This window comes from Acinonyx jubatus, chromosome X (genome assembly GCF_027475565.1).
Source record: "Acinonyx jubatus isolate Ajub_Pintada_27869175 chromosome X, VMU_Ajub_asm_v1.0, whole genome shotgun sequence".
Lineage (NCBI taxonomy): Eukaryota > Metazoa > Chordata > Mammalia > Carnivora > Felidae > Acinonyx > Acinonyx jubatus.
Window position 1 is genome coordinate 104070348 of NC_069389.1, and position 57986 is coordinate 104128333.

Genomic DNA, 57986 nt, shown 5'->3' on the forward strand with positions numbered 1-57986 from the left:
TAGAGACTTAAGTGGAATTGAATGGAACCTTGGTGAGCCACAATGGTACTGTAGCCACATGTCCTTCAGTAGCACAAGGCCTCTGAGGGGGCAGCACAGGTTTCTAACATGACTGACTAAGCTTAGCACTCATCCAGGGCTCAAGGTCTGACTCACTCTGTGCCCACAGAACTAATCTAAGCTAACTGGCTCACAAGGAATTCCAGCAAGGCCCACTGCATCTTGCTAACAGAGCTCCTGTTCCATAACCACCATCTTATTCCATGAGGAGAAGGAGCCTGCTGCTGGAAAGGAGTTGCCTGCTGAGTCCTCCAATCACAGCAAAGGGAAGTCCCACCCTACTCTGAGGGGATAAACTCCCCTCCTGCTGCCTGGCTGAGAGTGAGGTTCTGGGTCTCATCACAACAAAGACCAGCTTCTATGAAACTGAATCTTGCCTCCACCCTCTATGACCACCCCATGCGTATAATACACACATACACACACCATGCAGCCCAGGTAGGGCTTGTCTTTGTCAAAACAGGGCATATATGATATAATGGCCACCCAACAGCACCATGGCAGCCTTCTGGGGGCTAGAGAATTGCTTCCATCAAGGGCGTTCCTTCCAGGTTAGGGATGGAAGGCTAGACCACATTGTTGGGATTTATTTAGCATCAACTCACCAAACTTGTATTGAGCCCACTCATTGCTGGACTGTGTCTTGGGTGCTTTGGTACATCCAGTAATTTGTAAAAGCAAGCTTGTGCCCTCAGGGATGGGTGACCTAGAAGGATAGAATCAAGAAAGCAAAGGGTTAACACAAATCTTTTTAAATAGAGGCTCAAACAAAATGTTATGGGAGCCCCCAGTATGGAGGGATGAATTTGAGGGGAAGTTCAGAGCATGGTGGATGAGGTGACTTTTGAACTAGACTCTGATGAATGGAGAGAATGTGGCCAAGAAGAGATGGGTGATGAGGCATATCAGGGAGGAAGGAGATGACCACCGAACTGGAGAGATTGAATTCTGTCCTGAGGACTGGGAAGAATGGAGGAACTTCAGATGGGGGCAGCAGTGAGGCCCAATGGAGGGAACAAGGCTGTGCAGTCCCCCAGGCTCAGGTTTGTGTCCCAGCTCTGCCACTGATCAGCTTGAACCTGGGCAAAGCCACTATTCTTCTCTAGCCTGTCTCCTCTTCTGCAGGTGAGGATCCCACTTGTCTCCAAGCATGGTTGACAGACTTGATGGAATGGTGGGAAGGGGCTATGCCCACATAGCCAAGGGCACCCAGTCTCTCAGCCTCTGAGGTCATATGAGCAATTAGATCTGAACTCTCCTTCCCATCTGCATAACTGCAGGACCTCAGGTCCCCTTTCAACGTTTCATCCTCAGTAGTATCTTGAGACATCCCCAGCAGGGTGTTTGGCCATGCTAAGATCCCCACTTGGGTCTCTGACTTTCCTGCTGCCATGGGGCTGCTCCACGCTCTCTCAAGCTGCTGTTTATGTCATTACCACCAGTCAGATGCTTAACTGACTGAGCCACCCAGGCGCCCCCAGGTAGGTGCATTCTGACGGAAGTTAGGTAGTCATTGTTGCCCAGGGAAGGCAGACCCAGGTCAGAAGGCAGGGTAACGAGCTTGAGGTGGGATCAGGGAACAAAAAAAGAGGCATGGACAGGGAAAACTCTGAAGAACAAATTCTCCAACTTCAGAAATTGGGCTTTAGGCTAGGCCTGGGCCTCAAAGTGAGACAAACAGAGGCGGGAGACCTGTGCAGTCCACAGCAAGACTCCAGTGACTTACGGTTCTTCTAAACTACTTTGATACAAGGACTCTCAGCCATTCACCCTCCCCACCCTGAATCATTTCTTTCTACTTCAGGCCTGTTGCCAACTTGAGTTCAAGTGCCCCAAACTGATGAGTAAAGACATTGCTTTTGAGATAAAGAGATAAACTGAGGGTGAAAGCAGGTGAGGTCATCATTGTCACCAGGGCCAACACAGGCTCCCTGGAGACAGAACCACAGGGCTGAGTACTGTGTGGGCCTTGGTAGCCTTCAAGACCATCCCTGGGCAGAGTCCAGAAGATGGGGGAGGGATGCCTGCTTGGTTTATTTGCTTCCAGGGTTGACACTTCAGCCCAGCTGATCTTTGCTATAATATTAACTGCCATTTCAGCAGTGTTGGATGCCAGGGGTAAAAAGAACAAGGTACAGATGAGACCGGTTACATATTTGACTTAACACTTACATAGCACTTACTCCTCACAGCAAGCATGCTGAGAGCTCCACAAACATGAACTCATTGCTAAAAATTTAGTCTTGTTATTTCATAGGCAAGGAAACTGTGGGCTCAAAGAAGTGAAGTCACTTGCCTGAGACCACGTGGCTAGTGGGTAACAGAGCTGGAATTGAAACCCTGACAGTCTGGCTCCACTGGTGAAGGCAGGGCTGTTGGTCCTACAAGGCTATTGGGGTTCCTCCTGTGCATGGCTCCATCAAGTATACCAGCTTGCCCTTCAGGGTGGCTAGTGCAGTTCACAGGGGAGTAAGGGCCTTTGCTGGGACATTTCCCCAGTCCTCTGGTTCCTGAGAATCACGTCATCCCTATTCATGGAATGGGGGTGGGGAGCCAGGGATAAGACAGTGGGAGCATCAGCAGTCCCAGAGCCACACAGGGTTCTCACAGTCTTTGTCCTTGGTCTGTCTTCTGAGGCTGTGGGCTCTACTTTTATTCCTGGAGGTGGAGTTCACTGAACCTCCTTCCTCATTTAAATTCCCCTCCTTCAAGGAGTCCAGCGAAGGCCCCCTTTCCCTCCTCTGAATGGGTCTATTTTATTGTATTTGGATGAAGTATTTGAAAGCCACCTTAAACTTGTTGCAGATGTAATCAGAGTGTAAATACATTAAAAATAAGATCAAAAGGAAATGTGTGGTTTGCCTCTCGGGACCGCCAAGCTAGACAAGTACCTGTCCATTGGGTCTGTTTGTCTCTCACAAGTATTGCTTTTTCTGGCCAAGTGTTCTTCTAGAGGGCATTTTTTGGGAGCTGTTTAGGCACTGTGCAGCCAGCTGCCCTCTGATGCCTTGGGTGTAGACACAATGCTGGCCTCAGCTTCTCCACTTCCCCTGTAGGGACTCATGCTGGTTAGGAGTAACCTATACTGCAGGGGAACCAAAGCCTTGTTCTAGAAGCTATGGCAGAAACGGCATGTCCAGTTCACTAAATTTGTCTTCTGGAGACCCCCAAACTTCCCTTTCTGAGTCTTTTTCCCTCTTCAGTGGCATCTCCTGGCCCGTCCAAATGCGGTCTTCATTCTGTCTCAGATATGTGGCTCAAACAGCCGAATGGAATCCCGCCATCCCAGACATCCCAAGAGAAAGGCAGTCTTACTCTCTGCCAGTGACTGGCAGCACTTTTACAGAGTGGGCTCTACCGAGGGGACTCACCCCAGCTGAAGAAAGTAGCTCTCCTGCTGTAACGAACTTCCCCCTTCCCTGAGGGGTGCAGTGGGGCTTCCCAAACACTAGGGAGTGAGGACACTGGCTTTTTCTGAGACAAGCCAGCTCAGAGGAGGAGGAAAGATAAACATTCATCTGGGAGCAAAAGTGGGGCTGTATCCAGAGCCTGGGGTGGGGGAGCTAATGGGAAACAGCTTGCTGGAAGGAGGGGGACAGAATTCGGGAATGACTGAGACGTGCTGCTGAAGTGGGGGGCGGGGAGGAGCAGGCTGATTGAGACCAGCTGCGGCTCCTCTGCCCAGAGATCTTTGGACTCTGCACGGGGCGGGCTTGGAGAGCTGAAGCTTCCCCACCCACCCAGATTCCCGACTCCGGTCTCCCGAGTCCAGTCCGAGTCCGGAGCCCTCAGATACAAAAGACCAGAGGGGGACTCACCATCCACCAGCTGGACGCCTCCTCCCCATCGCCAGCCCCCACCCCCTGACTGCTCCTGTCCTCGGAAGGCCTGGAGGAAGAGGCCAGGGAAACATCCCTGCCTTTTCCACCCCCCCCCCATCCCTCCATCCACCCAGCACCGGCATCTGGAGACCCCATGGCCCAAGCTCACTGGGGATGCTGCCCCTGGCTTGTCCTCCTCTGTGGTATGTGCATCCTGGTCCTTCCCTCCCATGCTGGGAGGGCAGGTCCAGCTGGAGAGCAGCTCTGGCCTCTCCCCTCTGGGTTCAGAAAGGGTTGGAGTGAGGGATGGGGCGAGGTTATCTCTTTCTCTCTTGGTCCTCCTCGCTGTCATGAGAAAGAGGAACCCCAAAGCCAGTCCTCAGGGCCCTAGAGAGTCAGGTCAAGTCTGGATTGGCACCTTTCCATTTCCACCTGTTAAAGAAAAGATGATTCTGGCACTTGTTAAAAGAGTATGGAAGATTTCATTCAAAATTATTGCAATAGGGGAGAAAGATCAGGCTCAACTCTGAATACAGCAAAGATGGCTGAGGACTTAACAGCCAATGAACAGAGTGAGGGGGAAGTGGATGGAAAATTACTAAGAGGAGACATCAAGGGTAGGGGAGTTCTTGCTAAGCCAGCTTCATAGGATTCTTACTGAACGCAGGCCAGGGTGAACAGATATCAAGGGTGAAGGCTGAGGAATTTGATCAGATAGTAAAGGTGATCAGATATTCAATCTCTAAATTGACTTAGCAAGATTCTTATTGAGGACTGGGTGACACAGGCCCACCAAGGACCAGATGGACATGGAAAGCCAAAGTCAAATTCTAGTGAAGAAGAGGCTCTGAAGAGCATAACTAAAGTTTGGTCTTTGTCACTCCCATGGTGCCCTGTTTGTCCTCTTTGGTTACAACTAGATGCCCAGCTCAATGCCCTCCACACCCATTCCACCCCCAGCCTTAGGGAGGCCTCGTTGCCTTTGCTCTCTATCAGCAGGACCCCGCTCATTCAGTCAGCACCCACTTCCTGAGTACCTCCCCAATGTTAGGCCCTGTGTCAGGGAACACAAGCCTGACCTTGGCAGCCACAGCCTTGGCCTTAGAGAACAACAATCTGGGTGTTGAGACAGACATAGTCTGGCTGAGTCTTGCTTCTTATGTTAGCATCCTAGCATCACCATTTTGCCAAATATTTCCTACAGAAATGGGGGTTCATTTTCTTAGATCAACAGTATGGGTTGCAACTTCCCCTTGAGTTTATGAGACCAACACAGCCATGCAGGACATTTATAGTGTTAGATGCCAGCCACACTCCTATCTGTAACTCAAGCCACTCAGAAGGTAAAAGTATAGTGTCTCCCCACACCCAGGCCCTCATTACCCTCTGAAGAGATCCATCCTAAAAGTGGGGGCTGGAGGGAAGGACTATCAGAGACCATTGGACTCTCAGGGCTAGACTACCCAGAGCCTGTGGGACTTAGCCCAGTGTCTGGCATTGAGTAGGTACTTAGGAAATGTTTGCTCAGTCAATACTGGGTGACTCCTTGGGTCACACCAAATTTGGGACCCAAATTGGAAACTAAGTCTCCATATACTCTGTGCTTTCTGTGGCACCACCCTTCCTGTGGTTTACTTTTTGTACTCAGATGACCCCAGTTCAAATCCCTGCTCTACCACTGACTCACTGTGGCAAAACTTGGGCAAGTTACCAAACCTATTTGGGCCTGAGCTTCATCATCTATAGAAAATAGACAGTAATATCCACCTCACAAGCTTATTGCAAGTATATAATGAGATACTATAAATTACTGAGCTTGGGATTCTCTCTCTCTCCCTCTGCCCTTCTCCCCCACTCAAGCACTCTCTCTCTCTCTCTCTCTCTCTCACTGAAAAAAAAAAAGATTCTTTCTCTCCCTCTCCCTCTACCCCCTTCCCATCTCTCTCTCTCTTTCTCTCTCAAAAAAATGAGCCTGAAATGAGAGCCAGATATTTGGGTCATAAGAAATGGTACAAATGGGCCTTGAATTTAAGTAAACTCAATATAGGGGCACCTGGGTAGCTCAGTCAGTGAAACATCTGACTCTTGATATTGGCTCAGGTCATGATCTCGAAGTAGTGCAACTGAGCCCCGAGTTAGGCTCTGGGCTGAGCACAGACCCTGCTTGGGATTCTCTCTCTCCCTCTCTCTCTCTCTCTGCCCCTCCCCCTGCTCATGTGCACAAATGCGCGGGTGCTTTCTCTCTCTCTCTCTCTCTCTCTCTCTCTCTCTCTCTCAAAATAAACATTAAAAAAAGAATGCTAAGGAAACCCAATATATATAAAACTAAATGTATAGAAGGGTAAAATGAAGGTGGGTTGATTATTTAACGAGATCCTCTAGAGAATTTCAAAGAAAATTTTATTATAAAATTTTAATTTACATACAACTTTTCCAGTTTGGTAAACCCTGAAAAGTCCCAATTAGATTAGAAGGGAAAAGTTGATTTAATGAGCACTAAACCCCATGCAAAAGTGGCAATCACTTGTCAATGAAACAGGTTTCTTTGATTATGACCCAGGGTGCATTCAATTCAGCCAAATTTCCTATGAAATGTGATTATTTTTATCCTAAGGTAGAGTTGGACAGCATTGCTTTTTCAAAGGATGGAGGCCCAGTGGGGACAGGGAGCAGGATTGGGGAAACATGTCCCTGTGCTCTCTAGGAGCTAACTGGTCTCCAAGTGACCCTGGATTTTTCTCCTGGTTTCTAGCTTTGGGTGCCTGGGGCCACCCAAAATCAGTGGACCTGACGGCAGAGGACGTGAGAAACTGTTTAATCAGCCCTCCGGTAAGGCCCCGCCTCAGCCCCGCCCCACAGCTCCCATCTTCTCCCCATCCCCCATTGGCTCAGTTGCTAGCCTTTGCCTCTACCCACCTTTCTCCTGACTTCCGGACTCTGGGGCCACAGTTTCTGATTAACATCCCTCAGGTCGGGCAGCACATTCTCGGGTGTCTGACAGGCACACCCCATCCTTCCCTCCCATCCATTCCCACAGCAGTTTATCTACTTCCGTCTGGGTTTGGGCAGCCCCGCTAGAGGGAAGGAGGAGGGGCAGGAAGGAGGGTGAGGGGCTTTAGCTAGCCTTGGCTGACGCTGGGCAGAGGCAAAGAGGAGGATGGGAGGAAAGAAAACAAAAATTCTAAAGTTACAGTGCAAAGGGAGGCACAGAAAGGAGGAGGGAGGAAGACAGAGCTAGAAAGGACAACGGAAGGGTGAGAGGGCGGCCTCGGGTGTGACTACAGGAGAAGGCATAGCATATTGGAGCTGAAAGGTCTCAGCTTCCTAGCTGGAGACCAGAAGATTCTTTCCACAAGAGTAGGGCAAAAGAGCTTCTTCAGGCAGGGGGAGGCACAGGCAAAAGCTGGTGGCCTGCCAGCAGTTCACTAAGCCTCAGGGCCAATGGGGTACATCTGCTTGCAATGTCAAGTTTATGAGACCACTGGGGAAGTCAGGTGGGTGGGCAAACCATGTTACTTTTATATTAAAACAGACATGGATATATCATTAAGTAGAAGGCAAACAAAACAAAAAACCCACACTTTTTATTTTATTTTTTAAGTTTATTTATTTCGAGAGTGAGAGAGAGCAAGCACACACGCGTGCAGGGGAGGGACAAAGAGAGAGGGAGAGAGAGAGAATCCCAAACAGGCTCTGCACTGTCAGCACAGAGCCTGATGCAGGGCTGGATCTCACAAACCTGGGCCGAAATCAAGAGTCAGCTGTTTAGTGGACTGAGCCACCCAGGCGCCCCTACCACACTCTTTATTTTAAAGATAAAACAGCTTCTAAAGAAATGGCTTAGAGGGGATCTTTCTGGACAATATCCCAAACTTCTGGGGGTACTCATTCACTCTCCTCTGCCATTTGGGACCAGTAGGTGGAAACTTGAAAAAGTCCCCAAGGTAGGGTTGCCTGGTGAAATACAGGATGCCCAGTTACATCTGAATTTCAAATAATGAATAATGTCTTAGTATAAGTATGCCCCAAATAGTGTGTGGGACATACTTATACTAAAACATTATATGTTGCTTATCTGAATTTCACATGTGACTGGATGGGCATCCTGTATTTTTATTTGCTAGATTTGCAATTCTGCTGCCAAGGTATCCAAAGAAAGACTGTCCTTCTAGCCTGGCCCAGTGCCAGGGCTCAGATCTCTGCACCCATGCCCCCATCTGTGACTCAGGTCCCATTATTGTCACAAGGAGTTTCTCTCCAAGTTCTTCAACACCTACATCTCCTCTCAGCCCAGGCACCTTATTCTAGACTCACCTGTAACATCAGCTGCCACCCCTTTCCTCTGCAGGCTGGTCCAGCCTGGCCACACCCAGTACCTGCCTAAGGTGGGGGTGGGGGGGCTGGTGACTCCTCTGGATGCTGGGGCTCAAGCATCATTTTCTCTAAGCAATGTGTGTCTCTGTGTCTTGGTGTCTTCCTGTCACATGTTAGTACCTTCCAGTTACTGTGGTCAATACCACAGCACAGCTCACAGCCCTCCGCCAGCAGATGCACATCCAGAATCTTTTTGCCTACATCATTCCTGAAACGGATGCCCACATGGTAAGGGACAGCTCATCCCCCACCCATGCCCTCTGCTATCCTGGGTCAACCACCAATGAGAACAGGGTACAAATGAGAGGCTGCTAAGGCTCAGAAGATGAAGGCAGAGAAAGGATTCAAAAGGCAAAGGGAAGGAAGTACAAGGCTTGGACATGTGAGTTTTAGGGCAGCTGAGAGAGTCTATTCCTTTACATAGGAGAGAAGCCATCACCAAATCTCCTTGCCTCCAGGCAATGAGACTATAAACAAGTTCAGAATCAATTTTGATCAGTCCCTAGATGGCAGATACAGAATGAATGTCTAGGGCACTCCAGCCCTAGGAGGTTAGAGCGTGGGCTAAGAATCGGACCAGAAGAATTCTAAGTTCCCTTCCAGCCCAGCCTTTTCCATAACCTGATGGATGGAGCATTGGAATGATCCACAGTCCTGGACTACATGAATTTGGAGTGTAGGCTGGGGGAGGGGAGCAGACAGGAAAGAAGATGGTCTGAACAAGAACTGATTTTCCCAAAGCAGCACCCCTGCCAACCCATCCCACCCTTTCCCCACCACCGGCTCTGCCTCCATCCCATCCACCTTTTGAGCACTAGCCCGTTTGGAAGAGAAGGCATTTTCAGTGTTAATAAGATTGCTTGAACTGGTTTTCCCATCTTGGGTAAGTATCTCAACTTCTCTGAGCCTCAGTTTCCTCTTCTGCAAAATGGAAATAATGAGATCTGTCTCAAAGGATTATGATGACCAAAAGACAATTATGTGTAAAGCCCTCTGCAGAAGTTATTTATGGTGTACTCAGTGTACCATACTAGACGGGGGAGGGTGTGGCGACAGCTAGAGGGGAGAAACCAGAAGAACCAAAAGACATGATCCCAGACAGCACAGAATTTTCATTCTGACCGGGGAGACAAGAACAGGCCAGTTCTGGACTATGGGATTGAGACTCCAAGAGACACAGTTGTCCAAAGGAAGGGAAGATCCTGAGATCTGGGGGAGTGACAGAGGACTTCCTGGAAGAGGTGCCCAGTGTGCCTGGGCTTGTAGGACTTGTTGAATCTGACCAGACAGAAAGAACTGGGATGTGGTTGGGGGCGTTCCATGGGGTCTGACTCCATGAAGAAGGCTAACAACGGTGTTGTTGATTTCCTAGAGTGAGTACATCGGCACACGTGACAAGAGGCGTGCGTGGATGACAGGCTTCACAGGGTCTGCAGGTGACAGCCATTACCCTGCCCTTATTGCTTCTGTTGGTAGACCCAGAGGTAGTCACAGATGCTCTAATATGGCCAGTTCTCAGAAGCCAGGACCCCAAGACCTAATGTTCAGTGGTCCTGTCTCCCCTCTACCTCTCAGAAAAGGGTCGCCAGGGTATACATCTCATAAACCACCAGTCACACTTCTCATGAGGCAGAAAGCAGGAGGCTTTCTTCCAGTGCTTGCTGCCAGACGTAGCTTAGCACACCCTGGGCTCCGTTTCTGGAACAGCTGCCACTTCCACATCTAGCCACTAGGGGCCCGCTGATTCCCTTCATACATGGCTCACCTGGGGACAGTTTTACTTAGTGGGTTCTTCTCAAACATCACCTCACATGGCCAAATGAGTCGCAAACAAAAAAGCACTTTATGGGATCCCAGTTTCTGAAGGGGCCCCCCACTCTGATCCTGGCCCCCTGAGTGAAACCCACGCTTCCTTTGCTGATCCTTAAACATTCCTCCCCTAAGCTTCAAGCTTCCTTGCCTTACTCATCTTTGCCAAAGATACTGGGTTTGGCTTCTCTGCCTGTCCTCAGCTAAGCCCCTGGCTTAGTGTCCCTATCAGCCACTGAGTCTTGATACTAACTACCACACCATCTTTCCTGAGAGCACCTACATGCAGCATTGACTCTTTTGGAAGGCCAGAAGCAGACCCCACTTGTCCCTCCTTAGGTGAGGATCTCAACACAGAGCAGAGATGCCTGACCCAAGCTGGCTTCCCCCGACGCTCTCCTTAATGTCTCCTGCCTCACTTCTTGTAATGGAGGAGGGAAGTTCTTTCCGGAGACCCCTTGTGACATTCTCGGAGCCAGTACCATATTGCCCATGCACTAACTAAGGCTACCATCCTCACCTTCACCCTCAACTCCAAATTTCTCTGTTCTGTCTCAGGAACTGCAGTGGTGACCATGGGGAAAGCAGGTCTCTGGACCGACAGTCGCTACTGGACCCAGGCTGAGCGGCAGATGGACTGCAACTGGGAACTACATAAAGAAGGTAAAAAGGTCGCATGGATTTGTCCCCCAAGCTCTGAAATCTAGACTAGGTTCAAGAAAGTACAGGTAAGAGGATGCATGAAAGGCCTCTATGGGAAACTTGGGAAATCTCAAGCCATCCCTCACCTTTGAAGCTGACATCAAGGAGGACATACCTGGCAGGATTGTCACAGACAGAAGCCTGACTGGAGAGCCTGAGACTGTCCCTGGAGGTGACTTTCCATTCTTTCCTGTCTTCCTCTTAGTTGATACAGCTTCCATAGTCGTCTGGCTCCTCACTGAGGTTCCTGCTGGAAAGCGTGTGGGTTTCGACCCCTTTCTCTTCTCCATTGGTATGTTTTTCCCTCATTCCTGCATTTGTCCACAGCAACAAGGGTGACTCAGCCCCTCTGGGATGTAAAGAAACATACCTTCGTAGAAGGAGGAATAGGATGACTCTAAAGACAGAGTGTCTCAAGTTATAGTTGCAGAATATTTTGCAACAAAGATTTACTCATGGACTGTGTAATGTAAATATATTTAAAAGAATGAATGCAGATTTTTTTTTAAGTCATGAGTACAGAGCCCCAACCCAGAAGATCCAGGGAATCATTAAGTCTAACAGACATAATATATATCTAGCAAACAAATAGGCCAGGATGTTCTTGAACCCAGAACCATCCTCTGTGCTCTGAAGCTGTACCAATTATGGCACTAGAATCACTTGGGAGCACTCTTCTGAAAGGCAGCTTGGAAGGGTCAAAGAAGTTCAGTGAGCTTCTGCACAAAGAAGCATATTCCCCTCCCCCCAGGATCATAGGTCCCTGAGCTCTGGGACCCCAGCCAGCTGGCCAAGGGTGGGGTCTTCACAAATATGTACCAAAAGGTTCCCCCTTCAGAACTGGCTTCTTTGCCAGCCTTTCCAATGGTGTGAGCATCACCATTCTTTGGACTGTGGCACTGAAGCTCAGTTACAATGGAAAGTACTGAGAAGAGGGCCCCATAGCCATTGGTGCTTAAAAGGATAAACCTAGCCAGTTGGCTGTGGGCAGGGTTGGGGTGGGCCCAGGGCAATTAGGCTTTGAAAGCAGAACAAGGAGTCTGAGAGGACATTCTCCAACAGAACCAGACTGCTTGGACCTACTCTGAGCAGCTGGGCTTCAGCAGTGGAGTGGGAGGCAGAGCAGATAAGAACTAACTTTGCCTGAGTCACAGTTTTCCCTGAGGTGTGAACAGGCAGGGGACAAGTGACTGCTTCCTGTCTCTGCAGGTTCCTGGGAGAGTTATAACATGGCCCTCATGAACTCTAACATAAAACTGGTGTCCATCACACCCAACCTTGTGGACCAGGCATGGGGGTCAGAGAAGCCTCTGGTTCTGAGCCAGCCCATTTATGTCCTGCAGGAGGCATTCACAGGTGATTCTCTAAGCCCCTTCTCCTTCCCAACTTGAAGCAACACAGGTCCCCACTGCTGCTCCTTTGGGTGAAAATTTTGTCCTAGGAATTACCAGAGCAATGGTTCTTGAACCTTTGTGTGCAACTGAATTGCCTGGGATTATTTAAAACACAGATGTCATCTCAAAGAATCTGAATCAAAAGGTCCTCAGACCATATTTAGAAAACACTGGAATAAATAGTGTTAGGACTTGAAGACAGAAGGAGCAGGAAGGGGATTTGAAGACAGAACAGGAAGTGAGGAAACAAGGGAATCAGAGCAAGATGGGGGAAAAAAGAACCCCACCCCTTTCAAGAGAGGAAAAAACATGATATGAGTTGCTTGTGCAGTAGTGGAGACTGGTTTATATTGATTCATTCAAACCTTGACTTCTGGCCCTCCTGTAATAAGATGTCTGGAGTCAGGTGGGCCGGGCTGACAAAGGAAGTATGTAACTAAGTTCAGGGTCAATCCATGGTACAACTTAAAGTTCAAGTTTTGGCCAGACCACAAAGGAAAGTTGACTGACCTCCCAAATTCTAACATCAATAGTTTTCATCTTGACCTCATTGATACCATCTAAATACATCATAAAAGAACAGCATGCTCTAGATTCTGTTAAGTAGCAACTAAAATCCTGACCATGATCAGGCTATTGATTATGAATCACTGTCTTGGACACCACCACCCCCTACCTCCCCAGGAATTCTGAACAAGCCAATGGACTTGGATTCCTAGCAATATTGGGCAATCTGAGAGGCCCCTTTCCACACACAGGTCCGTGCACATTTCTTGCTTGAAAAGGAGTCAAAAGAGCAGAAGGGAAATTTCAAAATAGCAAGGATGATGAAACAAGCTAAAACTGCCCAATTTTCTTTATCTGTTCTGGTATAATTTGCAGAATCATTCTGCATCTCACAAAAATTTTAAAGAAACTTGCTATCCAGGACTGTACCATCATAAATAATACTCATTCCATTCAGATAAAGAAGAGAGCAGTTATGTCGGGAAGGGGAGGGGATAAAAGGGGGAACCCTTTCAAGGGACTGAGGGAGAGTTCACATGGGTTTTAAAGTCACTTCCCACAAGTGACAGGATGCTAAGCTTCGTAGGCTGCTCGTCTTCAAGGAAAAGCCATCCAGAGCCAGAACTGGGCCTGGCAGCCCAAGAACAGAGTTCTTGAGTCACTAAGCTTACAGAGACAAGAGAGACTTTCTCTCCAGCAACTGATAAGCTTTAAAGGGGGCAAAGGGCAAGGAAAAGAATGGGAAAAGTTAATTATTCCAAGATACCTGTATGTATCAGACAATTTAAATTTGCCTGCATTTGTTGTCACAAAAATGTATCACATTCATGAACCTGGACAAGATAATTCTAAGGGAAAGGAGCCAGAGTAGGCCCCATATTGTATGGTTCCATTTGTATGAAATATCCAATATAGCCAAATCCATAGAGGCAGAAAGCTGATTAATGTTTCCCAGGAGCTGAGGGGAGAAGAGAATAGGGAATGACTGCCTAATGACTACAGGGGTTTCTTTCAGAATGATAAAAATGTTCTGGAATTAGTTCTGGAATTAGACAGTGGTGGTTGCATAATCTTATGAATGTTCTTAAAGCCACTGAATTGTGCACTTTAAAATGGTTAAAATGATACATTTTGTGGTATGTGTATTTTACCACAATAAAATAAAACAATCATTAAAGAGTATCATACCCAAAGCTTTGGTTCTTGTTGGATAGTTTTGCCTGTTTGCATAAAGTTTTTTTAAATGGCATTAAGTTGCTTATGTTAATCTCTGAGCCCAGCTAGGACCCTTAATGTTTATGACCTTCTGTCAGCAAAATATGAGCTGTGCCTCAGAACAGACCCTTCATGTGCATTACAGAGACTAGGGATAAAAGATGAACACTAAAGTCCTAGAACCAGGACACAAGCATCCTAGAAAGGACAGCTCTGTGGCACAGAGTTTAAGGACAAGTCTGGGGACTGACAGTGTTAGCAAAATAGTCCAGTGTCCATATAGATTAGGAGGGTGGGCCATGTAGTCAAAAAGACCTGGGTTGAAATCTCTGCTCCACCCCTCCACCCCTTGCTACCTATGAAATCTTAGACAAGTCACTTTACCTCCCTGAAGCCTCAACATCCTTATCTGTAAATGGGTCAAATAAGAATTAAAACAATGTTCAAGGACCCGTGTCTTATTAGGCACCAGGTTACTTCAGAGTAGAGGCTCTATCATGACCCAGCCTTGTCCCTTTGCCCTTCAGCCAAGGCTGCTCTCTTGATCTCTGTTCTGCATGCTTACTTATGGATCAGAAGGTTACACCAGACTTACTATACATCAAGACACCATTCTATGTGCATTACAAATATTAATTCATTTGATGCCCAAAATAACCCTATTGATGTCAATACTGCTATGATAATCCATTCTCATTTTACGAATATGCAAAATAAGACACAGAAGGGTTAAATGATTTGTCCAAGATCACACAACTAGTAATGGCAGGGCCAGAACTTGAACCCAGTCAGCCCAGAGAGTCCATGTCCTTAATAATTACAGAAGTGAGAGTTTGTTTGAAGACAGTGTTCTATTGTTTTTAAAGAAATGGGAAGGGGTACCTGGGTGGCTTAGTTGGTTAAACAACTGACTTCACCTCAGGTCATGACCTCACGGTTCGTGAGTTTGAACCCCACATTGAACTCTCTGCTGTCAGTGCAGAGCCTGCTTTGGATCCTCTGTCTCCCTCTCCTTCTACCCCTCTACTGTGCTGTCATGTGCTTCCTCTCTCTCAAAAATAAATAAATATTACAAAAATTTTTTAAAAAGAAAGAAACAGAAAGCGATTGCCCTGAGGGAGCCCTCTCAGGAACAGAGTGCCAAAGGGAAAGTATGTTGCTTATGCTTTCTTTGGCTCCTTTGCTTCAAGGGAACACCTGGCAGAAGAAAGTATCTGACATCCGCAGCCAGATGCAAAAGCATCCCAAGGCACCAACTGCTGTCCTTCTGTCAGCACTTGATGAGACGGCCTGTGAGTGTGGACTCATGGACACGGGTGGGCGCCTCGGTCCCTCCAAACCCCAAGCCTCTTGGACCTGCAACCCAGAACTCCTCCCCCAGTCACCCTATCACCACGGGTTCTGAGAGCTCCATGGCCATGGTCTGTGGGAACTAAGAAGGCTAGGGGGCAGGAGATCATGTCTGCTTAATAAGAAAACCAGGAAGCCCAGAGCACGCTGTAGGCAGCCCACAGGTCATCAGAGGAAGGGGCTGAGCACAATGGCAAAGGCTGTCCCATGAAGGGAAAGGGGCCCAGCTAACACCTGCCATCAGCCTGGCCAGCAACCCAAGAGCATTCAGACTCCCAGCTTTCGCACCTGGTGCAACCCTATTCTGTCCCAGTGTGGCATAAGGCTTCTTACCTGACCCTGGCTCTGGGCTTCAGATATTCTGGGAACCCACTGGAACTGTGCTGGTTGCTGGTGGGGCATCTTCATTTTTCTGGGAGAAAGGGGGGTCCATTGCTTTCATCAGCACCTCAAAGCCCCCCTCCCCACCAAACTGAGAAACTTTCAGAGGCAGATGTTCAGGCACACTGCCGGGACTCTTTGGGCCCCAAAGCAAATGGTGGGGCAAAAGTGTGCAAGTCCTTGCCTTGGGCAGACCAGCCTCAAAGAGACCCCATCAATTCTCTTCCCCAGGGCTCTTCAACCTTCGTGGCAGTGACATCCCTTATAACCCCTTCTTCTACTCCTACACACTGCTCACAGACTCCTCTATCAGGTATGGCTTTTCCTTGGCTTGCTCTCCAGGACTTCCTCCAACCCCCACCCCTTGCTGCTCTACCACTTACACAGCCCTGGTACACGGCCTTCCCAGGAACCTGCTGCCTACCCCCACAGGATCCTCTAGGAAGCCTGCAGTGGGCTTTTCCTGACCCCTTGACCTCTGTTCCCACCTACTCCAAATATGGTTTGCTTGGTTCTTTGCTGGAGTTCCTCTGACCTCCAGGAAGTGCATCAACCTTAGAGACCCTCAGGACCCTCCTCATCTTCCGTCCCCACCTAGGTTATTTGTAAACAGGAGTTGCTTAAACTCTGAGACCCTGAAGTACCTCAACTCCAGCTGCACGGGCTCCATGTGTGTGCAAGTCGAAGATTACAGCCAAGTCCGTCACAACGTCCAGGCCTATGCCTCAGGAAACGTGAAGATCTGGATCGGGACCAGCTATACTACATACGGGCTCTATGAAGTGATACCCACGGTAGGTTTGCCAGGCCCCAGCCTAGGCCAGGTTTGCCAGGCCCAGCGTAGGCCAGGCATCGTGCCTGCCCCTGCACCAGCCCTGATAAGTTTCAACCTAAAGTGGGGCCACAGCCCCTTGGCCATTCAGGCAGTTGGTCAGTCCCCTTCTAGGCCTCCCTAAGAAGAGATGGAAAAAGAGGGAGCAGATGTCTGTCCACAGAGAGCTCAGAGATTGTCAAGGAGACTAGAGAGGGAACAGCCTAGTAGACCAGAGGCTATGAAGCCACCAAACCTGAGACTGGGTCTTGGTTCTGCCCTGAACTGGCTGTGCAATGACCTTAGACAAGTGACTTAGCCAGTCCTAACCTCTGTTTCCTTACCTGTAAAATAGCAATAAGAGTCCTGACCTCAGAGGACTTTATCTGAAGAGATTTAGAGGAGATGGTCCATGTAAAGCCCGGTGCCTGGCACACAGCAGGCACTCAACAGATGGTAGCTGTTATGACATAATACATGCAGGAAACTCACGTTGCTAGATTAGCCCATTGACCATGTTGCTTGATTAGCCCAGGAAAGCTGGGCTTTCCTGCCAGTACTTTTCAAACCCCACTGTGCGCTGGAGATGGCCCCATACCTCTTCCTCTCTGCCCATGACAGGAGAAACTCATAGAAGACACCTACTCCCCAGTGATGGTGACCAAGGCGGTGAAAAATAGCAAGGAACAGGCCCTCCTCAGGGCCAGCCACGTAAGTCGCAGGAGGACTAGCCTTTTGGAAACTCCTGATTTGATGAATCAGAAAGGAGCCTGAAGAAGCTTAAGGAAATAGAGAAGTAGACACCAAACTCCTGGGCACCCACCTGGGCTTCATCCCTCATGCCCAACCTGGTACAGTGGTTTAGGGCATGGGCCCTAGAGCTAGAGTGTCTGAATTCAAATCCCAACTCCTCTACCTACCTCCTAGCTGGGTGACTTTGGGCAAGTTGCTTCAGCTCTTTGGGCCTCAGTTACCTCATCTGTAAAATGAGGACCATAATAGTAGTCTACACTATAGGGTTGTTGTGAGGATTAAATAGATAAATATATATGCTATACAATATGTAATATGTATAAAATATATAAGTAACTTATAATTAACGTTAATTATAATATACAAGTAATATTAAATATAATCTATAATCATATATACATGTGTGTACATATATACATTTATATGCATAGACTATGTGTATACATATGAATATAAATATATACTTATATAAATAATGTATATAAATATAATATGGAGTATATAAATACATAATTGTATACATATTATATACATATATAAACATAATAATTATGCAAATATAATTATATTGAATAATTATATATGTGTGTGTATATATATATATGTGTGTGTATATATATATATATATATATATATATATATTGCTTTGATCACTGCCTGGCACATTCCAAGTGTTAAGTAAGTGTTAGCTGGCCTGATTTCCTCACCCTGGCAAGACGATAGCTTGCTCTTTTGGATATTCCTGTTCAAATTAGAAGAAATGCCGCATTTTACAAAACTTTCTTATAGATAATTTTAAACGTATACAAAAGTAGAGAAAACAGCATAATGATCCCCACACACCACCTCTCTGCTCCAGCCCTCTTCAGCTCCTGGCATTTGGTCTACAACTCCAGGTTCATTGCCTACGCCCCCACCCTCCACTGCTGGCTGGTTTTAAAGCAAATCCCCGATATCATGCAGTGTCTCCTGTTAACACCCTAGTATCTCTAAAAGAAAACACTTAGGAAGTGTCGCTAAAAGATAGAACTCTTTTTAAAACATAACCACACTGTAATCACATATAAACTTTAAGAATCCCTTAAGATCATCAGTCAGTGAAACCCTCGAGTTTTCAAAGCTCAGCTCCCCAGCAGCCGCCTGATCCCCTTGATCCCAGAGCCCTGGCTGCGGTCCTGCTGCAGCCCTCTCCTCTGCTTGCCCACTGCAGGTGCGGGACGCCGTGGCTGTGATCCGCTACTTGGTGTGGCTGGAGAAGAACGTGCCCAAAGGCACGGTGGATGAGTTCTCGGGGGCAGAGCTGCTCAACAAGTTCCGAGGGTGAAGAACCACTGCTGACATTTTGACCATTTTTAAGGGTGGGGGTGGGGGCAGGGAGGGGCACCTGGTCTCCTTACTTCAGTGGGAAGACTCTCTTTGTATTTGGGGGACCTCTCTGGAACAAGGAGTAGCAGGTTTTGGCGGCGGTGGGTGGGAGGGGGTCGGGGAGCTGGGCAGGGCGGGTTGGATGACAGTGCCTGGAATCGCTGGAAGCGGGACACCTTGAAGGGCCACAACCCATCAGTGCCCCGTGGTGTCTGCTTCAGGCACAGACCCTGTTTCCCTGGGAGAGGCTGGCTCAGGACAGGTATGGCTCCTGGACCGCTTGAAAGTATCAAGTTAGGGAATGAAGTTCCCTGAGGGCACGCATGGCCCAGGCCATAAGCATACTGTAGGTTTGAGGTGCAGGATGCTGCTGTGGGGCTGGGGAAGCTTTCAGACACAAGAAACTAGGTTTCTTCACTCTCACTTTACCATAAACTCACTTTGGGACAATGGGCCTTGGTTTCCACATCTGTAAAATGGGGGAGGAGGGGGACAAATTGGTGTCTACAGCCCCTCCTTCTCTGACCTTGAATGCTCTATAACTGACAGACTGGAGCCTGGGAAGATGGCACCAGGAGGTGGGGCTGGGAGAGCCAAATGGAGTCTGGCTGAGGTAGAGGCAGCCATAACCTTCATTTGCCCTGATTAGATATGCTGGGTCCAGCCTAGACCCTGAGCCCATCCACTGACCATTCCTGCCATGTACTTTTCAGAAAGGAACAGTTCTCCTCTGGACCCAGTTTCGAAACCATCTCTGCTAGTGGCCTGAATGCCGCCTTGGCCCACTACAGGTACTTCAGGAGAAGGAATTTTCTAGGCCCCTGTAGGGACGGGATCCTGGGGTATATGCAGGGGCTGGGGGTGTGAAGGAAGGAATGCTCTGGGGCCCAGGCCCACATTTAAGGTTTGAGACTCTTTAGCACTGTGGAGGCTATGATGGGCAGTGGAGCTCAGTCAGGGATTGGGAGTCTTCTTGGAATTAAAAGGCCTGAGCAGTTTTCCCCACAAAAGGCTGAGAATTTGTGAACACACAGGGCTGAGGGATCTGGAAGGGAGGTGGGGCTGCTGGATGTTTTTCCTTGGCTTCCTGCGAGTTGTTTATATTAGCTAATTCTTAAAGCTCTCGAGTACATGGGGAGAAAGCCCTGTTCACCCAGCCTGAACCAACTAAGGAGGGCCCAGAGGTGGGATAACCAGATGTTTGGCTCCATAGAAAGCAAACACCTGCAGGCCAGCCTGATAGAATTTGGGGGCCCAAACCCACCAGAATGCCTCAGCCTGGCATGGGCACAGCAGGAAGAGATCAGATGTCCTCCATGGGCCAGCCTGGCCTGTCCCAGAATTCCCTCCCCCAAAGTCTCCCAAGCCCACAGCTGCCTTGGCCCAGCCCCTTCTCCCCTCTAGAGAGTAGCAGGGTAGGAATTCCTTGGCCCTACCAACTCTTGCTCTCTAGCCCCACCCTCGAGGACTCTCCCTTCATATTCCCTGGCTTCTCAGCGGTCACAGAAAGAAAGAGAGCACTAGACTGAGCATCTGGGTCCAGGCCGAGCTCCTCCCCAGCTTTACTGCATAGCCTCCTGCAAGCCTCTTGGCTTCTGTGGGCCTGTTTCTCCCTTACATAGAAGGAGACGACTGCACTGGTTTGCTCTCTGAGGCTCTCCAGGCTCCTGCATTCTGGGTGCCTTCTTCTCTCTCTTCCCAGGGACCAAGGCCTTGCTTGGTGAGGTATAGGACAAGCAGGTGTGTACTGAGTACATTAGCAGCATCACCTGAGTACTCTTCCAGGGCCCTTTGGGAAATAAGGGGTGAGGGGGTTCCTCTGCTTCCACTCGGGACCTCCACCCTGCCCAGTGTAGGGTTAGGCTACTCCCTTCTCAGTGGCTCTCCCCTTCTTAGCCCGACCAAGGAGCTGCACCGCAAGCTATCCTCAGATGAGATGTACCTGCTGGATTCTGGGGGGCAATACTGGTATGTACTCCCCCCCTGCCCTGCCCGAATATCTCAACACAGACATCCTGGGCTGCCTAAGAGCTGGTCGAAGCTTTCCCTTCCTGGGTGTGGATCCTTTGTATGAAAAAAGAGAGCCCTGGATTGAATGACCCTGAGCATTGTTCCCATGTTCATACTTGCGGATCCTTGCACGGTGGGAAACACAGAAGCCAAGTCATTGGGGCTGCCCGTGCAGCACCTCTGGGAGAATCAGAAACATCTCTCCTTGTTCAAGTGAAGTGGGTTTTTTTTTAATTTTTTTAATCTTTATTTATTTTTGAGAGAGAGATGGAGTGCAAGCGGGGGAGGAACAGAGAGAGAGGGAGACACAGAATCCAAAGCAGGCTCCAGGCTCTGAGCTGTCAGCACAGAGCCTGACGCGGGGCTCGAACTCATGAACCGTGAGATCGTGACCTGAGCTGAAGTTGGATGCTCAACCGACTGAGCCACCCAGGCGCCCCAAGTGAAGTGTTTTTTAAGCCTGCATGTTATTACACAGTCTGAACAGCCATGCTTAGCAGCCCTGCCTGGCTGCACAAACACTGTACTCACATTCTCACCTACTCACGCACACACCAGCAGCATGCATCCTCCCTCAGCCCCCTCTCCCCACCCTGCACAGATGCAGTGACCATGTCAGGTTGGGGGTGGCAGCCAGATCAGGCCTCCACAAGCAGCAGGTGAGGAGAGAAGCACCCTCAGAGGGTGCCCAGAGCACAGTTGAAACAGGGCACACCTATCAACATGGGTATGTCTGTGAATAGATATGTGTGAGTGACCATGTGTAGGGTTATGTAGGAGGGCACTCTCCCCCCCCCGCACCCCTGCCACTTCCAAGACTCCACAATCTGTGCGTCCACCTGTGTGCTCTCATTGAAATTAGTATATAACCACGGAGTGACTGGTACCCCTTTAGATGTGTTACCCTTGTACAGTACACAATCTGAACACGCAGACATGTCAGCCATGCAGAATAGGATAACTAACCCCAGTTTTTCCTAATTTGTGACCAATCATTCACACAGGAGTTGAGATGAGATGAGTCAGTAGATTTTTCCCTTCTTATCTAGGAAGCAAGTGGATTGTAGAAAAGCTTGGGCAGGGTTGGCGGGGGGCCAGGGGTGGGCAGGAAGGGGTATGCCGAACTGATGGAAGAGCGAGGAGTAGTTTCAGTTTCCCATTCTCATTCCTGTGGCAATGGTGCATGTGCCAGTGACAAAGGCTCTTCGCTTGCTCTAGGTGCAGCTCTGGGAGCTAACCCAAGAGCTCAGCCTAGCAGGCTTCACTCATCACATTGTGCTCATCACAGTCTGGCGTTGTGCTACTGTGTACTTGAAATGGCCAATGTGCAAAGAGGAAGTGAATTTGAGGGGCGTTGCTGGATTGGGGCATGCTCAGAGAGGGTGAGGCCGGGGAACTGGTCACCTCACTTCCTCTTCTCCTCTTCTGAAGAAGTCTGCCACGCCCTGTGACCTGCTCCCAAGGAGGAATCCCCAGGGCCCTGGGATTCTCTCCCCTCCCCCTTCCTAGTGGTGACCACAGGGACCATCTGGGGGAACAGCTGCTGCTGTGGTTGGGAGTCAGACTTTTTGGCTTCTGGCTTCAGTTTCCTGGGACTCTGAGCAAACCCTTGTGTGAGATCCATATTTACAAGGAGAGATCTGTGTAGAGAGTCAATGCTTGCTCGAGGCCTGGCTTCACTGAGCCTCAGAAAGGGGGATGGCTCATGGCCTCAATTGCATCATCTGGGAAATGAGGATAATGAGGCCCCCTCTGCTACCCTTCCCAGGGAGCTGCAAAAGTGTTCTAGAAATGGTAAATAACTATGTGAATGTGTAAGAATATGATGATCTCTCTGAACCTCAGTTTCTCCACCTGTAAAAATGGGACAGTCCCCTTCCTCTTGCCTCCCCGAAAGCCTGGTAGAAAATTTGCTTGTAAAGCTAGGCTGACCCAAGAAACTCAGATTTGTAAAACAGCCAAAATAGGTGGGATGGGGGTGGAGTATGTATGTGGGAGATCAGAAATGTCAGACAACATAGTGACTTTGAACTTCATAGCTTTCAGAGTCCCTTTATGCACAGAAGCTGAAGATGGGAAATTGACAATGGCATCTATGTTCTTCCTTTACCCCTAACCCACCTCACCACCACCCCACTCTTACCACTCAAACCCCAGTGGGAAACACACGGGAAGCACATGGCCAAGCTGTATATGCTGACTGTCCTTCTCCACAGGGATGGAACCACAGACATCACCAGAACGGTCCACTGGGGCACCCCCTCTGCTTTCCAAAAGGTAAGAATTGGACCCAGAATACCCCTACCCACCTTTACCCAATGGACACCCAAGCAATCACTCCAGCAAGAACCCTTCATTTTACGGAGGCTAAAGCTGAGGCCCAGAGAGGTTAAGTAGTTTGCCCAAGGTCACACAGCAAGTTAGTACCAGAAAACCCAGTGCTCCTGGCTACTTCCCCAGAGATATTTCAGGCCACCAACAGGGCCTCAGCCAAAGCTTATCATCATCCCATTTCAGTGAATCAGTGAACAAATATTTATTCAGTGCTGTCTGTGTGCCTAGTCCCGTGCTCCGTAGGAAAGAGGAAAAAAACATTCCAGGCAGAGAGAAATTGCATGAGAAGTCTCAGAGGCAGAGGTGGAAAGGAGCTGAAGGTTTTCAGAAAGCAGTGAGGGCTGGCCCACATGGAGAAGAGGCTGGGATGTCCTCTATGTACATGGAGGGGAGGGTGCTCTAGGTGGCGAGGGAACAGGGGGCCACATTCATGCTTTCAGCAAGTCGACCATGGCTTGAACGTGGTGCTGGAAATAAAGAACAAACAAGAGCTGGCCAGGCCTCAAAGAGCTCAAGTTTAGTGGGTTGAGTCCAATACCCCAGGCTGTCGTGCACAAGATGACAAACCTGTGTGCTTGCGTGCCCATGTGTGTGTGCATGTGTGTGATGAGAGGACTTACCACATTGCCACAAGGAGTGAACAGAAGAGGTTGCTGTCAGCCCACTTCCCTCCCTTTATCCGCAAGGTAAGCAGCCCAACTGAGCAAGGCTGACCTGCCAGATTATGAGGCCCCAACCCAAACCTGAGGCCTGAAGGAAACTCAAGGATGATCATAATAATAATAAGGGTGCTGATCTGTATTTGAACATTTACTGTTTGAAGCACCTCATGTGCATAAGTGGACCTACTCTTCCTAACAGCCTTACGAGCTGGTACTGTGATCATTCCATTACAAATGAGGAAATTGAGGGACAGGGTGGTTAAAGTAGCTTGCCCAAGGTCTCAGAGTTTGTGAGTGGCTACGTCAGGACTCTAGCCCAGGGGTTTGCCTCCCAACCCCGTACTGTCAGGCCTCAGCCCACCACCATCTATAAGCGTCCCTGTGGACCAGTTAAAGAGAACCACATGGACCAAGCTCCAGCTTTCAACAGGTCCCCCTCAGAAACTCCCAGGATCCTCCCCTTACTCACCACGTTACCTCTCCCTCTCCCCATCAGGAGGCATACACCCGTGTGTTGATCGGAAATATCGATCTGTCCAGACTCGTCTTTCCTGCTAATACATCAGGTGGGTTTCGGAAACCAGGCTGGACCCAGAGCCTCAGGCCCTGATTTCTCTGGACCCAGACTGCCACCCTAGAAGGCTAGTGTGGCAGAGATTATATCACCATCCCACCCATTGTATAGATGAAAAAAATCCAGCCCAGAGAGTGAAAGCAGGTTGCCCCAGGTCACACAGAGGATTACTGGGAGAGCCAAGCCTTGAACCCAGGCCTCCTGACTCCTAATCTAATACTGTAGCTCAGTGGGGTAGGGGAGGCTACTGTGGGCTGTAGCAGTCATGGGAGGACTCCTAGAGGAAGTGGGTGTCTTGATGGATGGGGAGAAATTATAGTAGAGTCATCAGTCTAGGTAACATAGGTACAATGTAAGATGTGCTGTAAACAATGCATGCTAACCTGCCTCTCAGGAGCCACTCTCCACAGGTACCATCTTGGTAGTTGACTCTGGGACAAGAGAGCAGGAAGGGGCCAAGCAGACAGTTGGGTCCAGCTGACTGACTGGGGGTATCTCTCTTCCAGGGAGAATGATGGAGGTGTTTGCCCGCAGAGCCTTATGGGATGTTGGGCTGAATTATGGTCACGGGACAGGCCATGGCATTGGCAACTTCCTTTGTGTGCATGAGTGTAAGTGTCTCTTCGGCACTTCCCTGGGCTCCCCGCCCCCCACTTCTTGTGAAGGAGATAGAACATTGCATAGGTATGGAAATGACCGAGACCCACAGAGATGCAGTGACCCACCCAGGGTTAACCAGCTGGTGGGAGGTGATGCTCCACAGGGTAAGTGAGAAATCCTGACACCTGGCCATTCCTGCTGCCTGCTTGGCATCTGGGAGGGCCTCAGAGAGAGGAGTGGCAGGTCAAGGCCTAGCGGCTGACTGGCATAGACACCAAAGTAATAAAAAACAGAGCCAATGTGGTCTCTGTGCCAGCCCCAGGTAGACAAAGATGTGGTGGATGAGTGCTGCTGGAGAAAGCCCAGTTTCCCCAGTTGGTCCCCAGAGCCTGCTAGTTTCTGAGCTGGAGAGTATGAGAGGGTTGATGCTCTGCCTACATCTCCTTTTCCAGGGCCAGTGGGATTCCAGTACAACAACATCCCCATGGCTAAGGGCATGTTCACCTCCATCGGTATGGCTCTCAAGCTCTTCCACCCCCTCCCCCGCCCAAGACTAGCCCAGGACTACAGTTGAGGGAGTGCCAACCTTCAGGGAACATGCCAGGCACAGACCCACTGGGATCCACCACTCCCAGCGCCAAGTGGATTGTCATACCCCAATCCTAAATCCCTTCAGCTCATACACTCATTTTGCCCTTGGGAGTCAGTTCCTGACTGTACATCCAAACACTGGAGACTCCAATCAAAGGTGGGGAAACAGGACAGTAGCACACAAGGAGATGGGGGTGCCTCCAGGATCCAAGTGAGCTCTTTAGTCTTCTCTGCTTGGCTACAAGGCCTGGCAGGTTGCCTCTGCGTGGTCAGTGAGCATCTACCCAGTGGTGGGTCTGCCTGAGCCAAGGGACAGCCACACAGCTGGGCACTCCAGCCACTCCTCAATTTGGACAGGAAACACAGGCTTGGGTCCTCCTCCTGCTTAATACCACAAGCATCTCTGTGTCTCCTAGAACCTGGTTACTATCAGGATGGAGAATTCGGGATCCGTCTTGAAGATGTGGCCCTTGTGGTAGAAGCAAAGACCAAGGTAAAGTGCTGCTGAAGTGGCCTAGAGCTATGGACAGCACAGCAGTGACTTTGGGCTGCATGGGGTATAAGGAAGGTCAAAGGAGAAGGGCATTAAATAGGAGGCATGAATTCATTTGAAGTTTTCCTGGGCTCTAGAAAAATTCCATAACTCAGAGTTTCTCAAACCTGTTTGCACAATAGAATATCCGCATCATCAGAAGAGCTTTTTGTTTTTAATGCCAGTGCCCAGGTCCCACTCTAGACCAAATGAATCTGTGTCCCTGCCCTAAATCATTGGTCCTCAATGCACATAATAATGGCCAGGGGAGTTTATTCGACATGAAGATTCCCTATCATAGCAGCCAAAGGGGATAAAATTCTTATGTATAAACTTAAAAAGACTTATACGGAGAAAATCTCTACTGAGGGACATAAAAAAGATTTAACTAAATGGTGCTCTCTGGAAAGGAGCCTCAGTATTATGGAGATGTCATTTCTCCCTAAATTAATCTATAAATTCAACACAACCACAATTTCAATGCTAACTGGATGCTTTTGTGACTTCACGAAATGATAGTAAAATTTGTAAAAATAAACATGAAAAAATAGCTAAGTAGATAGGAAAATTCTGAGAAAGGAGAGCAATAAAGGAAACTAGCCTTTTCAGATATTAGCACAGACTCTGAAGCTACTGTAACTAAAACAGTATGGCACTAAAGATGAGAGAGACAGATGTAGCAATGAAACAGAATAGTCAGTCCAGAAACACATCCTCTAATTTCTACAAACAAAGTGAGAATTTAATTTATAATAAAGCTGGCATTTCAAAACAATAAAGACCAGAGACATTTTATAAATGGGCAGGGGGGACAAATGGCTAATCATTTGGGGGTTTATTAAAGTGAAGAACCTTACTCTTACACCCAAATAAAATTCTGAATTGATCTCAAGATTTAAAGGTAAAACCATAAAAGATCTAGAAGAAAATCTATATAAATTCATTTATAATCCCAGGGTGGAAGTGGGCCTTTCTATGCAAGACCTGGAAGCCGTGAAGGAAATTGATCAATTAAATTTAAAACTGTACGGAAACAAGACCATAAACAAAGTCAAAAAATGTATGACAAACAAAGCACGTATAGCAAAGAAAGGATGCGTTTCCTTCTTTCACCATGAGCTTTTTACAAATCAGTAAGACAAAAATAGGGAAAACAGGGGGGGGAAAAAAAGGAAAAGACATGAAGAGGCAACTCACTAAGATCAACACAAATGCTCCATAAATGTGAAAAGATGCTCAACTTTATTCTTAAAGAAATACAAATCAAAACAACAATAGAATACCATGTTCCACCTGTGTGATTGGCCAAAGTGAGAGATTTTGGTGATACCCAGTACTGTTGAACGTATGAGGAAACGGGCCCTCTCACACTGCTGGAGGAAATACAAACTGATACAATCTTTCTGGAGAACAGCTTCACAATATCTATCAAAACATCTATTTGAAATGCCTATCCCTTTTGTCTCAGCAATACCTCTGCCAAATATGTATCTTCTGGATATAGTCCCAAAACGTCACCAAACTGTTTTATACATTGATGCTGATTGTAGTACTTGTACTATGGTCATAGTGAAAAAGAAGTGGAAACAGATTAAATATCCATCCCTGATTACATAAATCATCATCTGCATACTATGGACCCTTACGCAGCCCTCAAAAGAGACTGAGGTAGATACCTTTGTGCTAATATGCAGTGCTCTCCTATGTTCCCTTTTAAGAGGGTGGCGAGCAGGTGCAGAAAAGCAGGTGGGATCCATTTTGTGTGGATCCAAAAAAAGGTAGGATCCATTTTGTGTGGATTAAAATACATACATACACACATACACACATACAAACCTACGTACTGTATATGTCTTAAATGTTTTCAGGAAGGAAACCAGGCAGGGAGGAGACTTTCAATTTTTATTGTGTATCCTTTTGTAGTTTGAACTTTCTAAGCACAAGCAAGCAAAGGATCTCTGAGAAATGGGAATTATAGACTCTATTCTTCTCTATATTCATCTCTATAGGTAGGTCCATTGATAGATACAAAGAGATGTAGCTAGATAGAAATATATAGAGATACAGATTACATGGATAGATATAAAAACTTAATAACTTATCTTAAAATTATTTAAATGTAGTTTCCCAACCCTGTACTAGAGATTCTCACTCCAGTGTTCTGGGGGGGGGGACCCTGGAATCTACATATTTAACAAGCCCCCTCAGTGCTATAGATGCACACACTTTGAGAAATACAGACCTAAGTCTAAATTTTAGGAATCCAGATGGAAAGACCAAAGGTGAGGTGTTAAGTGATACACTGGGGTTTGGGGAGGGTCAAGGGGACTGTAGGATGTTCAGGCCTATCTTGAATCTCAAGCTTGACAAGTGTCAGTTCCTTGTGCCCATGGCTTGAGTGGAGTATTCCCTCCCTCCCTTCAGCCTACCACCTTCTCCTCACTCATTCTCCTGCTTTCCCACCTTCCCTGTGGCATCCCAGTACCCCGGGTCCTACCTGACCTTTGAAGTGGTATCCTTGGTGCCCTATGATCGGAACCTCATTGATGTCAGCCTGCTGTCTCCTGAGCAGGTAAGTGATCCTCAGCACTTTGATCTTTCAGCCCATGAACCACTGACTGACTTCTTCCCAACCCTGGGCCTCTCTTGCCTCTTCTCCCTCTACCCCAAGACACTCTGCCACTTCCCCTCACCTGGTAGGGTCCACACTGTTGGCATTTATAGGCACATCCTGGGGCATCCCTCTCCTACTCACCAGAGACCCCAAAGCTTTTAGAACTCTTTGGTCAGACCAACCTACCCAACCCCCAGCAGTGAACTCCTGGGGAGTCTCTGCCACCTCAAGTCCTAGCATAAGCCTCAGTCCCTTCTTCTGTAAAATGAAGATAATTATGCTTGCCCTGCTTTCATTCCTGAGCCACTCCCATCTGCCACCCACCCCATGAAAGTCACTGTGACTCTAAACAGCTAAACACTAAACTGTGGTGAACTGCCTCTAAAAAGGCCCAGAAAATGCCTGTGGCCTGACGATGGCTAGGGACCTGTGGGGTACATAAGGGTACCTGGGCTGAAGTGGGCAGCTGCACTACCACAGCAGGGGGCTGGATGGCACCGAGGTCTCACCTTTTGGTGAAAAGATCTCACCTTTTGGCAGCCTGGCCTGGGGAGGTCCTCACCCCTCCTTCCCTTTGCAGCTCCAGTACCTGAACCACTATTACCAGACCATCCGAGAGAAGGTGGGCCCGGAGCTCCAGCAACGGCAGCTGCTGGAGGAGTTCGAGTGGCTGCAGCAGCACACGGAGCCCCTGTCAGCAAAGGCCCCACATACTGCCCCCTTGGCCTCTCTGTTGGCAGTCTCCTCTCTGGCCATCCTTGGCTGCAGAGTCTAGAGGCTCAGACTCCCTGGCCAACCCTCTAGCTCAGCTCCCCTCACCCCGCACCACCCACGCCCCAAGAGCCCTTGCCAGCCCCTTGCCTGAAAACCACTGCCCTCAGCCTCCTTCTCCAGGACGAAGTTCCAGAGACACAGAGCTTCTTGGCCCCGGGCAGGCCCCCTCTGGGCTTGTGTACCTCACCCTGGGCTCTCAACCCTAGCCCTGGGATAGGAGAGCTAGCTAGTCCCTTTCCTCCTGTAAGCCCAGTAGGCCTAACCTATCTACAACTTGGCAGAGCCTCTTATCACTGCCTCCCCCCCAGCAAAAGACCACTATAAGGCAGTACCCTAACCCCCGGGGGGTCCATGGCCCTGGGAGAGCCCTACCCTATTGCCACCCTTTGGATATAGCCAGAGTTGTTCCCACCCTCACTGACTCCTGACTTGCTGGTCTTTCCACACCCTTGAAGCTGCCTCTGACCACTCCAATCTGTCCCTGGCCCACCAGTGCCCTCCTGGTGGCAGTGCACAGGCTGAAGGAACCAGGGGGGCCTCCAGGTTCCCTGCTGTGCCTGTGGATAGAGAGTAAGAGAAGGTGGCTGAGTGTTCTGGTTACACACTGCAACCAGGAAAGCTAGCCAGAAAAGGGGCACATACACCAGCCTGCCCCACATGCGAGCCTATCACTTCTAAACTCTGGGTGGGTTCCGTGCCATTTGACAGGATAGGGAGTTAAGCCATAAGACTTTGGCCACCGGGTAGGAGGGCATGTGGGGAACATTCTGGAATATGACCTTACTCAAATTTGGGAACAACCTGAGCAGCAGTGCTCAGTCACTATCCCAGACTTCCCAGCACATGGGTAGCCCTTTTCACTTTCCAAAATCCAGCCACGGTGACAATGCTGTTAAATTCCCCAGCATCCTTGGATGGTCTTTAACCTGTGTGGGCTGGTTTAACATGTGTAACTCTGGTTTCCCCATTTTACAGATAGGAAAACTGAGCTCCAGACAGGTGGGACCTCTCCAAGGGCACACAGTGTTTGGCTGGGACATGGTGGGGCCAGAATGCAGTGACAGTCCAGCTGTTTTGCCCTCTGGCACCGTGGAAAATCCCTGAACATACCTCCAAGTTCCCTGAGCCCACTGTTGGGGGCAGGGCAGAAGGGAGGGAGGCAGAGTTTTCTTTGGTCAGCCCTGCCGTTAGCCACCTGGGCTCACATCCTGCTTGATGCTTAAAACAGCATGGCAACGAAGCCTGCCTCTGAGTTTTGCATTGTGTCTTCTGTGTTGCTGGGGACTGCTGTTACCTGTGGCTTTTGTGGTGGGAGGGGAAGGGGAGGGGGTGACGTGGGGGGTAGGGACATGAGGCTCGCAGAAGCTCGGTCGGGGAGCACATGTGCTTGAGAATGTGCATGTGAGCATGCGTGCGGGTACGTGTGTGAACATTCACATATTTGCGTGCATGTCACGCCCAGCCAACCGCCTCCTGCGCTAAAGGTCAGATAGCCTTTAGGAGAGGTTGGAAGGGAGCCCCATGCTGTGAGACTTGTCAAATGTAGTCCAGGAAAGTTGGAAGCAGCACCCTTGCTCAGCAGAGCACAGTGAGGGGAAGGAGAGAACCAAGTTTCCAGGGCCGAGTGCTGGGCAAAGGCACCAGGCAGAGTGCCCCCGCCTATGACCACCAGGCCTAGTTTGCTAACTGTGACAGTTACCACGACTGATGCTTGCATCCAAAGACCCCAAGTCTGAGCCATCCTCATTGAGAGCCTACACCCAACAATGGTCCTCTATTTGCTGAGTCATTTGCTCTCTCACCTGGTCACCCCACAAAGACAGCTTACTAATGATAAAATTAAAGTGGTCACTGCCATCATCATCCTGACCGTCATCAATACTACCAGGCACTGAGTGTTTAGTATGTATGAGGCACTGTGCTTTATATGCACTTTAAAAATTGTTTTATTTTATTGTGGTAAGAACAGTAAGCATGAGATCTACCCTCTTAATAAAATTTCAAGGGTACAATACATTATTGCATTTTCCCACTTAATCTCTACAACCTTCAGGAAGGTACTTTTATTATTCCTGTTTTTCAAGTGAAGGAAATGAATGAGGCTTATAGAGATTAACCAACTTGCTCAAGGTCACTCCTCAAGGAAATGAAACAAGCAGGATTCAAACCAGTCAGATGACCCCAGAACCCACTCTCTCAGAAAAGGGCAGGTCGTGTGGTGCTCACCATCTTACAGATGAGAAAACTGAGGTTCAGCCAGGATAACACAGCTGGTGAGTTGGGACTGACACCCAAGTGTTCTCCACACCATCCTGCTTCCTCAAGGCCTGCCCACCAAGACCTTTCCTTTCGAGCCCAGATACTTGTTTCTGGGGTTCTGGCAGGCCATAGCAGTACTGGGGGGAGGGGGGAGGGAGCCAGACTCAGCCCAGGGCTGCTCACATGCTCCCCTTTCCTCCCTTCAGTGCAAGACCCAGGGCTCTGCCTCATCTCTTCCCTTAACTGCCCCTTCCAATCCACCATCATGGGGTTGAGAACCCTGTCCCCAGAAGTATGGCTCTGCCACCCAGGTCCTCCTTCGCTGGGCCCCAGATAGTCAGCACACTGAGCACCCCGCTTGAAGGGCTTCTCTGCATCAGGCAAGGAAACATTCAGAGCCTACACAGCAAGGCTAACACACGCAGGAGCACTTGAGACATCATTAGGAATTGAAGATAAATAAATGCCCCATTGGAAAAGCCCCCTTTCCTAGGAGATGGGATTCCAGGCTTCTAATTCCAGCTGTGCCAGCTGTGTGTCTGTAGGCAAGTCACTCTCTGGTCTTCAGTTATCTCTTCTGTAAACTACCTATAACGCCTTCCACATGAACTTACAGTGAGCCACCCATAAGATCCAGATGGGACAACACTCTGTGAGCCAGGAAGCCAGGCAGACAGCAGATGATAATGCGATTATTATTCACCCAGCATGAGTTCAACTCTTGCCTCACCTTTGGAGGTATGTAAGGAAAAAACTGGGGATCCAGATTTTTTTTTAAGTTTTTTACTGTTTATTATTATTATTATTATTTTTTGAGAGAGAGACAGAGGCAGAATGCGAGTGGGTTAGGGGCAGAGAGAGAGGGAGACACAGAATCGGAAGCAGGCTCCAGGCTCTGAGCTGTCAGCACAGAGCCCGACGCGGGGCTCGAACTCACGAGCCGTGAGACCATGACCTGAGCCAAAGTCAGACGCTCAACCGACTGAGCCATGCAGGCGCCCCTGAGGATCCAGATTTTAGATATAACTCGTCGAAACTAGACAGGCTTTTGACCAAGGATCTAATTTGTGTTTTCCCAGCTATGCTTCCTAGCGCCCGGGGTTCCTTACAAATGCCAGAAGGACTGCCCCAAAAGGCAGAGCTCCTGCTAAAAGGCACCCTCATGGGCTTCCCACTAAACTGTATTGGAAGTAGTCGCAGGACCACCTTCTGGGTGACCAATCTTGTGCTTAGAAGAGTCCTGGACTCTGCTCTCACCATCTTGAAATTTTAAAAAAATTTTCAACAAGGGGCCCTGCATGTTCACTTTGTACCAGGTCCCACGAATCCCATAGCCAGTGTGGACTAGGAGCTCCATGACTAAAAACAAAACACAAACACAAACACAAAGAAAAAGTGGGTTTCATCCCTTTGATGTACAGATGGGGAAATGCAACAGCAGCACAGATAAAAGAGGGAATTGCCCCGGGTCACACAGCCCAGTGGGGCGAAGTCAGGATTAAATTCCCAGGATCCTGACTCAGCTCTGCTGCTGCTTCTCTTGCATTCAGTGTGTTCTTCCATCACTCCCTACTGCCTCTATTGAGCAAACTGAAGCCCAAGGAGATCTGTTTCAGGTCACACAGTTGTGATAACAGTGGTGATGATGGGACTGAGCTACATTTTTTGATGATTAAATCCTTTTTGGAATAGGTAAGAGCATGGGTGAGATCATAGGTACATACATACATACATACATACATACAATATACACAAAGAGTCTAAGTGGTGCATTTTTTAAATTATAACTAAGCCAGTCCTGTCTCTTGCCGGCCAGCTGTCTCCAGCTCCTCATGAGCTGGGACCACGGAAGGGGTGGAGCTGGCTGCCCTCACCCAGCTAACCCACGTCAGCAGTGAATTTTACCAACTCACTGGGCACTTCCTCAAATCGGTGGTTAGAACTCTTGGTGCCAAAAAATATATAGAAATATGAAAGAATCAATGGCAACCCTTTCCTCCCTGTCCCTCCCTGGCCTCCAAGGCTCTCTGGGCTGGAAGTAGGAGGCGCTCCCTGACCCCGCCCAGCCAGCCCTGGCCCTCACACTGGCCCACCTCCTCACTTCCTTGTTTCTTTGTGAAACAGGAACTGAGCAAGCAGCACAAGTAGGGTAGGATGGGTGGTTGAGAAAACCCCAGTGGTCCATGGCGAGGCTGTGAAGCTGAGAAGCTGATTTCCCTCCCAGCAGTCCTAAGTAGTTCCAGATTCTCTTGCTTGCCACACCTTCTGTGTTCTAGAATAGCTGGGGCTGAGGGACCCTGCCCTTTGCAAGCTGGAGACATTCAGGATATGGACCGCAGAGTCATGCAGCAGAGATTCAGATGGGGCCCAGATGAGATATGGAAGCAGGTGCCAAGACAAGAGGAGAAACTGCGAGTGGGGCCTGGAATGAACTTGACATAGCCCCTCCTCAGGCACAGAGCACTTTGTGTGAGCTGTGCGCTGGACTGACTGCGCTCTCTCTAGACATGTAATCTGGGTAACTCTGCTCTCTCTCTCTTTCACACACACACACACACACACACACACACACACCAGGCAAGGTCCACATTATCAGTGTCTTCACAAGAGCTCATTGCCAACGTCACTTGCCCAAGGTCATGCAGCCAGTAAGTGATCTATGGCTATTTGAATCCAGTTCTACCTGACCCCAGTTCTGGGAGGTGTCTCCTGCTCTGCCTCTTCCCTAGACAATCATTCCCTAGACTGCTCAGCGACTTTTGTCCTTGTAACATTGGGACACAATCCTAGGCAGAGCAGCCGGGTCCCTCCCAGTCTCCCATAGAAACGCCTGCAGTGAGTAGTGAGTGTGTTTTTCTCTGAGCGCCAAAGCCCAGCCTCTCCTTCGTGGTAATTGCCACAGCTGCCTGCAGGTGTTCTTTGTTTTTAAACCGGGACCTTATCATGAGTTCAGAGATTCAGAGATGACTTTCCCTCCCATCAGCCCCTGCTGTCAGGGACTCCCCAGTGCTCCTACAGCTGCAGGCTCTATATGTCCTGTGTGCAAGAGGAATGGATGCTTCCTGCCCACGTTCCATGCCCTCCTCTGCCCTTCTCCTACCTGCGATTTTGCTCTTCTCACCCTCCCTGCCTATGATTACCACCATGAAATCTGCTAATGGGCTGGGCTTTCCAAGGTGGACTTCACCTTGGAAATGCCCAGGTATTTCCAAGCAGCCGTGTGGTGTCTGCTTGAACATTTCTAAACACAGGAAGCTCTACTACTTAACCAGGGTTGAACTAAGTACCATCTACATATCAAAAATGTCTCCCTCGGAAGGAACCCAAACCTTCCATTTGTCTGTTTCCCATCATTCCTGGCCAACCAGAATACATCCTTTCCTCTTCATGACAGCTGTTTGAAGTCAACTTGCTTCCCCATCCCAACCCAAATATTACAGGTGTTGAGCACTCCCCAGGTTGACAGGACTCTGCTACAGATCCTCCTGCACACACACTTAACTGGCCTTAGCTATCCAGCTTTTATGCCTGGAATCAGACCTCCAGATGCCCTCTCTTCCTCTTCACTCCCACCGCCTGCCACAGAGTATTATTTTCCACTGGATGTGTGTGTGTGGCTGGGAGAGGTGAGACTAAGAATCATTTTGAAGGTTTATCCAAATATAGATATCCCTCGATAGCCAAACTCTTACTCTCTGAAACAAGGATTTGGAGAGTAAGGGACACTTTCAGACATATCTCAGTCAAATATCACACCCATGATCTTCTACCGAATTAGAATCTCTTCAGGAGTGCAGGTGGGGGCTGCTCTATGTGAATGCAGCCTACAGTAACCTCGGTGTCTGGCAGTCCTATTGTCTACTCTCTGAAGGTTCAAGGGGATCTCACTACCTGTGGGACCTCCCGCCCCAAAACGTACACATCCCACAAAATAGCTGCTAAATCAAGGCTTTCCTACCCCCACGCTTATACTGGCCACATCCTTGCCCTAATAATCCCAGTTTAAACTGCTGATTTCATGGGGTTGTGTTGGGATGAACTCATTGGGCCAAGAACAAGCACTGGGCAAATGTGAGCTTGCCTCCCCACCTAGGACGTAAGTTCGCAAGTGCAAGGGACTTCGGAAGCTGTTTATTTTGTGTCTCCCCCAAGAGCTTAGCACAAGGTTCTGCACAGAGCTAGCTTGTAGGTCCTGTCTGCCAGCCCATTATCAAGTTTGAGGTGGCCTTGTTCTCTGCACTACTGATCTGGATCACTTCTTTAGCTGAGAGCTCTGTGTACCTGGAAAGTAACCTATAAAATGCTAATGTGTTGCCCAGAAGGGAAACCTATTTAAAAAGTGTTTAGGGCCCATTAGCCAGCTGGGGCTTGACCTCAGGGGACTAGGACCCAGGCAGTCTGCCAGGAGCGAAAAGTTGGGGGAAGGCAAGTACAGATGGAGGAGCCCCGGACCCCCAGAGCAGGGGCTGCCGATCAGGGGAGGCACATCTGAAAAGGAGACAGAAGGGCAGCGCTGACCACACTCGTTCCCTTCTGTCCTGGGGGGTTTGGTCGCCTCTCTGCACTTTGATTCAGGTCCCCACCCCCACTCCCGCCGCCTTTTCCCAGGCCTAGGCGAGGCGGCGGCCCAGCGCCCTGGTTAGCTGGCTGCCTTTAGTCGCTTTGCGGTTAGTGTGTGAGCTCGGCTCGCGGCCGGGGCTGAGCAAACAGGAAGCGGGCACATCCTGCGCGCAGGTTCGGTTCGGGGACGCGCCGTCGCGGTGCGAACCTGGGAGCTTCTGCGGGGGCTCCAGCTGCGGGAGCCCCCGGTGCCCTGAGCCCCTGCAGCCCTGTGCCCACCCCTCGCCCCGCGGGGCCGCGTCCCCCACCCCTGCCAGGCTCCTTCCCAGGCAGCAGAGCCCGGAAGCGAGCTGGGGTGCGGAATCTGTTCAGGAGCCCGCCTGGCAGGCTGAGGACAGAGCCAAAGAAGGATGGTTTCAGCCTGGGGGGAAAGGACCGGGTCTTCCCTGAGCTCACCCCGACGGATGGATGGTCAAAGGGCGTGGGGCAGGCTGGGGGACAAGCGGGGAGGAAGTCAACAAGAACATCTTGGGAACAGGAGAGGGCCAGCCCAGGATTTCACAAGTGCTACAGAATGCAAAGTCTTAAAAACATGCACACCTTTTACCCCGGGATGCCCCTTCTGGAAATCCATCCAAAGGAAAAAAATTGTGGCTATGAATATTTACCTTAAGGATGTGCAATGAAGAGTGAAAAAAAAGTTGGCATAGTTGAATATTTCCTAGCATGAGAAAGTCTCAATGACACTGTATTCGGTTTAACAAGGAGATACCAACAGAGTTGGGGAAATGTGACTTTTTTTTCAGTTTTGATAATTTAAAAACAGTTTGTTTAGGTATGACTGACCTACAATAAACTGCACATTTTAAAAATGTATGATTTATTTTGACATATGTATACACCCATGAAACCACCACAACCAAGATAGTGAACATATCTATCACCCCAAAAAGGGTCCTTGTGCCCGTTATGACCTCTCCTTCCCCTCCCCACCCCCTCAAACCACAGATCTGCTTTCTGTGCAGTATGATTTTTTTTGTAAAATACATATAGAGAGAGAGAGGTAGTTATAGGCTCAAAAATAGAAAGATATTTATTGAAACAGTATGGAAGATAATTATGGAGAGAATTTTTAAATTTCCTCCTTTTTGTGTATCCATGTTTGCTAAATTATATATGATGAATATGAATTGCTTCTGGAATAAGAAAATCATTGAAGTTATTAAAATATCTGCCACAGATAACCCACAAAGTGAACATTGTAAACTTAACCACACACGCATTCAAGAAATGCCTTGAATGGGACATTTGCTAGTGGTATGAAGTTGCTTGTGAAATCATGTCTTTTTCATGGTGATGGCTGTTGTGATGACAAATATATGGGGGTGGTCAAGGAGTTTTGACTCCAGGCATGACTGCTGTGGTGAGGATGACAGCATGGTTGTGGCAGTGGGGATGATAGCTGTAGGGAGATAGCTGTAACCATGACTGCAGATAGAGGCGGATGGCTGAGAGTTGTTGACTACACAGGTGGTTGTTCTAGCAAGTGGCTGTGGTAGCATTGGCAATGACTGCAGCAGTGACAGTGGTGGGGATGTTGTGATGGCTGTAAAGGGTGATGACTGTAGGAATAACTGTTGTAGGGGTAAGATGTTGGGGCGGTGACTGGGTGGAATGTCTATAAGGGTGACAGCCGTGAGGCTGATGATTGTAAGCTGATAGCAGTGATGAGGACTGTGGGGGTAACGGCTGATGGTGCTGACTGTAGGGGTGATTGCCATGGTGATGATGGCTGTAAGTGTGCTGATGACGGTGGGAATGACTGGTGGGAATGACATGGTTGTAGGGGTGGTAGTGGTGGTAGCAATGACCTTGGTGATGCAAGGTGACCAGGAGCATTGGCTTAACAGGCAGAGAGACATGGTCCAACTTCTGGCTTCTGGCTTCTGGTCAGTGAGATAAGAGGTGTGAGTAGGCCATATAATGTCCAGTTGATTGGCCACCTGCGGGGAGATGGAGCAGGATTGCTGATGATTGACATGAGATGGCATAGTAGGGACTTTTCTCTGCTTCTTCAACCTAAGAGCCGTCTGCATCGGAATCTCTGGAGACTGAAGCTGGGACTTCCTTCCTCCCTAGGGGCCAGCAGGGGCTGCGATTGCTGTAAGAGCAGGTCACGTGGCGGGGCTTCCTGTATGCTGCCGCTGCCGGGTGTCCATGGCCCGCACCCCCAAGCTGCCACTGCAGCAGTCAGAGTGGCGGCCAGAGGCTCGGTCCATGCTGTGCTCCCTGGACGGTGTTAGTGAGGCTGAGCAAGAGGCCTCAGTGTCTCGACACCTAAGATTGCAAGGACGGAGCGTCACCACGTCGGAGGACCATGTTGCGCCGCAAACCCTCCAACGCCAGTGATAAGGAGCCCACTCAGAAGAGAAAGGTGAGGAGCATCTCTGAGAACCCACTCCTTCCTTCCCTCTGGTCTCTCAACCCATTCCCTCCAGGAATCTTAGAAGTGGGAAGAGCCAAAGGCCATACGTTGTGTCAGTAGGCAAGGGCCAAAGGGCAGTGGGGCAGGGGCCCAAAGGTTACTAGAGTAGCAGAACTACAGAAGAGACTTTCAAAAGCTAGAGAAGCAAGGTTATAGAATAGACTCTTAGAAGTCTGGAATTCTAGAATTCAACTCCACAACGATGGGATAGAGACCTAAAATTAACGGTTAGAACCCTAGACCAGAATTCAAGAATCACAAAATATAATTCTCGAGTTGAATCCCAAGATTGTACTTAATTCTCTATCCCCTACGCTGGTCCTGCCACTACTTCTGCCCAAGCGTGGCCTCTCAAGAGCTGCTCAAAGAGCCTTGCTGGGCCACCCGGTTAAAAGCCATGATGCTCCTGGGACCCCTACCCTGTGGCCATCGCCTGGACTCTGCCCCCTTGGTTCAGTTCTGTTGCAGCTCTCCAGTACCACAAGAGCGGCAGCCAACTAGAGAGTGGGCCCAAGGTGATTTCTATACTCAAGAAAAGGGTTTCCAAAGCTGGAGTAGAATGCACAGGGTGTACAGCTTCTTCCCAGGTGGGGAGAAATTATTTGTGAAGACTGAGAAATGAAGCTGGTGAGATGGGAAGGAGGAAAATTTCAGTGGAGGGATTTTAAAGACCAGGAAGGAAAGCAGGTGCCATGGGCAGCTGAAATATTCCTCTTCCTGGAGCGGAGGCCCAATAGAAGATTACTTGAAGACTGCCAGATCTAGATTTCCCTAAGTTGGATTTGAGGATTTCTAGACTTATTCTTTGATTTGATTATAGGATTTTCCCAGGCAACCAGCAAGTACATCCCACACATCCAGCGGGATCCTAGGACCATCACAAAGCAGGCTTGAACCAGGTCCAAGAGGCCCAGGCCTAGCTCCCAAGCTACACTCTGGGGCCTCCAGGCCCTCACTCTGCCCTGCTGTTTTCTCCTAGAGCTCAGCCCAGGTGCCCTACGGGGGAGCCCCTTGTCAGGGGAGCAGCTCCCAAGCGGAGGCCCAGCCAGCTGAAAGGCTGAGCCCTGGGGCACTGGGGTGTGCCTCCTGCCCCATCTCAGGTCCTGGGGTGGCTGCCACTTCCGGCTGTACACTCCCCACTCCAGATGCTCCTCTAAGGTTGCAGCGGAGGTGGGCACAGGCAGGTAGAGACTCATGAGTCTTCACACAGGCTCTGCCACCACCATCCAAGCCCTGCTTGGCGCTTGGCCCAGCAGGCTTACCATTGGCTGCCACCCCTCAATGAGCAGGTCCACTTCCCCTTGATCTCTGGTTGATGGGGGTGGGAAGCAGAGACTGCTTTAGACACTGCTGGGCCCCAAACCACAGGGGAGCTGAGCTGGAGGAAAGGGTCTGAGAAAGAGCTGACACTTTGACAGTGGGACCATGTGTACCCCAGAGGCACACAGAAGCCAAAAGTCCCTGTCTTCTTCCATGACTTTCCTTATCCAGATTCTGTTTGGTGACTCGGCCTCTGGGATTCCCGCCCCCCCCCCCCACCCCAACAGGCTTCTCCCAGGAGAAGCAAGGCCCATGTGGCACTCTGAGGTCCATGTCCTCTAGGGAGGATCATCCAGGCAAATCCCAAACCACCCCTGCCTGAGCCTGGGCCAGCCTCCAGAGCCACTCTCCGAGCCCTGTACTGTGGAAATGCCCTTAGCTTCCAGAAGGTAGGGACAGCATCTTCCCCAGGCCTGGAGGTAGCAGCACAGCTCTAGTGCTATGACCTTGGGCAAGTCCCTTCTTCTCAATGGCTGAGGTTGATGTGATGGAGGGAAAACCACAAAGACAAATGAGGCTTCTCTCTCCTGCCCCTGCTCCTCATCCCAGGCCTGCCAAAAAAGAATGTGCTGGGCAGGGGGCAAGAAAGTGGGGTTGAAATCCTACAGGTTCTAGGTGTAGGACCTTGGACAGTTCATTGACCTTCTCTGGGCCTTGGTTCCTTCATTTTGGAAAAGGGGGATAGTTCTTGATCTGCGCATCTCAGGAGGTTGTATAGATCGCCTGGAACAATCAGTGTGAGAGTGCTCTGTTACGTGCATGCATGTGCACACAAGAGGGTGCGTGCTGTAGGCATGGGTGGGCATGGGGAGCATGCTGCAAAGAAGACAGCCTCAGTCCTAGCCCTGAAGTGGAGGCAACAAGACTTGAAAGCACTAAGAGCCTGCACCAAGGGAGGACTCACATCAGGTGCCAGGTGCTGCACGTGCACCCATATCTTAGCTTGTTTGCTTCGCATGTCAGCCTTGTGACATAGGAGCAGATCTTGTCTTTATCTCTGTTTTATGCCCAAGTCTCAGAGAGGTGAAGTGACTTACCCGAGTGCACACAGACAGGAAGCTGTAGAGCAGGGATCCAAGCCAAAATTTGTCAGTCTCCAGAGTCTTAACCCCTTCTCTTTACACCCTCGTGTCCCCCTACTGATCCCAAAAGCACTAGGAAAATCTGGTGAGCATAAAAGACCCAGCCCACCAGTAGGAAAGCATACCTCTACATGACACCCTCACCAGCATACACTTTGTATTTCCAGTGCTTTCTCATTGCCCATAGACTAACTAACACCCAAGTTCCTTGGCATGGCTGGCACGGGCCTTCCATGACCTTTTCTGCTCCACCTCCCACCATACCCACTATACTCAGAATGTTTCTAACTCTCATTCTTGCTTAAACTTTTCCCGGATCCTCCTGGAGAAATCCTGGTTCCCCTGCATGGAGCAACTTAAATGTGCCTCCTTCTCCATGAAGCCCACCCAAGCCCTTCCTCCTCCATGCTTCCACCCGCTCTCCTGGAAGCTCCCTCCAAACACTGCCCACAGTTGCCATTACACTCAATCCATTCCTGTACTGGGAGGCAACTCCGTAAGCTCTGAGCACAGCAACACACACAGGTTTCCAGAGTTGCAGACCTGAGTTCAAACTCCTGCTCTTGCTGCTGCCAGTTGTGTGACTCTACCTAGGACACTTCATTTCCCTGAGTCTCAGTTTCCTCAGCTGGGCAATAGGGACATAAGACAGGACCGTGGTGAGGCTGGAGTGAGCTGGTATGCACGAAGTGCTTGGCAGGGTACAGGGTACCTGGGAGGTACTTAAGCCCTTTCTTACTGGACGCCCACATATGCACAGGTCAGTGCCTAGGGCCTAGGGGGTGCTGGGTATATGGCTGGTACAATGAAGGAGCTGAGAGGGTGGTTGCAGAGACACCCAGGGAAAGCCAAGCTTCCTTAAGAAGTAGGGGAAGAAGATGCCAATGGAGAACAGTGTGAGGCTCTGAGGGGCTGAGCAGGGGAGCCTTCCTACAGGAAGCAGCATCTTTGAAACTGGAATTGAAAAGCCTTTCTATGGATGTATAATATTCATTCAAAGAAGTGCATAAATTATAAGTGTTCCACTCAATGAATTTCTATAAGGCAAACATTCCCTCACAGGCAGCACCCAAATCAAGAAACAAAGCACTTTCGGGGTGCCCAGCTGGTTCAGTTGGCAGAGCATGCAACTCTTTATCTTGGGGTCATGAGTTCAAGCCCCATATTGGACATAGAGCTTACTTTAAAAAAAAAAAAAAAAAAAAGCACTTCCAACATTCCAGGAAATTCCTTTATGCCCCTGATTGTCACTACATGCTCTCTTTTCCTAAGGATCACCATTATCCTGGCTTCCAACAGCATAGCTTAGTGTTGCCAGGTTTTGAAATTTCTATATGACGAACTGTATAATGTACTCTGTGGCTGACCCCTTCTGCTCAACAACGTATCTGTGAGATTCATCCATATGTTGGGGAGAGCTCATTGCTATGTACTATTCCCTTCCATGACTGTTACAATTCCTGTATCCATTCTATAGTTGATGGGCATGTGGGTTGTTTCCAGTTCCATTGGATTGTGAAGAAGGGGAGAAACTATGTCTGACAGAGAAGGGTGGAGTTTTCCAGGTGGGGCACGCCCTGGGTGAAAGTACGGAGGGGGTCAGAGGAAAGGCTAAGCACACATGGACATTTGCTGAGGGGCTGCTGTGTCAGCGCCTTCTATTCTCACAGTCACCAACGAGGTAGGTGCTCTTGTCTTCATTTTACCCACAAGGAAATGGAAACCCAGAGAAGCTGAACTCTTTTAGCTTTGCACAGCTGGTCAATGGCAGAATCAAGGTGTGATCACTTGTGAGCTGACAGAGACTAAGGATCAGGGAGGTTAAATAACTCACTGAAGGTCACACACCCCCAGAGTTGAACTCATCAACATCTGATGCCAGAAAAGTAGCTCTTCCCAAGAGGCCCACATACTCCTCTTGGACATGGAAAAGGGGCCAACAGTGTATGGTACTACCTCCTGCCCTGGGCAGGACCCCCCCAGGAAGGTCTCACCCCTTCACCTGGAAGCCAGGTGGAAAATCCAAAGGGGCTCAAGGGTTTCAACCCATACTTGGGTGGGGGGATCATTTCAGAGTCACCAAAAGGCTTTCAAATATTTGTGGTTGTCCCTCAGGTTGGAGGTAGGCTGGGCCAAAGGCTACCCTGGCTGGCCCCCACCCCTAGTCACCTGAAGAACATGTTTAGCTTTTTCCCTGTCCCTGGGTTGAGGAGTGGCCAGCAGGCCCAAGTCCCAGCACCACCCCTACGGCCATTTTGGATGGTTTTCCTCCCATTTTGAGCTAAAGCTGGGACAGAGGGGCCCTGACATAAGGTCTTGGGGGCCAAAGGCCCTCCTCCCAGCCCCCAGCTTGCAGATTAATGACAGGAAAAGGAAAGAACTGCGGCCTGGTGGTGAGTTTACTCTCCCCAACAAAGCCCACTTCCGGCCCCGTGCCTGCCCTCCTGCGTGCTTTCCTAGGCTTGCCAGTCCCTGGGGCTTCTAGGGCAACTCTCAGCCTCCTGGTCTGCAGACAAGCTAAAGAGCAGTGAAGGGAAGGCCATAATGGTCCCATCGGTCTATAAATAGCAGCCCAGCCTGCCCTCCTTGGGCCCAGGCCAGCCTGGTGCCCACCCTCTCTCTGTTCCCTCTTTTCCAGGCAATAAGAGGAGGAAGTTATCCAGGCAGCTGCATCCTAGCCATTCAAGAGAAGGAAATAAACAAAAGGTGGAGGAGAGAAGGGGGAAAAAAGGGGGGAAAAAGAGGAAAGAATAGTGGGTGGGGAACACCAAGGAAGGAGGATGGAGGAGACGCATGGGAACCACAACAGTCACCCCGTGGTCATGCTTTCCCCTCCCCATGCCCACTCGCACCCCCCTTTTCCATCTCTCCAGTGTAGCACAGAAGAGGCTTTCTGACTGAGGCTGTAGGTGCTTCATTCGGGCAGCCCTCATGGTGGTAGTGTCTGCTTGGCATGACTGCTGACCTAGTTTCTGGTCAGCTAGTTGGCTGCAACCTCTAGGAAGGTGTGGCCCCTGACCCTGATTGCCTATTTGCCTTTGGTCAAGACCCACCAAGAGAACTAAAATCCCCAGGAGTCCTCGCTATAGTCCCCAGGAGTAGGGGCCAATTGTGTGTGTGTTGGGGTCAGGTGATACTGCCCCTGTCCTGGGGGGGATTGTCACTGGACCCCCCTTTCATAGGAAAGAGGATGTGAAACTTTCAGCTTTGTGTGGGTTTGGGGCTTCGGTTCCTCAAGCCCTTATCTCTGGTGTCTGCAGTATATCCCGCTCTATCTGTCTGGCCATCTGTGAACCCTGGTTCCTGTGTGTATCTCTGGTCTTGACTGTTGATCTTGATTCAGACTCAGCCTCCACTTCTTGTCTGTAAAGCCTGACTCTTTACCTGCCTGGCCCTGGTTTCTGGCTGCCATCTTGCCATGCTCATGCATATACAGTTAAGAACGCTCATTTCCTGAAAACAACCTCATCAGTGCAAAACCACTGGCAGGGTTTAAAAGTCCAAGCACTGGAGCCAGCCCATCATATTAGTGGGCTAGTATGCCGAGGTGAAGAAAGAAAATGGCTGCCTTTTTTTTCACTAAATTAACCCCAACAGTTCATGTCCCAAATCTGTTGGCACCTTCTACTGAGGGTTTCCAGAAAGTATAATGCCAGGCCGGATTCCTGGGGTGTGACTGCCTTGCTCTTCCGAGGACACAGATTCATCAGGCTGGAGACATCAATTGTGCCACTATCACTGTGACAGGGACACCATGCTTGAATCAGATCCAGGGCAAAGAGGCCGCTGTGGTGTTGGGGAAGGTTTTCTCTGTTATGTAAAGGTGATGCTATGGTCGTGCTGAGGTATGTCTCTAGTAGGAGATATGCTTTTGCCCAGACTCATTTAGTATTTCACTGCAAAATTCTGGAGCCCAAACTTCAGGTACTGGTGGAAATGTGGGCTTTGTCTGAGGCCTGGCTGAGGTCACAGGCTCCTGAGGTCTGGAGCTTGCCCTGGGGCCAGCATTCAAGGCTATTCTTGGCTGAAGAGCGGCAAGCAGCCAGGTACCTCCAAGTACATCTGGATGCTGCACCTCATTAGCTCCAGGTCCTCAGGGCACACGTGGGCGCTCCTAGCCCTGGGCTACGTGAGGTGCGTGTGTCAGTAGCAGGGGACAGCTCCTCGCCCCTCATTCCGCCAGCCTTTTTCCAGCCACTCATGGTGGCTCCTCTGCCTCTTCCAGCTCTCACTCCAGCGCTCCAGCAGCTTCAAGGATTTTGCCAAATCCAAACCCAGCTCCCCCGTGGTGAGCGAGAAGGAATTTAACCTGGATGATAATGTGAGTTGCTGAGGCTCCTCCTCCAGGGATCTGGCTGCAGGCCCCGGGTGGGGGGATGGCAGGGTGGGGGAAGAGGAGATTTTCAGACTGCTGAGGAAAGCCTGCTTAAATACAGAAGGCCCGCCCTCCCACCCACCGAAATTCTGGGCCCCAAGAACTCAGCCGCGTTCTTTTCAATCGCAAATTACAGTGGATCCTAGAACCATAAGGGTTTGAATGGCGCAGGTACACTTGCAGGCGGATTTTTTTCGATAAACCCAGGACAGTACTGCAAATGTATTTTCTCCTCCTTGTAATTTTCTTAATACCATTTTCTTTTCGCTAGCTTACTTTATTGTAAAAATACAGTATGTAGTACGTATACATACAAAATATGTGTTAATCAACTGTTTATGTTATGGGTAAGTCTTGTGGTCAACAGTAGGCTATTAGTAGTTAAGTTTTGGGAGAGTCAGATGTTATACATGGATTTTCACCTGCAGGCAGCGGGGGTGGGATTTGACACCCCTAACTCCCACGTTGTTTAAGGGTCAACTGTAATTATCAAATTAACTACAGATTAATAGGGCTGATCAGGTACAGGACTAGGAGGGAAAGGGATGGGGGCCTCTAACTTCCACCCCCTAATCCTCTGCCAGGACCTGAGGGCCTCCTTCTGCCCTCAGATCCTGGACCCAGGATCACCAGTGTCCCTGGACCTCCTCCTTTGTTGTCACAGATTCCAGAAGATGACTCAGGTGTCCCTATCCCAGAAGATGCCGGGAAGAGTGGCAAAAAGCTGGGGAAGAAGTGGAGGGCCGTGATTTCCCGAACCATGAACAGGAAGATGGGCAAGATGATGGTGAAGGCCCTGTCAGAAGAGATGGTGAGGCCTGTGGTCCGGGGGAGCAGAGGGGGATGGGGAGGACGGGCACTGCTCTGGCAGGGTGTGAGCATGACCACCTTGACAGCCACTGCTCAGGTGCCGTGCCTGAAGGCCTGATTCAGTACCAGAAGGAAGGTCATACAGAGGAGGGCTCACTCAGCCGTGGACCTGGCAGCAAGGCATAGTCCTGAGGGAGCAGGGGTAGGGTCTGAGGATGGATGGGAGTCTGGGTATCAGAACCTACTGGGAAAGGCAGCCCTAAGGAGGGGGGCCGCTAACAGGGAAATGAGACTGCCTGAAGCAAATTCATCCACCTCAACATCTCACTTGGAACCAGCGTCTGGGATTGGGAAGACTTGATTCGAAGAGGGGCCCCTATGAGGGAAAATAGAGAAGGCTGGCTCCAGCCCAGGGAGAAAGGGTAGGACAGACAGCTGAGGGGCCAGCACATGTCAGGAGCTGAGGTCACACAGTGGGTGTGCTGAGCTCAGGGCTCTTACAGAAGGTGCCCGGCCATGGTGTGCTCTATTCCGCTCGCACTGGCTCGTGCCGGCTGGGGCCAGCAACTGGCCAAATTTTCGGGAATTTTGTGAGTCAGATGTGAAACCCAAACACTGCTGAAAATGAGATTATATGAGTTTAGAATTAAACAAATATTACAAATAAGGAGACGACCGTCAATCTTCAGAACTCATAATTTCCCGACTCTTCTACTCTCTCTTACTATTCTCTAAGTTCTTGAGGGTGTTTGCATCTACAGTCTCTGTGTGGTGGCATTAGCCTATCTGGTGTGCTGCTCGGTCAGTGACTTCGTACCGGTGCCTTGACGTCGGCTGCCGCGGGGAGGATTCCCGACACAGGAATTGGCAACTGCTACGAATCGGGGCTTTTATTCCTAGGGAGCCAGTTGTGAAAGGGCCACCACCACACTGAGGTGTGGTGAAGTGGAGGAGCTGGAGTCACTCCAACTTGTTGTGGGTTCCTGTGTGGCCTTGGGGACGCTCCTCCCTTACTCCTCCTCTGTAAACTTGGGAGGGTCATCGCACTACCTTTTGGTGTCACGAGGATGAGATGAAATGGCGGGCAGGGCTGGCACATAGGAGCCCAGCGGAAAGCAGCTCCTCTCCAGCACCGTGGTCTGCTGGACTCTGCCCTAGCAGCAGCGCTCAGCGCAGGCTTGGGCACCGAAGCCCTTCCCGCGTGTACGTTGGCACTTGAGGCTGACCGAGCACATTCACGTGAATGTGCAGAGTCCAGCAGACCACGGTGCCGGAGAGGCTCCTCATTCCATGAGGGAGGCAGGGCAAGGACTGTCATTCCCACTTCACAGAAGCGGAAACTTGACCTCAGAGATGCCAGGCAGCCTATAAGCGACAGAGCCCATGATCGAGCGAGGCCCCACTTCTCCACGGAGCCCAGGCCCGTTTCCTCTGCACCCGGAGCTGCCCCGTGTGCATCCCAGTCAAGGCCTCTCAGGGCTCCTTGCCTCCCCTCCCCTGCAGGGAGACACTCTGGAGGAGGGCTCAGCCTCCCCGACTTCGCCAGACTGCAGCCTGGACAGCCCCAGCCCTGAGAAGATGGCACTGGCCTTTTCTGAGCAGGAGCAGGAGCTTCCGGCACTTAGCCGCCAGGCATCCACAGGTGAGTAGGGGCCAGAAGGGAACATCTGCTGAGTCTGGAGAAAAGGACTGGATTAGAGCCATGCAGGTGGCTGTCTGGGAGGGAGGTGAGAGAAAGGAACCTTCACAGTTTAACTGCTGGGAACTTTCCGAGCCCTCTCACGTTAAATTTTCACAACAACCTCATGGTGCCAGTACTATCATCCCCACTGTATTGATGTGAAAACTGAGGCCCAGAAAGGTTTTCACTTGCCCAAGGTGACCCAGTCTTGAGCTCAGGTCTGCCTAGAGGAGCTGCCACTTGCTGTCTCCAGGCCCTGGAGGGGCCCAGGGTCAGAGGAAGAGCCCCATTGCCCTCTTGGACTAGTCCACCCCCACCCTCCCAAGGGGAAGTAGAGGCTACAGCGCCTGGGCCTCTGACGTCCCAGGCTGGGGGTGGGGGTAAAGGGTCTCCACCTGGGAAGACAGCCTCTTGGACTGCAGCCCTTGGTTTGCTGGGCTCAGGGCGCCACTTGGCATGTTCTAGATGTCTATGGGGTTGGACAGCCCCTCCTGGAGGAGGGGCTGCAGACTCTGGGCCGCAGACTCTGGGCCGCAGACCCACAGAGCCACTGTCCTCACTCCTCAGGCTAGTTCTAAGTTCTATGCTCTTTCTCTGACTCCACAGACACCTCCCTGCCCCCACCAAAAGCCACTTATAATGCCCTCCATCCCTCCCCTCCCAGAGAGAAAGAGCCTGTCTGAGTTTCCATGTGATGTTATAACCAGACAGAGTCTTATTAAGTAGAGAAACTAAAATATTAGTTTAGGGTGTGGTTTCTCAGGTGCAAGGTGGCTTCCAGGAGCACTAGGGTAGGAGTCAGGAGACTCAGAGTCTAATGGCCCCAGTGCTACCAATTGTAAGTTGAGAGACCTTGAGCTGTCAATTGTCCTGTCTGGCCTCAGTTTTCCTCTTCTGTTCATTGGGGTGTTGGCCCAGTTGGTCTCTAGAGGTCCTTCCAAATTGCTCATTCTTTAGTCCATGAGCCATTTCTCCTTCTGTGGTCAACCATTTTCATGCCTGTGGTCCCAAAGGTAAAGCTGTGCTCCTGCAGGGTGGTAGAGGAGGTGGGTCAGAATCCCTTCTGCAGTGTGAGACTTGCCGGAGACCAGCATTCTTCCCCAGCATGAATCCTAGGGATTTCCAGCCGCAGCCCCTGGAAGGTATCTCCCAGGTACTGCCCCAGCTGTCTTAGGACAAAGGTGACCCTCCTCCCTGCCCCATATCCTGCAGGCAGTGAGCTCTGCAGCCCCAGCCCAGGCTCTGGCAGCTTCGGAGAGGAACCACCTGCCCCACAGTACACAGGGCCCTTCTGTGGCAGGGCACGAGTCCACACCGACTTCACTCCCAGCCCCTATGACCATGACTCGCTGAAACTGCAGGTAAGGTTGGCATGTAGGCCTCTCCTGAGCCGGGAAAGCTGTGATCATAAAGTAGCCTTCTTTGAGCCAGGGTACGACAAGTGTCCCTGGAGGCCAAGGGAATACCCCTCCCCTCTCCCCTGCTCCACTGTGATCTCCTGTCCTCCCAACAGAAAGGAGATGTGATCCAGATCATTGAAAAGCCACCTGTGGGCACATGGTTGGGCCTGCTCAACGGCAGGCTGGGATCTTTCAAGTTCATCTATGTGGATGTGCTGCCTGAGGAGGCCGCAGGACCTGCCCGCCCCACCCGCCGACAAAGCAAGGGCAAGAGGCCCAAGCCCAAGACTCTGCATGAGCTACTGGAGCGCATAGGCCTGGAGGTTTGAGCTGGGACCTGCACTCTAAGATCAAGGGAGGCACACTTGGCCCAGAAATGGAGGCTAGGGCATGGTCAGCTATGTGGGAAGGGGGGGATCCTGAGCGGGGGTGGCTTGTAAGTGGCCACACTGGTGGTCTGCCTCTGCCCACAGGAGCACACGTCCACCCTGCTGCTCAATGGCTACCAGACACTGGAGGACTTCAAAGAGCTGCGGGAAACACACCTCAATGAGCTGAACATCATGGACCCACAGCACCGGGCCAAGCTGCTCACGGCCGCCGAGCTGCTGCTGGACTATGACAGTGAGTGGGTTTAGGAGCTGGGTGTGGGGGTGCCTGCAGGTATTCCAGGGAGGGGAGGCCTGCCCTGGCCCTGCCCTCTGAGCACACTCAGCCCCAGGACCCCTCTGCAATGGGAAGGCACTTTCCACACTCCAATTCCAGTCTCAGGCAAAGTTTGGCAACAGAGAGGTCTTAGGGATGATGGGGTCCAACTCCCTTTGGGGTCAAAGGGAGACTTAAGGCCAGAGAAGGTAAGGTGTGTACTCAAGGCCTCAAAGCTGGGTAATAACAGAACCAGGAACAAGTGCAGCTTTCCCAGCCGCTAGCTGGGTGCTGAAGAAATTTGAGCTCCTGGGCTGGGTTGCTGCCTTGGAAACCACTCCCACATGGTTGTAAGCCAGAAAGGGTGAGCAGGGTAGGGATGGTGGTGGGTGCCCAGAGGGAGAGACTGCCTATGGTAGACTTCCCAGAGTCCCTACCCCACACACAAGGGGCCCTGGGACTTTGGAAACCCCTCCCAGCTAAGGCGTAAGCACCCCCACATTCCATCTCCTTCCTTTGCCCCGGCAGCCGGCAGCGAGGAGGCGGAAGAGGGCACCGAGAGCAGCCAGGAGCCAGCGGCAAACACAGTGTCTGAACCCAAGGTGGACATTCCTCGAGACTCTGGCTGCTTCGAGGGCTCAGAGAGCGGGCGTGATGAGACGGAGCTGGCGGGCCCTGAGGAGCAGCTGCAGGGCCTCTCCCTGGCTGGGGCGCCTTGAGGCAGAGGCGGCGGCACAGGCCGAGGCTGGGCCCCAGCGGCAAACACTGGGGATGGGCCTGGCCTCCCACAGAGGCCCAGACCCCAGAGGACTGGTGCCGAGTCTGGCCCTGCTCCCCTAGCGGTGCCCAGGGCTGCGGAGGCCAGCCAAGGCCCTCCCTGTAGGCTTGGCTGGAGTGGATGCGGAGCCACCCAAGGGCATGTCCCACCCACCCAGTCCCCTCCCTCCACCAGCTACTGACAGCACAGAACTTCCAGGCACTGCCTGCTCCCAGTCACAGCAAGTGGGACACTGCGGGGCCATCCTACCCATGTCCTTCACCACCGAGGCCCCCAAACCCTCCTCACCCTCACACCACTTTCCCCTGTCACACTGCTCCTGAAAAGGGGGCCAAGTCAATGTTTCAGGTACGTTTCAAAACCCTAGGGAGGCTGGCCATTTGAAAGGACCCTAACTCATCATGGGTCCATACAGACTTCCCCGAACAAGGCTTGAAGAAAGCCACATGGACCTTCCCCACATTCCTTCTCCTTAACTTTTTGAGAGGTCTGGCCACTAAATCGCCATCTGACTTAAACCAAGTGCTTTCCCCAATCAAGGTCTAGGACTGGTGAGGATTAGAGTGGATACTGCTGAGGACCTTGCCAGCTCTGACATTCTGTGACGTTAAAAGTCTGCTCTCCTGTCACCTGTGGCTGAGGACACCAGTGGGGTTTACTGAGGGAGCTGAAGGGACTTTGGGCTCCCAAATGAAACGGCTCCTCCTGCTCATTCCTTCCATACCTCCCCACGTGACTCAAGCCAAGATACAACTTCCCCCAGCTTAAAACAATATGACCCTCCCTTTCCACTCCTGGCACCATCCAATGACACTTCCCCTGAAGGCCAATGGCAGATAGATCTGACTTCCAAGGACAGAACTGCCCCTCTGAAGCCAGATGCAAGTCTGGACTCAGACTCGGCCCCCTGTAAGGGCTCTTAGAAACAAAGAAAGCATGAAGCTTGACACTGGGGAGTCCACTACCCCCAACTTTGCTTTCCAAGAGGTTTTGATGTACAGTTCTAGAACGGGAGGAAGCTTCTCTGTCGGTGGGGGCCCTCCCTTGATGTCAATACCAAGTCTGTGCCCTGAATTCCCAGAGTAAACCTTCCCCAGGGTCCAACTGGCCTGGGGACAGGGCCCACTACGTCTAGGACGGCCTGCTTCGTGAACACACTTCTCGACCTACTATGAAGAATTTTGGTAAAAGCTACCTTGGGGAAAAGGTTTGGGTGTAAATATGAGGGGATGGAGGCGGATAAGTTGGCAGCAATAAACATAGGTAGAACTAAATACAGTCTCCAGTTATCTTTCTTATGGAGAGAGGGTTGGAGGAAGGTCACACCAGTATCCTTTGAAGCTGGACTCAGCAAAATGACCTCCAATGACCTTTCAGGATCATCTGTCCCTTCCCTGAAGATGCTCACTGCCCTTGATCCTGCCAACCTAACACTCCAGTTTGAAGCACTAACTGGCTCTGCCCTCCCTGTTAACCAGCAATCCTCAGAGTACAGGATCCCAGAGCCACAGGCCTTGCTGGGGTCTGAGAGTGTGGGTATCTATTTCCCTCTTCTTAGAATGGTTATTTAACAAGAGCCTTGAAGACCTACACCAGTGAGGAAGGGCCCATGCTAGGGGCTGTCCAGGGTCCAAAAGGGAGAAATTTGGATTCCACAGGGCCTTCCCTCTGAGGCCACCTCTTCTTGGACCCCATCCTGTCCCCACTGAAACTATAGAAACTCCTGGGAGGTGGGACAGAGACGAAAAACTCCCTCTGTTTCTGCCTGCACGAACTGCACTAGGGATGGCAGACTGCGGTAAGAGCTGCCGCCAGAGTGAACACAAGGCTGCTCTGCTTCCAGGCTTTGTTCTCAGCTGTGCTCACACCACTGCCCTTAGTGGCTGTGGGCCACAGGCAGCTGCAACCATTATCCTCACCAGAGAAACCAGGAGAAGCTCAAACAGCCTCTAAGCTCCAATGGTACCGTGTACTTGCTGCCATTTAGTAGGCACCAACTGCGGTACCAGAAACCAAGCACTTGGCCTTTATTCTCTCAGATAATCAATCTCCGAAGTACCCTGCTCCTGCTTCCCCCCGCCCAGGTACATGCCATCATCTTCCCACTTTACAGAGGAGGAAACCGAAGCTCAGACAGGTTGAAGAAGTTGAGTAGGGAGTCCGACAACCTTTCAGAAGCCTCCTGCCGTCCAAAGGGCAATCTGACCCTCTGTCATGTGCCTTTGACACCCTTTGACCTGGCCATTCCCCTCCTAGGACTTGATCCACAGAAAGAGCCACACAAGTGCACAGATATATGGACAAAGACGCTCATAGCAGCTTTGTCTGCAAGGGTAAGCAATTGGAAGCAACGCAAATGGGGAATTAGTTAGATACGTTATAGTTCGTTCACATAATACTGTGCAGCCATTAATCATGACATGGTAGAAAAATATTTCATAACAGGGAAAAATCTTTGTGATTTTTTATTGTTTGATTACAAATTTTTAAATTATACAATAATGTACAAACATTCCTGTTGTAAAAGAAGTCTGTGCTGGATCATGGGGGGCGGGGAATGAGTACTAAAACATTATTTATAGGGTGATTCCATTTTTATTTAAGAAAAGGAAAACGTACAAAAGAATAAAGACTAGAAAGATCTGCACCAAATGGTTACCAGTGAGACTAGTGTGGTGGGACTGGGGGAGGGAGGGAGAGAAGTGTCCACTTTGCACATTCTTCTTGTGTTTGGATTTTAAAAGTATCTATTATTTTATGTCTATTTAAAAAGGAACAATATTTTAAGTTTTGAAAAAAAAAAACTAAATAAATAGGCCCCAACCTCTGGCCTCCAATGTGGAGCAGTAGCAAAGTCATTCTCCTGCTGTCTTTTGGCACAGGCTTCTGGAAAGGTGGGGAGTGGGGGATGAATAACGCACAAAGTACTTAAAATCCACACAAACTGAGGGGACCTTATCAGAGTAGATTCCGAAACCTTTTAAAATCTTCGGGTAGTACCTATCTATTAGGCCTAAGCTGGGGAAAGGAAAATATCAGAAAAAGTAAAATCAGACTGAGAAAGTGTTTTGAACTCCTCCCCACCCTAGGGAGGGGAGTGTGGAGTGTCTCAGAGCTATCAGGCCCCAGTTTTGTCTACAGGCTGGATACAGGCTGATAGCTATGCAAAGACTCCAATGATCACAAGACTTTGGGATAGGCAGCTGAGGAGGGGCAATGAGGAAATTGTACTCTACAGGCCAGGGCCTGAGGGATAAGAAAGGCAGGGGCCAGGTGGGGCTACAGCCCAGGGCCCTAAGTGCCTCCATCAGGCAGGGCTGTCAGAACCTTTTCACCAGCCCATGGACATCTAGAAGATGCTAAGGGCACCCTATCCCAGCAAACCAAGGGCTGCAGTCCAATTGGCTGAGTCTTCTCAGCTAGAGACCCTCTATCCCTTCCCCCAGCCTAGTATTTCAGAAGCCTAGGCTCCCCTTGGGAGGGTGGGGGTGGGCTAGTCCAAGAGGGCAAGGAGGCTCTTCCTCTGACCTTGGGCCCCTCCAGGGCCTGGGGACAGCAAGTGGCAGCTCTCTCGGTCAGGCAAAGCCTAGCAGTTAAGAGTCCAGGCCAACCTGAGTTCAAATCTTGGCTTTGTCACTTAGCTGGGTCACCCTGGATAAGTCACTTAACCTCCTCAAGCCTCATTTTCCAAATCAATAAGGTGCAATAATAGTACTAGCCCCATGGCGTTGTTACAAAGATTGAATGAACTAGTGTATGTAAAATACTTAGTAGAGTGTCCAAAACAAAATCAATGCTTAATGAATGATAATATATATCTGATCCCCCAAATTCACATCACCTTGCTACCTCCATTTCCCTCCATTCAAGGCCCATTTCACCTTGAATCCCTAGTTAGTGTAGTGACCAACAACAAAGGCTTTAGAGTTAAACTAAAGAGTCTACAAATCCTGACTCCACCACTTACTAATTACATGACTTCAGGTGATTATATACATACACATTTCTTTTCTGTAAAATAAGAATAATAATCTATATTGCAATATATAAACACATCGAGCCAACACATTGCACATGCTAAATGTGTGCAATGTTATATGTTAATTATATCTCAACAAAAATTATTTAAAAAATAAAAATTGAATTTAAAAAAGAATAATGATCTAATAATACTTACCTCTTTGGGTTGATAGAGAAATAAATAAGATAATGCATATAAAGTTCCTGGCACATAGTAACAATAAATGGTGGCTTTCTGACTTTTTTGTAACCTCCAGGGTACTGAGCTCAAGACTGGGTACAAAAGCCGTGTCGATATGTGTTTGCAGACTAACTGCTATAGCCCACAGACAAACTGATATCCCAGCTCCCAGAGGGTTTTGGGATTCAGGGTAGAGGATGCCAGCTGTGGTGCTAAGAAGCTGGTGATGGAAAGAAAGCCCACCTGAGGAGTGAGGGGAAGCCCTGGATCTGCCCCGTTCACAGTAGGATGATCAGTCCTAAACAACAGACTTACTTTAGGCAACTCCTTTGGACATCCATGGGCTACTAGAAGGAACAGGATAAAGGCTAGATTCAAGAAGAAATAGAGTCCAGCCAGTTCCTCCCCAGTTCAGGTTTTGAAGCAACTTCCCCCTCCTTGGCCCATCAGGGAAGCAGCTGGGGGAATCAGCACATCCCACCTGAATGAATCATCCCCCTTCTCACTCGCTGTCCCTATTTCTTTTTTTTTTTTTCTCGGAAATATCTTTTATTGTTTGCTCAAATCAGTGTCAAAGCAAGGTCCACACTTGACATTGCATTGCTAATTTTTTTTCAATATATGAAGCTTATTGTCAAATTGGTTTCCATACAACACCCAGTGCTCATCCCAACAGGTGCCCTCCTCAATACCCATCACCCACCCTCCCCTCCCTCCCACCCCCCATCAACCCTCAGTTTGTTCTCAGTTTTTAAGAGTCTCTTATGCTTTGGCTCTTTCCCACTCTAACCTCCTTTTTTTTCCCCTTCCCCTTCCCCATGGGTTTCTGTTAAGTTTCTCAGGATCCACATAAGAGTGAAAACATATGGTATCTGTCTTTCTCTGTATGGCTGTCCCTATTTCTAACAAGCTTCATTAGACTTCCCCAGGTACGTTGTGATCAGCTCTCCCCACATCCCACAATGAAGGCTGTCAACTCCACAAATTCCCTCTCCTACCCGCCAAACCCTACAGCAGTGTGGTTTGACACAGTCCCCAGCCACAGCTTCCAACTCGCAGTCATAGAGACCTCCACACTCAGGTCTTTTGCATAAGTGGAGGCCATGGTGGGGTCATTAGAGACTAAGGGCATTAAAACAAAAGCTAAAAGAGGGTTTTAAAAGGAAAAAAGGACATTGATCACTGTAGTCTCAGTGAGGTCCAACACCTTCCCCCACCCTGAGTCAGGAAATTCACGATGAGGTATGAAGTTTCCCTGGCTGGGGAAAAGAAAGCCACAATAGAGGCTACCTTGGCTTCTCACACAACATTGGCCACATACTATAGTATTCAGCCAACAACACAATCAAGTGGGAAGGAACTGCCTCCCTTCTAGACTCAGCCAAGACTCCTCCTCCAGGAAGGCCCTAAATAAATGGAATTCTATAGCACTTTATATGTAGGCTTCACATTTTCCTATAACTTCACAGTTACCAATATAGCATTTGTATATACCATTGCCTCTGGGACCTGCCAGGGATAGAGACAGAAAGAGCCCAGGGCAATGGCCCTCACAAAGGGACAGCCAAGTTGACTGTGGGAACCAGGCAAAGCAACTTCCTGACTTTCTGTGCTAAAGAAACCCAACCATCAGTTCAACCTAAGTGCAGGGATCTGGAGAAATATTTAAGAGATTTAAGTTTAAAACAAAAATCCACCACCCACCTCCACATCAGCCTGAATATATACAGTCAGACCTCTGTATGCCTAAAATGGAGACATCATTGGTAAAATTAATCCAAAATGGCAAAAAAAAAAAATCCTGAAATCATTGCTGGTTCTTAACTCACAACAGAATGGGGTCAGCAATGCAATTTCTCCTAAAGTCAACCCCACCACACAGTTTTCAACAGGTACTTATTGAATATTAAATAAATAAATGAAAGGCTCATTTCACTCAAGTGACACTGGAGTTATTCAAACTCCTTTATCTGTCTGTGCCTGGCTTATGTGGGAAAGCTCTCTGAACTGGGAGTCAAGACATTTGGGTTCTGGTCTGGGCTCTAGCAGTATATAACCTTAGGTAAGTCACAGTATTTAATTTGGTGGGAGAGCAAGAGCAAATGCAAGCACATTCCTTTCAGCAATGCCATTTAACAGAGCCTGGGTTTTATGACAAAATAATCACCCTGTGTCTACTTTGGCACACAACTACAACCCTTTAGCCACACTGGAACAACCAGATAGCTGAAGATGGCCAGTGGCTGGCAGAAAAAGCAGACAGAGGAGCTTGAAGAAAGTGAAGGGGCATGGAATATCAAGGGAGGTAATTCTGCACCATGCTCCAGAGTTGTAAAACCACTTCTAAATAAGGGTCCCCTCATTTCCTGGCCTGTGGTGGAGTGTGAGCTCCAAGCTCTCATTTATTAATCAAGTAGAAAACCCCCCAATACCAGAAGAAAAAGAAAGGACTTGGGCAGCCAATTCCCAGAATACAATTGGCAAGAAACGCAAGAGAGAGGGGAGGTGCAAAAAATGTTTGACCTTGTTATTAACAAAAGAAATAGAAATGAAGCGACACTGAGACACCAGTTTACAACTATCAAATTATCAAATGTTTAAATGAGATGTGTTGAAGCAGGCTCTTTGATACACTGCTCACAGGACTAATGGTGACAGCTTTTCTGTAAAGCAATTTGGCCATATTTATCAAGAGCCTTCAAAAGAGCACTCCCTTTGACTCTAGTGATTCCATTTCTAGGAGTCTAAGGAAATGAATCTCAGATATACCCATATTTTAAGAAGTTCATCACAACATTATTTACAATAATGTAAAATGAAACTCCTGAATGGCTGACAATAAGGGAAGGGTTATGTATATGTTATGGAATTATTTTCAAAAATTCCTAATGATATGGAAAATGCTAAGTTTAAAAAAAGCAGGATACAAAACTCTATTTGTAGTTGAATTCCAGTTATCTTTTAAAATGTACATGCACACTGGGGTGCCTGGCTGGCTCAGTTGGTAGAGCATGCGACTCTTGATTTCAGGGTTGTGAGTTCGAGCCCCATGTTGGGGGTAGAACTTAAGGTATATATATAGATATATCATATATATAGATATCTATATAGATATCATATATATAGATATCTATATCATATATATACATATATAGGC

At 49.6% G+C, this 57986-nt stretch overlaps 2 protein-coding genes across 3 annotated transcripts; both read left to right on the top strand.

Annotated features, from left to right (window-relative positions):
- Positions 1-3758: 3758 nt before the first annotated feature.
- XPNPEP2 (X-prolyl aminopeptidase 2) lies at positions 3759-30485 on the top strand. Of its 2 annotated transcripts, none has more exons than XM_027054262.2 (21): positions 3759-4084; positions 6634-6710; positions 8373-8483; positions 9628-9691; positions 10623-10727; positions 10972-11058; positions 11976-12122; positions 15073-15174; positions 15845-15926; positions 16212-16407; positions 17046-17135; positions 18388-18497; positions 19256-19333; positions 20439-20510; positions 22769-22829; positions 24045-24114; positions 24629-24733; positions 25175-25234; positions 25730-25806; positions 28328-28417; positions 29040-30485. In XM_027054262.2, the coding sequence occupies exons 1-21, from the start codon at positions 4036-4038 to the stop codon at positions 29232-29234; spliced, it is 2028 nt and encodes a 675-aa protein (XP_026910063.1). In that variant the 5' UTR covers positions 3759-4035; the 3' UTR covers positions 29235-30485. The 2 variants fall into 2 exon arrangements, with proteins under 2 accessions (XP_026910063.1, XP_053057655.1); XM_053201680.1 differs by lacking the exon at positions 10972-11058 and adding an exon at positions 10861-10938 and having other exon boundaries at positions 3814-4084.
- Positions 30486-38286: 7801 nt separating this feature from the next.
- SASH3 (SAM and SH3 domain containing 3) lies at positions 38287-50800 on the top strand. Its single transcript, XM_027054274.2, has 8 exons — positions 38287-38486; positions 45165-45260; positions 45979-46125; positions 47628-47766; positions 49018-49166; positions 49319-49528; positions 49679-49829; positions 50379-50800. Exons 1-8 carry the CDS (start codon positions 38430-38432, stop codon positions 50567-50569), a joined length of 1140 nt encoding a protein of 379 aa, XP_026910075.1. The 5' UTR covers positions 38287-38429; the 3' UTR covers positions 50570-50800.
- The last annotated feature ends 7186 nt before the right edge of the window (positions 50801-57986 follow it).

Excerpts from the sequence above, each read along its gene's own strand:
- XPNPEP2 (XM_027054262.2), top strand. The coding sequence starts at position 4,036 with ATGGCCCAAGCTCACTGGGGATGCTGCCCCTGGCTTGTCCTCCTCTGT. Across the intron at positions 19,334-20,438 it reads GCCGCCTTGGCCCACTACAG|CCCGACCAAGGAGCTGCACC; the intron begins GTACTTCAGGAG and ends TCCCCTTCTTAG. Across the intron at positions 20,511-22,768 it reads GATTCTGGGGGGCAATACTG|GGATGGAACCACAGACATCA; the intron begins GTATGTACTCCC and ends CCTTCTCCACAG.
- SASH3 (XM_027054274.2), top strand. The coding sequence starts at position 38,430 with ATGTTGCGCCGCAAACCCTCCAACGCCAGTGATAAGGAGCCCACTCAG. Across the intron at positions 46,126-47,627 it reads AGGCCCTGTCAGAAGAGATG|GGAGACACTCTGGAGGAGGG; the intron begins GTGAGGCCTGTG and ends CCTCCCCTGCAG. Across the intron at positions 47,767-49,017 it reads TAGCCGCCAGGCATCCACAG|GCAGTGAGCTCTGCAGCCCC; the intron begins GTGAGTAGGGGC and ends CATATCCTGCAG.